At 45.1% G+C, this 72,089-nt stretch overlaps 1 long non-coding RNA gene across 1 annotated transcript; it reads right to left on the reverse strand.

Moving 5' to 3' along the window:
* Positions 1-10,475: 10,475 nt before the first annotated feature.
* LOC146858852 (uncharacterized) lies at positions 10,476-29,897 on the reverse strand. Its single transcript, XR_014979703.1, has 5 exons — positions 29,852-29,897; positions 29,663-29,772; positions 29,476-29,583; positions 29,325-29,385; positions 10,476-11,749 (listed from the first exon to the last, which is right to left on the reverse strand). It is a non-coding gene; the product is annotated as an uncharacterized LOC146858852 (long non-coding RNA).
* Positions 29,898-72,089: the final 42,192 nt, after the last annotated feature.

Here is a 72,089-nt window from a genome sequence, read left to right on the forward strand (position 1 = left end):
GATTTGGTAATTGTCTCTTTTTTCACGGTTCAAAAAGAAAATAGAGCCATTTTAATTTTTTTTACCTTTTTGAGTCTCAAATCCAAACATTTAAACGTGCAGATATTGTAAAGTACAGTGCTTGTAAATTGAAATACACTCTTGCAATTACATTAATATTGTCACTATCACTTTTTGGTTTTGAGATATGTGGAGTGTTAAGGTCAGTTACAATACTTTTATTCTTATATTATCTCTTTTCCAAAATACTTTATATCACCTTTTTAGATTTTTATGCCCACAATCCGATTTTCTATTTATTTGAATAAACTCTTAATGGGTAAATGTCAAAGGTGATGTAATTTGATTTAATTGATTCTAGTAAAGTACTCAATCAATAACTATATTATTGTCTTGTACTTAAATTATCACTTCTGATTCTTGTAAAAAGGTTTATACAGGATTAAACTATTGTACATTACCCGACGTCAAACTCTAAAGTGATAAATCTGTTGTACACTGGAAGAATGAATTCCTTGACATGGTCTTAATGATATAGCTGTATGTTAATTGACGGATTTACATAAAAAATGTATTAGCGTCAAGCCTCTCATTGCCACAATATAGAATACTTCAATCAATTCAGGTCCCACATTCCTTAATCTTCACATTCATGCACTTTCAGAATGGAATTAAAGTGCATCATGCTTCAAATAAAGTGGTATGCTACTTTCAATATAGTACTCCGAAAATAGAATTGAAGGGAATCCTGAGTGGTACTTTCAATACAGTATTTCAGAATGGAATTAAAATGCATCATGCTTCGAATAATGTGCTGTGCTGCCTTTAATACAGTACCAGATAATAAAGTGCTTCTAATAAAGTGCTTATTTGTTGAAGTGCATAGCAGAGAGTATACAAAAACCTAGATTTACTATTATACAGTCTGTCTGACCTTAAGATTCCAATACAGATCTACAGTACAATATGCCTTGAAAGTGCCATGTTTATCCTCAAATAAAACAAGCAGATTGCTAATAGAGTACACAGTTCATAAAATGCTACATCAGCAAATACTACTGTTTTCATTTGTGTCCTGTTGATCCCCTTAAAAAACAAAGATGTTAAAAGCATCAAACAGTAAGGGAATATTACTGATTGTAATGATTTCATAAAATAGCTGTATATCGGGATATTTCTAATCAGTAAATGTTAACCTTCTGGAGAAGAAATTCCCAAAAACTTTAGGAGTATCTGGCATTTTGGAAAATCACAGTCTTAATGGCAATGGATATCTGCATATCTGAGACCATAGTCATATTAAGTCCAGAAATATCAAATATTAATTTATAAATGTACATATAACTCAGTGTCTGTATTTAAACCCCATGGTGTCTCAGTCCCAATGATGATGGTCCATCTTGATTCAGCTCCTCTCAAAGCCAATTCACAATTTTCTCCTCTTGGCTTTGTCAGAGTATGTTGAATAGCATAATAGCATAGATTCCTCAAATCGCCATTATGTTCCTCCCAAATATGTTTCGCTTTTACGTAGGTGTAGTCTCTGTTAGAAATTGCCCTATAATGTTGAAGAATATGCAATTTAAGTTTATTCTCCATACTCTGAACATACTTTTTGTCGCAACTACACTCCAGAATGCAAACAATATGTGCTCTTCGGTTTTCCCGATTGTACCATCGAAGGATTTGAAATCTAATCTGATTCGTCCATAATGGCAGACTTTGCATTTTTGATGTTAAACAAAACCATTTCTTAAGCCAATTACCTCTGTCTGTTACTTAGGTAGTTTTTAGTCAACAAATCCCCTAGAGAGGATGAATTCCTGTATGTGATGTTTCTCTAGACTCTTGTGGACCCAACTGTCCAGATATACAATTATTTTCCAACCTTAATTTCTCAAAAACCACTGAACGGATTTACACCAAATCCCAATAAGCACAATCTGTGGACCAACATCCAGCTTTCCTGCCAAATTTGGTGTAATTTCGTTCAGTAGGGAGCATCTTTCTTTGTCAACTTAGGCAGCAAGATATATATAGAGAGATATATATATCACAATGCATGGAGTATCAAGGAAAGAATCTCAACAAGCCCACTCAGCAAATCATAAGGTATTTATTCCAGCAGAGATAGACCACAGCCATGGTCTTTGTCACATGACCTTTTCCCGGGTCATACACTCATTTAAAGATGCCTGCATCTACGTGTGCATCACGTGATGTTTGCATAGACATAGAAGAAGAGAAAATTAGAAATACAAAGCTACACCATCATTCTGGATGCCCGTGAATTCTCAACAATTGATTACAATGTAACAGTCATCTTCAGTTTTATGACTGTCGGCTTCCCCACAGTGCTAAATTAATTAAAAAAGACATGGCACTTGCTCAGTCGTAATGCGTGCATTTTTTGCATAAAACTTCACAATACAAAATCTTGCCAACTTTATCAAGGTGTTTGTTAACTGCGATGTGGAGAAAGAAGGTGTCACAATACCAAGTAAGTTAGGCTTATATCATGTTCAGGGTATAGTGCCCATCGGTAGCTGTCTTATGCGACAAAACACATAACAAATGTGCAAGTTATTCCTTAACGGAACAAAATAGTACAGTAGTAGCGTGTCCCACGAACTGAAGGTCTAGTACCCCCTTTCCTCATGTTCCAAAATTCTTGTGCACAGTTTCACAACAGAGCTACCAGACATACAGGTTTACTCCCTACTTGACCATAGTGACTAGGAGAAGTCAGTTCGTCCGTCCACTCCCGTGCCCATAACACTAGTGTAGGTGAGTCAATCCCATATTTTTTTTTTTTTTTACTTTTTTCGTGTGCATTTTTTCAAGAGATAATACAACCAAGCAGGAAGTAACAAGCCAATGGCCCACAAATTGCCGGACCGGATGCGATGTCATGCCAAATAGAAAACAATCTCTTGCAACCAATACAAAAAAACAATTTCAGAGGAGCAGGATACAAAAAGAAGAATCTAGTAATAGTTACAGTACAGCAATATCTCATTATACAATCATAATAACATTACCATTATGCACTCTTGGATATTTCACGTAGTGGGAGTCATTCAGGCAGCACCTATTTGCTGGTTCTGGTGATAGCAACATACTACCTATGTGTAGGAGTGCCCATATCATTTGCTGTCTAAGGAGTGGGTTTGGAAGTAACTTTTGAGCGGTTGCCAAATATCGCAGGGTCGTGAAGTGACGGGTAGAAGTGTGGTAAATATGTCACTCATAGTATCACAGTACGTGAGGTCCCAAAGCCATGTCAGTACAGATGGCATTTGCGTTCGACTCCAATGTAATGAAACCGGACGCTTAGCTATCAATAAGGCAATGGCTGAGAATTTTCTAATGCTTCTCTTTAGAGGCTTGACATATCTCAAAAGGGCTGTAAACGGATTGGGGGATATAGTTTGTTCTAACATGATGCAAAGATGACGGAAAATATCCTCCCGTTATGTATTCACAGGTGCACAGTACCATGCAAAGTGTTAAAAATCTGCCTCGGGAGTACCACATCTCAGACACGCGTTTGATACTGTTGGATTAATTTTTGATAATAGTTTGGGAGTTACATAAGCTCAATGAAGATATTTAAAATGCAACAATTTATGTCTATAGTTACTAGAGACGTTACGTGTCTGGGAGCAACAGTAATGCCATTTGTCGTCGGTAATAGTGATATCTAAATCCTGCTCCCAGGATGTGCGCGTTTTAGTGCCCACAGGCGGTCGAAGGGAGAGCGACAAGTGATAAATGCGTGATACTAAATGCGAACTGTCATAATAAGTGTGAGTGGGGGGAAAGTCATCCGGATCAGTCGAGGCTTCTGGTAGAGTCTTCAGTAAAGAGCTACGAATTCTATGGAGTAAAAAATTATCCATGTGTGTCGCGGCATCATGTGAGGCTAGGTCAGCAGTCAAACATGGCCTGGAGTCACAAAACAAGTCACCCAATTTTAAAAGTCTATGTGTATGTAGTGTCCTCTTAGTGAGTGTTTCCATGGTAGGGGGTATCCATGGGTTATCTGCTAGTGGTAAATGTGGAGAGTATAGGGATTTGTATTGTAGGTACCGCTGCAATTTAGTCCATGCCAAACATGTCATGGGGACTAAGAATTTCTGCAGGACAACGTGGAAGGCCTAGATGCAATAAGGTCGATAATTGGTAGGGATATATCTGCGATCTGTCGGGTTTGAGATATTGAAGGCGGGCATCAGGGTGAAACCAGTAATACGTAAAGTGAACTTGGGCTACCAGGTAGTATAAATAGAAGTCAGGGACCCGAAATCCCCCCCGTTCAAATGGAATGGTCAATGTGGCCCAGTTCACTTGTGGTTTTCTACCCACCCAGACTAGTCGCATCAAAAGCAACCGGAGTGTATTAAAAAACGTAAATGTTAGAGGAATGGGGATATTTAAAAAAAGGTATTAAAATCGTGGTAATACCACCATTTGTATGATGGAGATCCTACCAGCAATAGAAAGCAGAAGTTTTGTCCATTTATTGATCTGTGTCTCGAGACAGTCAACTGCAGGGCCATAATTTAAACAGATGACCTCGGGGGTACAATGTAAATAGATGCCCAGATATTTAGGAGGATCAGTGCACCATCTCAAGGGAAATTCAAGGTCTCCCGGAATGGTGTTGGGGTCAATGGGAATATTTCGGACTTGGTCCAGTTGATGACCAAACACAAGTGCACTCCAAAGCGGACCACCTCCTGCAAAAGAGGGAGAAGATTATCAGCAGGTTTACGCACAAATAGCATCACGTCATCAGCGTAAAATGATGCGATGAGTGGGCCTTTATGTAACTGCAATCCACGGTGTGAATGCCATTCCTGAATGTGGCAAGCAAGCGGGTCTATAGATATTATAAATAGCAGGCGTGAAAGTGGACACCCCTGCCTGGTGCCCCGTGTTAAAGCAATCAGAGGTATAATCATACCATTTATTTTCAATCGAGCAACTGGATTAGAATATAGTAAGCGAAGAAGATTTTAAAAAACAATGGGGATACCTAATTTTTGCATGACAGCATACAGAGAAGTCCATTCTAAGGAATCAAAGGCCTTCTCAGCGTCCAGCATCACTGCTGCCGCCGGCAAGGTAGGTTCTATTGGATTTATCACGAGAAGACTTTGCGAAGGTTATGTGTCGTAGACCTTCCTGGAATAAATCAGGCCTGAAAGGGGCATAGGATTGTGTTGATTAGTAATGCCAGCCGAGTGGTAAGTATTTTAGCGAGGATTTTGTAGTCATGGTTAAGAAGTGTTAATGGCCTGACAGTTGTGGGGGGATTTGTCTGGTTTAAGTAGTAGTGTAACAATAGCTTTGCACATTGCTGGTGAGAGTGATCCACTCTGCAGGGCCTCATCATAGACCTCCAGGAGTTGGGGAGTAAGTTAGTGTTGATAGGCTTTATAAAAATCGCCAGCGAGTCCGTCAGACCCCAGGGCACAGCTGCTAGTTAGATCTTTTATTGCCTGTTAGATTTTGTCTGTATCTATCGGGAGGCTAAAAAATCCCACTGTCCCTCTTCGAGCCAGACCATAGCTATCTCTTCTAAATATTCATTCAGAGCCTGACCAGCAGGTGGGCACCGGTTTTTGGTATAGTTTGGTATATTAATCAAGAAAAGCTGTGGTAATGTCAGTTGCCTTCGTGAGTGAGTCCGCCACGTCAGTGTCCAGTTGAGTCACGAATGCAGATTGGTACTGTGGTCTAAGGAGGTGCGCAAGCGTTCTGCCCGGTCTCCCCCCGTTTACTCGGGCCCTGGCATATTTTTCCATATATTTGCCCTCCCGGGCAGCTGCGTCAGTAAATTGAGCCACTAGCTGGGTGTGATCCCGGAGTGCTGTCAAGGACAGGGTATTTTGTATGGCCATGTCAATAACTTTAAGTTTTCGCTCTATTTTCTTTAATTTGTCTTGAATTGAGTTTAACACACCAATGTGCTTTGAAATGCAGACACCCCGGATAAAGGCCTTAAAGGCCTCCCAAAACACAAGCTGCGACTCTACGGTGCCCTCATTCAATACAAAGAATTCTGTAATAACGTCCCCCACTTCACTGCGAAATACTAAATCCAGTAGGGCATTGGCTGGAAATCTCCATAAGGGACGCTGCTTGGGGACTGAGGGGAAAACCACGTCCAATAATAATGGGGAATGATTGGAGATGGTGCGGGGTAAATATTCTACTTTCTGTACATGTAAGAGAAGCTGTGGCGTTAGATACAAATGGTCGATTCTGGACCAAGTGCCATGTGGGGCAGAGTAAAAGGGATAGTTTTGGGACTCAGGGTAATCATTGCACCAGGGGTCTGCTAACATAACTGCCTGCAGAAGAGTGAGAAGGTCTTTTGTAGCTTGTGGTTTCGGGACACGTCCAGGTCTGATAGTGTCAGTGGGGGGAATCCAGTGTAAGATTGAAATCTCCACCCATGAATATGGTGTCAGAGTTCAATCGTTCGATGTGTAAAGCGATTGTGGAGAGAAAAAAAAAAATCAGATGTGTCAACGTTTGGAGCATTTATGTTAACTAGAAGCACCAACACAACCCCAAGAGATCCCTGCACCAAGAGAAATCTGCCCTCTGGGTCCGTCACAACTGATATGGTCTGGAAGGGAAGAGAGCGTTGTATAAAAATGCACCCCCCACAGTAGGAGGTACGGTAGCAGGAAAAAAATCAGTTTTGCCCCCATGACGCTGCAAACCCATGGGTTGGAAGCGTCTCGTAGTGTAGGAAAGCAATCTGTATGGAATGCCTCGCCAAATAAGCCATCACTTGTCTACCCTTTTTTGGGTACGGCAGTCCTCTTACATTCCAGGATAAACATCTAAGGGGCAAGCCAGTAGTGTGTAACTCCCTAGCAATCATCTGTCCACCAATAATCTGTGGTATGCAATGGGGCTACTTGATAGTTGGCGCATGCGACACCCCACAGAACGTCAGTACACACATCACTCTGGCGCGCACAACAGTCTCTCGCGTCTAGATTACTTCCTCACTTCCCCCACATGTACTGATAAATTACAGGAGATCAAACACCTTCCCAGGGGTATATCTGATCACTCGCCAATGTTATTAACTTACTCCTCATGCTTCTTGGTTAGGAAACGTACTTTCCCTATACATCCCGTATACCTGAAGGTCCCTGGCGTGCGAAAGGCCCTACATAAAACTTCGGAACATTACTTTCAAGAAAATATACAGTCTGTCTCTTCACCCATTGTCCTCTGGGAGGCCTATAAAACAGTGCTGCATGGACAGGCCATTGCAGTAATTACAGCCCACAAACGTGACACGGCACGCCAGGTATTGGAGTTAGAGGAAGCAGTGGTCAAGGCAGAAAGAGAGCATACCAGGGACCCCACCGACAAACACCCACACACTCGGCCTCGCTAAACAAGCATATAGAGACCAGCTATGGGAGGTTGCCCGGACACGCCTTATGAAAACACAGCATACGGTACACGAGATCGGGGACAAAGCGGGCAAATTGCTAGCGTGGTTAGAAAAAAAAGAGAGAGCCAACCGCTGGGTGGCACGGCTGAGTTTGGACACAGGGGAGGTCGTGACAAACCCTGACGACATAGTGATGGCCTTTGCAAATCACTATGAAAAAGTGTACACTTCTGTTACAACGACTACCATAGAGGACAACTTAGCATTCCTAAATGACATACAACTTCCACGACTGACTTCGGAAGACGCGCTGGCATTGGAGGCGGACCTCACAGTAGAGGAGGTTGCCTTGGCCGTTAAAAGCCTTCAGTCGGGGAAAGCATTGGGGCCGAACAGGATTCCAGTGGAGTTGTTGAAGCCGGAGACGGATACGGTGGTTCCGGACTCACTGAAAATGTATGAAGCCAGTCTGAAAGAGGGCATACTTCCCCGTGACCAAAGGGTCGCGACATTGGTAGCAATACTAAAACCCGGGAAACCCCCTCAAGAGTGTACCTCCTACCGACCTATTTTGCTCCTCAATGTGGAAGCCAAAATATTGGCAAAGGTACTAGAGACCCGTATACAGCCTCATTTGCGGGCACTCATTCATCCAGACCAATCAGGCTTTATGCCAGGGCGAAACACGGCAATGAATATCAGACAATTGCACGGCATACTGGCCAGTGGGCCGTACATCCACGAGGATGCAGTCATTCTCTCGCTGGATGCAAGTATGGCGAGTGGAGTGGCCCTTTCTCTTTGCAGTGCTTGCGCGTTTAGGTTTTGGGCCCAGATTTTGTGCATGGGTGCGGTTGCTATATACAGGACCTCTGGCGCAGGTGGCAATGAACGGGAGACTGTCTGGGGACTTTGCGCTGGTGCGGGGAACTAGACAAGGGTGCCCTCTCTCCCCACTGCTATTCGCCCTGGTGCTGGAACCGCTGGTGGCATGGATAAGGCAGGATCCAGTGAGAACAGGACTGAAGTGGTCGGAGGGCTGGGACGACCGTATCTCGCTATACGTGGACGATATCTTGGTATACCTGACGCGACCGGAGCGGTCCATAGGTAGCCTACTTGACGTTTGCGAGTCCTACGGCAGAGTCTCCGGTTACTCGATCAACTGGGCGAAATCAGTGCTCCACACCACAGTTGCCCAGAGGAGTGACGATATCAGTGGCGGAGGATGGTTTCAAATATCTTGGTATTAACATCACGCCTAATCCAGTACAATTCTTTGAACGCAACCTACTTCCGCCCCTGAATAGACTACGGAGTGATGTCAAGCATTGGCACTCCCTTCCACTGATGATACTGGGGAGAGCAGCTTTGTTTAAAATGATGGCTCTCCCTCGGTTCCTCTACGCACTGCAAAACACGCCCATATCGGTCCCAGACTCCTACTTCCAGTCAGTCGAGGCAGAGGTGGGCTGTCTGCTGTGGGAGGGTAAACCTCACCGCAAAGCTCTCTGTAAGCTTGTGCGGAGTTGGTATGATGGTGGAATTGCCCTGCCCAACATACGTCTATACTACGGGGCCTCCCAGCTCATTATAATTAATCAGTGGCTACACGCACCGCAGGACGACCCGGCTTTACGGATGGATAGGCACATGTTGGGATCGAAGGGAGTCCTCCGCGCCTTGTACGATAAATCCTGGAAAAATAAGCTAACAGGCCCCACAGCACACACCGTACAGATATGGTACACGGCGCAGCGCAGGCTGGGTTGGGAGGGGGTGATCACTCAGCAGACGCCGTTGTGGATCTCCCCCAAGATAGGCATGATACACCTAAGTAAAGGTTTTGCGGGGTGGGACCTCATTGGCATCTCCATGGTCGGAGACCTCTGGAAGCGGGGTGGGGTGATCCCGTTTGAGCAGTTGCAGACAGAGTATCAGATGGAACGGACGGAGCAGTTCAGATTTCTGCAAATACAACATGCACTAAGGAAGGCCATATCTAAGGGGACCGTCCTACCCGAATACTCCCCACTTGAGGATCGATTGCTCACGGACCACCTAGCCAAGAAAGCTATATCGCTGACATATCGTAAACTGGTGAACCATCAAAAAGATCCCACAGGGATCCTTAAAAGAAACTGGGAGGCTGAGGTGGGGGAAATGGACGAACAAGAATGGCAGGAGGCACTGGCGTCCCCGCAGGAGGTGGCGATCCCATCCAAAATAAAACTGGTGCAACTTAAAATACTACACCGGGTATACTACACTAGATCCACACTTCATAAAATAGGGAGGGCGGATACTCCGCTCTGCTTACGGGGGTGCGGCCTCCGGGGCACCTTCTATCATACCATATGGGACTGCCCTGACATCAATGTATACTGGAGGGAGGTTATGGCAACGGTCTCCCGGGTTACTGGTCACGATGTCCCCCCTGAGCCACGGATGTGTTTGCTGAATGTGTGGGACGCTACCGATCTTAACCACGCCGACCAAACCTGGGTAGCCATGGGACTGGCGTTGGCGAAGAGGAATATTGCACAACACTGGGGGGCGCAGTCAACCCCCTCCCACGCGTGGTGGTGTCGAGACCTGGACGGTGCCATGATTGCGGAAAGGGTGGTCTGTATTAACAGGGGTTGCCCCCGGAAATGGCAGCGGGTTTGGGGAAAATGGAATACGGTCAGGGGTAATATATGTGAACCCCCTCTACCAGACTCGGAGTCGGAAATGAGTGAATAGAACACTGGCATCGTTACGCTATCAAGGACAGTGGCACCAGGGAATGGGAGAGGCTCTACGATGTAAAAGGAGGTGTGTGGTAATGTAAGACCTAATTGTATAACGGTACTATCAAGGGTGTTGTAATTTGAACTATGTGGTTACAGACTGTGTCTACGGGAGTGAAGCTTGTATTGACAAGAGATGTACAATTAATGATAATAAAAATTGTTTAAAAAAATAATAATAATAATCTGTGGGATACATCTGATAGGATTGCACCTTGTCATGCTGTACAAAGTAGTATGCTCCTGATAACTTAAATGACTAATGATAACCAAACTGAAACGAACAACCCAGTTCAACCCCCTTCTCCACCATCCCCATCGGATACACAAATAAGTGGCACCCAGTCAATCCCCAATAAATAACAAAGAACATAAGTAAGGGAAGGGGAGAAGAAGGGGTGAAGGGGAAAAAGAGTGCAGGAAATTATCCTGAGGGGAATAGCAACGCTCCGACAGAGCCATCACGTATCCGAATAGTCACTGCTGAAGATATGTCCACTCAGCCCGAAAACTTGATTCGAGTCTAGGCTCTCGCTGCTAGATATAGAGGTGGTATGGTGATCCCAGTTCTAACTCTTATACGTCTACTGAAAGTCTCAGCATAGTTACGCCATACAATACACCCTCCATTTGTCGATACAGCTCAGAGATGCTGCACTTCAGCGGATTCCGAACAACATTAAGCTTGAGGATGGAGTCGCCCTTCTTTTTCTTGTCGCTGAGTCGCTGCTGAGGGTGTTTGTACAGAGGTCGTGCTTACTTGTGGCAGATGCCGTCAGCGCGGTGTGGAGCATAGGCAAGCACTAAGCAATCAGACATACGCCCAGTGGATCAGCTGTGCGTAGGTAAAAGCAGCTTTAATGAGCATGTGTATTGGGGAGCAAATTCAGTGTCTGGGGCTCATTACACATGAATTGATTTGAGCTTCACATGTGTCTGGGAGGAATAGCCGCTGGAGAACATCAGCGCTCCAAATGGGAAAGCAACACTTGATATGACATGATGCAGCAACCTCTACGCGACGTGTTCCTTACTGCAATCGTTCTTTAACGATAACTGCCTCCTCCATTACCATTTCGCTAACTCCCGTCTGTGTTTCCCACTGGGCAGCGGTATTGATGGAAATTGCGAGACAGCCTGATTGCCGCTGCAGCCAGTGCCGCTGTTGAAAGGGCGTCGCAAGCATGGAGCACTCCAGCACGCCAGTGTGGTCCAAGCCTCGCCCTCAGGCCCACCCCAGTCCCCTGTCGACTCGGACCACCGAGGGCCGCATCAGGCTCGGAAACGCAGTGTCTGGCTCTCAGCTCCACAGGTACATCCAGTCGCCGCTGTTGGGGGGACTGGATGGCTCACATCCCCAAGACCACCAGCAATGACACGGTAGACCACTTCAGAGCATATTTTCGCCGGCGGGTGGGATTGTTGCTGAGACGGCTCTGGAGCTTTTGAGTCAGACGGCCATCTTGGTCGCCGGGTCGGCCACGGCCCCCGAGTCAATCACATCTTTAATAACTGCCACAGGTTCCTACAAGAAACAAATTACACAAAGGAATATTAGCAACCAGTTTTCTATCCTGTCAATAATATATTCGATTAGTGTGCAATAATAACATTGTAACAAGCAAATACAGTAAACATATGGTTAAGGCATCCTAAAGTATAAAAGATAATAAAAAATAATAGAAAGGAAAAGGTGGGATGGGGGAATGCTGCCAAGCAATTCTAAGGTATCAGCTGTATAATTCTATAGATGAGAGTGTATCTCTTCATCCAGGTTTAACCCATCACTAAATTTGGTGCCAGCATGTAAAATAAAGCAGGATTCAAATTTGTGTATGGCTCCCAGACGATTGTCCCCTCTCTGATTCAAGCTTACTGAGTCTAAGCCAAAGTACTTGGCCTGTGTCCATTCACCTGCATGTTTGTCTGTGAAATGTTTGGCTGTACTGTAGCTATGATCTTTGTTAGTGACGGCTCTCCAATGTTCAGAAGTCCGCTTTTTAACTGGAAATGTGGTGGAGCCAATATACCATAGGCCACAGGGACATACAATAGTGTAGACCACATAGTCAGTGCTGCAGGTGATAATTTTGGGAATTTTCCATTTAGTTGTAACTTCAGATACGTTACTGCTGTACCTGCAGTCCTTACACTTGCCGCACCTACGGAAACCTTTGGCTTGTTTGAGCAAGTTGGTTTCTTTTCTCTGGAGATAGCTATGGACAACAAGGTCCCTAAGTGTAGAAATTCTCCTGTAGGTAATCCATGGATTGAGGCCTACTTTGTTTCTCAGGATAGGATCCTGTCTCAAGATGCCCCATCTGGATTTGAATATTTTACGAAGTTGGTCTGTTTGGCTGCTATTCTTCATGATGAACCGTGTAGGTTCCTGTATGGCATCTTTGGGGATTTTTTCAGAGGATTGTCTAAACAAAATTTCATTTCTTGACTGTTTTTCAACTCGCGCCTCAGCCTGTTTAAGGGTTTTGCGCGAATAGCCTCTCTCTCTGTACCTCTCCCTCATATCTTGTTTGGTTCGCTCATAGCTGACTGTAGAGCTGCAATTACGTTTGGCCCTCAAAAATTCAATATATGGTATATCCCATCTGAAGCTAGGTAGGTTGCAGCTGGAGGCATGCAATATTGAGTTACCAGCGGTTTCTTTCCTAAACAGATCGGTGTGGTTGGTCCTCGCCGTATGGGGTACCACAAGGCTCTGTTATGAGGCCGCTTCTCTTTAATATCTATGTACAACCTCTGGCAGTGATCGCGGAAGAAGCGGGATTGTCACTCTTTTCTTATGCCGATGATACTCAGATCATCTTTTCATTATCGGCAGAAAGCAGTTCTGGACCATCTACCCTGCAAGTGGGCTTGCGCAAAATTGCATCTTGGATGCAATCCAAATTGCTCAAGCTCAACGGGGAAAATACGGAGGTCCTTATTTTTGGAAAAAATGCAGACCTTTGGGGTACTCAACATTGGCCTGTTGAAATGGGACCCCTACCTGTGCCCTCTTCCCATGTCCGTAACCTCGGCTTTATCATAGACAAACTATCAATGAGACAACATGCAGTAAAAACTGCTGCCACATGTTTTACTATTCTCAAGTGGTTAAAAAAAAAAATTTGGATGCTCCCTGCTGATGCCCAAAAGACTGTAGTCTAGGCACTGGTAACTTCACGTCTGGATTATGGAAACATTCTCTATTTGGGCAGCAACAGGGATGTAATGCACAAATTTCAAACGGTGCAGAATACTGCTGCACGACTGCTTTGCAGAATTCCCAGAATGTCTTCTGTCTCTAAGGCCATGAGAGATTTGCATTGGCTCAGGGTGGAAAATCGAACAAAGTTCAAGGCCCTGAGCTATATGTTTAAAATCAAAGAAATGGCATGGCACCTAAATATCTGCAAAACCTGGTACGCCTTTACCAACCGGTTCGCTCATTGCGCTCCTCTGCTCAGGAAGTTTTTGAGATTCCTCGGATTAAGCTGGTAAGAATAGGCGGTCGCTCCTTCTCCTATCTTGGCCCACGTCTCTGGAATTCTCTCCCTCTGTCGATGCGTAAAGAATCTTTGTATTTAAATTTTCGTAAACAGCTAAAAACATGGCTGTTTAATCAATAACCTGTCTAATCTGTAGTGGTTTTTTTCTCTGAGTCTCCTTTTTAGCTCTGCGCTGGGAAACCCTTTTTGGGTAGCTGTGCGCATTATAAAAATAAACATAACATAGTCAACTATTAGATTGATATCTAAGAAATCAATCATCTCTTTGCTGTAATGCATGGTGAATTTCAGGTTAAAAGAATTTTCATTGAGTATCTCAACAAACAGTTTGCGTTCCAGTTCCATTCCCTCCTAGACAAAGAAAATGTCATCAACATACCTCAGCCATTTACTCACATTAAAAATCCAATGTTCAGTTCTGTCATTCCAGAGCACCTGCTTCTCCCACCAGCCCACCTTAAGATTGTAGTAGCTAGGTGGGAAGTAGGTGCCCATGGAAGTCCCTTTTAGTTGTTTAAAGTGCTCTTTCTCAAACATAAAAACATTTTCCCTCGAACAGATATCTATAATTTCTAAGAACATGTGTGTGTGTGTTCAAGATGGTGGATGTTGCGTGTCTTGAAGAAAAACCTGCATGCTTTCATTCCATCCAAGTGCCAGATTCTGGTGTACTGGCTCGCGACATCTAGACAGACCAGCCAGTGGTTTGCGTTCAGAGCCACATCTTGTATTTTCTGCAAAAAGTCAGTAGAATCTTTGAGATATGAGTTAAGATCTTTTACTAAGGGTGTTAGACCTGTCAGCCCTTTGGGTGGTCCCTCCTCATCATTATTTATTTTGTCCCACTTTTGCCTCAAACCCTGTTTGAATTTTTCCTTTTTGGGAACCACCAGACTTTTTCGTGTTGCTGCAGATTCAGGGAGCCATTTTAGCTACCCCTGAAACTTCTGTCTGAGGGCCTGAAGCACAAAATGGTGGCCACCTGTGACATCACCAGCATCCACTGGAACCTACCAGCACCTTCCAGAACATTCCAGGAGATTCCAGAACTTTGTGACAGTTGGAGACCGTTTAGAATGTTGGGAGGATAAGAGAGGCAGTTGGCAGTTGGAGCTGGCAGTTGGCACCTGACTGGTGAAGAGAGAGGAGCACAACAGTGAAGGAGGAAGGAGTGAAGCAGCAGGGGTGGAAACTTGTGCCTGGAGTGGGGTCCATAAACCCACCCTTGATACTTGTCCCTACTGATGGATCCCAGCCTATAGCCCTGTGTGGGAAGAAGACAGAAGAAACTTATCCTAAGGACCTGGACAGCAGGAACAGGCCTTAGAACCAAGAAAACAGCAAGATTCTGACCTGAGAACTGGTTTCCCTGGAGTCCGGCGTCGAGTAGCCTGAAGACCTGGAGCCCGAGGTGGAGAAGCGGCGCTGACTGAAGTAGCAGACGTCGTACCCGGAGCCGCCTGAGGTCGTGAGAGGGCGCCGACGGAGGTCGTGAGGAATACCAGAGGTCGAGGAGGAAGTGAACCGAGGTCGAGCGAGCGGCGTCATCGGAGGAGTGAAGTCCGCCCTCCGGAGTCGTCGGAGACCGAGGTAGAGGAGCACCGGAGGTCGGGAGTGAGGATCGCACTCCGGAGTCGCCCGGAACCTGTGTGAAGGAGCACCGGAGGTCGGGGGTGAGGATCGCACCCCGGAGTCGCCGGAAGTCGACATCGAGGCCAGGCCGGCGTCATCGGAGCCGAGAGCGCCATCGGACCGGAGCCGCCCGAAGTCGACATCGTGAAGAGACTGCCCGACGCCGTCGAATCGGAGGTCGAGATCGAACCGAGGCCACCGACATCGGACCGGAACCGCCTGCCGGCGTCGTCAAAGAACTGACATTGTGCCGAGGCCGCCGAGACCGAACCGGAACCGCCTCACGGCGTCGACACGACTCCAGCGGCGTCGGAACATCAGAAAAAGGGCAGTAAGTGGAGTAGAGGGCGCCTAAGGCCCTGTGGAGACCTGAGAGACTACTCTAAGGGGCTAGGGAGGTGCTGAAACCAACCTGACTGTGCCTGGGGTGAACTGGGACTAACCTAGAGAGGTTGTGTGGAGAGAGAAAGCCAGGGCACTGGTATTCCCCCCTTTGATCTACCTCAGTTTAGGCCTCAGCCTTGTCCCAGCCAGGGAGTAGCCCCCCTCAAGCCTTCCACAACCCTACAAGCTGTGCCTGGGCCAAATCAGCCCATAAGAATTGAAGTGTCATCTGATTATATGAGGGTTGCTGTATACTTTTAATTATTTATTGGGGGTACTGTATTTATTGAATTTTGACCTATTTATTGCTGCACTATATTTATAGGTCCACAGGACTTGATGGTGTACAATATTTATTGGTACAGTATTTATTGCCTCAAAGTATTTAATTGTCTGTATATATTGCACTTGTATTTATGCCCTGTTATTTATGATCACCCCTATTTATTTCATCAAACAGCCAATATTTATTTGACCTGCACTAATTGAAACTTGTATATTGTGATTGACCTATTTATTTTTCCAATCAGCAACTAAGAGAAGAAGATAAAGAAAGAATATTTTCATAATTTTTACGGTGTAGAGTCGTTTTTTGGAACGGATGCACGCATGGTTATTGTATGGGTATATTGTATGCTTAGCACTGCGCCTGTTTCCTGACCACTCGAGCCAAGCTACCACAGAGTGTCCGGAAGACCACCACCACCCCTTCTAGTGTGGGAGTGGTTTTCCAACATAAATTGGTGTTCAGTGGTGGGATAGAGCTGTGCCTACATATACTCAACAATAACTGTGGGTAGTCCATAGGCCTACACCGGGAGTTTTCTCAAGAGCGGCCTTCCTAATTGTGGGTTTTTGTTTTTTCCAAATTTACTCTGGTGGTGGGAGGAGGTATTACTAAAGGTACCACCCTACATTGTTACTGCACAAAACCTGTCCTCTAACCTGAGTGGGCAAGATGGAGTTTGTACTAGAGAATCTAGAAACGTACACTGTGGCCCAACTCAGGGAGTTTTGCCAGCGGGAGGGGGTGTACTGTCCCCCAGGAGCAAAGAAGGGTGCACTCCAAACCAGCTTAAGGGCTTGGGGGGAGGCACGCCGAGAAAGCAAGGCTGAGGAGGAAGACAGGGATGGAGAGCCTGACCCCGAGGGGGCTGAGATGTACCAACCTGAGGTGGGGAACCTGTCAGCAGGGCCCAGGACACTTTCTAGGAAGGGCAGCACTGTCTCTAGCGGGGGCTTATCCAGCGTGGAGTTAGCAGATCGGAGAGAGAAAAGACAGCTCACATGGGATTTAGCAAAGCTGGAGAAGGAGAAGGAGGAACAGAGGTTGGCTCATGAGACGGAGAAAGAGAGGATGGCTCATGAGATAAGACTGAAAGAGATAGAGCTTCAGATCCTAAGAATTGGAGCACCAACTGTTCCTAATGGTGGCAGCCAAGACCAAGAAATCACCAGGGAATCCAAACCTTACCTGCCAAAGGACATAGTAGCTAGCTATGGGGCGGGTGACGACATCGCCAAGTGGCTAGCAGCCTATGAGGTCTCGTTGAGGGCCCATGGGGTTCCAGTGAAGTATTGGGGAGGAGGATTGTATAGGTACATGCCTCCAGCTGGTAGGGATGCTTTATTGGCCCTCGAAGAGGATGAGCAGACCCACTACCCCACCATGAAACTGGCGCTCATCAGAAAGTTTGGACTAACACCTGAAAAGTACAGACAGAAGTTCAGGGGTAGTCACAAGCTGGGCACACAGAATTGGGTGGACTTCCTGGACTATGCAAAGAAGGCACTAGAAGGTTGGATTCAGGGCAGTGAAGTAAGGAACTACGAGGAGCTGTTTGACCTAGTACTGAAGGAACACCTACTCGAGAAATGTTTCCCTGAACTGCGGCAACACCTGGTGGATAGCAAGCTGACCAGCCCCCGGAAGCTTGCTGAGGAGGCGGACATTTGGGCCAGTACCCGGGTGTCCACAAGGGGGACTGGAGGGGATACTCAAAAGGCCGGACAGGGCGCCCCCCAGAAGAAAGAGGGAGGGGAAAAGAAAAAGGAGTTCTCCAAAGGCCCCCAAAATAACTTCCAAGGGAAGGGAACAGGATTCACCTCTAAGGCTAACCCACCCAGAAACCCTAATCCTGGCCAGAGTCAGCAGCCAAGGGTTGTCCATTGCTACGAGTGCGGTGGCGTTGGACACTATAAAGGAGATCCGAAGTGTCAGAAACGATCACCCCCTCCCACTGGAGGAAAGCCCCCCGGAGTAGCTAGTGTAGTGCTCGGGGAGGAGATGCCCTTAACTAAGGGAAGGGAGTGGGCGGGTGTCACTTTAGTGTCCCTGGGAGAACGGGAGATGGTTCCTAAGATCCAGGTGCCCGCAAATACCGCAAAGTATGGGCAGTGGATCACCATCAACGGCCAAAGAGGGGAGGCTCTGAGAGACACAGGAGCCAGTATGACTATGGTGCGTAGCCAACTGGTGTCTCCAGAGCAGGTAATTCCCGATGTACTCCACCCAGCCGCGATGGCTGACGGCAGAACAGGTCACTATCCCGTGGCCGAGGTTCCCTTTGAATGGGGGGGGGTTGCAGGTTCACTTCGAGTTGCCGTAAGCCCTGCCGTGCCAGTCGATTGTCTGCTGGGCAATGACATGGAGCACAACGCTTGGAAGGAGGTGGAATACCGGACTCACACCGAGATGCTGGGTACACCTGACTGGGCCTGTGTTAGCACAAGGTCCGAGACTACCCGAAGAGGGAGTTCATTCCGGCTGGAGCCTGGAACAAAGGCCCAGCCAGCTGCCAGTCAAGGGAAGAACCGAGGACAGGAGGAGCCTGCCTCGGCGTCTCCACCCCGTAGGACGGATAGGCCACCGGAGGTGGTGGACCAGGAGTCTGCGGAGGGGGACGTTACCAACCTGGAGGACCTACCCATCCCGGCCGAGTGGCACGTGGAGGGAGGCCCGTCCAGGGAGGAATTCTGCCGGGGCCAGAGGGAGTGCCCTACCCTTGAGGGGCTGAGGCGACAGGCCGAAGCCCAGGCAGCAGGGAACGTTGAAGGGAACTACAGTGTTTACTGGGAGGATGGCCTCCTCTACAGTGAACCCAAGGCACCCCTACATGGATCGTCACGAGCCTTGGTAGTTCCTCAACGTTATCGAGCCTTCCTTTTGGAGTTGGCTCACGAGATACCATTGGCAGGACACCTGGGGCAAGACAAGACCTTCGCCCGTCTTGTCCCACACTTTTATTGGCCTCAGATGAAAGTGTCGTCCGATACCTACTGCCGGACATGTGTGTCTTGCCAAGCCAGTGGGAAAACAGGGGTGAAGCTGAAAGCTCCCCTGGAACCACTTCCTGTCGTTAGCACCCCCTTTGAAAGGGTGGGCATCGACATTGTGGGCCCATTAGATCCACCAACTACAGCTGGTCACAGGTTTATCCTGGTTCTGGTGGATCATGCCACACGGTACCCAGAGGCAATACCTCTGAGGACCATAACAGCACCTGTTGTGGCTAGGGCCCTGATGGGAATCTTTACCCGAGTGGGTTTTCCCAAGGAAGTTGTGTCCGACAGGGGGACCAACTTCATGTCAGCATATATGCGGGCAATGTGGAAGGAGTGTGGAGTGACCTACCGGTTCACAACTCCTTACCACCCCCAGACCAATGGTCTGGTGGAAAGGTTTAACAAAACCTTAAAAGGCATGATCAGAAGTCTGCCTGAAAGCCTGCGGAGGAAATGGGACGTCCTCCTACCCTGTTTACTTTTTTCATACAGGGAAGTGCCACAGAAGGGAGTGGGCTTCAGCCCCTTCGAGCTTCTGTATGGGCACCCTGTACGTGGACCTCTTAACCTGGTGAGAGACGGATGGGAAAGAACTCCCAGAAAGCTCCCCCAGGATGTGGTGAGCTACATGCTGGCCTTCCGGAGCCAAATGGCTAAGTTGTGGAAGCAAGCTTCTGACAACTTGGAAGCCAGCCAAGCAGTAATGAAGGCGTGGTATGACCACAACGCTCACCCGGTGGAGTTGGAGCCTGGCCAGAAGGTGTGGGTGATCGAACCAGGAGAGCTTAGTGCCCTCCAGGATCGCTGGTCAGGACCCTTTGAGGTGTTGGAGAAGAAGGGTCAGGCTACCTACTTGGTGGACCTGAAGACCCCTCGTCAGCCCCTGCGGGTGCTGCATGCCAACCGCCTCAAACCCCACCACGAGAGGCCCGAAGTCATCTTGATGATGGTGACTGACGGAGGAGAGGACGTGGAAAGCGAGCCTCTCCCTGATCTGTTTGCGTCTCAGGAAAAGGATGGGTCGGTGGAGGGAGTGATTCTCTCCCCATCTCTAACTCCTGAACAGCAGGAGGACTGTCGCCAGGCCCTGGGGCAGTACTCTGCGTTGTTCTCCCTTGTCCCGGGTAGGACTCACCTGTGCGTCCATGACGTGGACACAGGAGACAGCCCACCTGTGAAGTCCAAGATCTACCGGATGTCAGACAAGGTGAAGGCCAGCATTTATAGTGAGGTCACTAAGATGCTGGAGCTAGGAGTGATTGAACCTTCTAGCAGCCCCTGGTCCAGTCCGGTGGTGTTAGTACCAAAAGCTGCATCACCGGGTGCCCAACCAGAACTGAGGTTCTGTGTGGACTACCGGGGACTGAATTCAGTGACCAAAACTGATGCTCATCCGATCCCTAGGGCGGATGAATTGATTGACCGGCTGGGAGCTGCCCAATATTTAAGTACCTTTGACCTTACTTCAGGGTACTGGCAGATCTCTTTGACTGATGGAGCAAGGGAAAGGTCAGCCTTCTCCACGCCCAGTGGCCACTACCAGTTCTGTGTGATGCCCTTTGGGCTCAAGAACGCACCTGCCACGTTTCAGCGCCTGGTAAACCAGATCCTCACCGGAATGGAGAGTTTCTCTGCTGCTTATCTGGATGACATAGCCGTCTTCAGTAACAGCTGGGAGGATCACTTGCGTCACCTGCAAGCTGTTCTCCAGGCCCTGAGACAAGCTGGATTGACGATCAAGGCCAGCAAGTGCCAGATCGGGCAGGGGTCGGTAGTGTACCTTGGACACTTGGTGGGTAGGGGAACGGTGCAACCCCTCCAGGCGAAGATCGAGGCCATCATGGCCTGGGAACCCCCCAAGACACAGACTGAGGTCCGAGCATTTTTGGGCCTCACGGGATACTATCGCCGCTTCGTGAAGGGGTACGGTACCATCGTAGCCCCTCTCACGGAGCTCACGTCCAAGAAACAACCTCGACGGGTAGTCTGGACGGAGGCTTGTCAGCAAGCCTTTGAGAAATTGAAGAAAGCCATGTGCGAGGCCCCGGTCTTAAGGGCCCCAGACTTTTCCAAGAAGTTCATTGTCCAGACAGATGCATCAGAACATGGCATTGGGGCAGTGTTATCGCAACTCAACGAAGAGGGTCTGGATCAACCCGTGGTCTTCCTATCCAGGAGACTACTTCCCAGGGAACAGAAGTGGAGTGCAATAGAGCGGGAAGCCTTTGCAGTGGTATGGGCTCTGAAGAAGCTGCGGCCATACCTGTTTGGCTCGCACTTCCTTGTTCAGACCGACCACAGACCCCTTCGTTGGCTGATGCAGATGAAAGGGGAGAATCCCAAGTTGTTGAGGTGGTCTATTTCCCTACAGGGGATGGACTTTCAGGTGGAACATCGGCCTGGAGTGGACCACGCCAATGCAGACGGTCTCTCAAGGTATTTCCGCCTTAGTGATGAGAACTCCCAAGGGGTTGGGTAGCTCTCCCCACTTTCAGCTGGGGGGGACGCGTGTTAGACCTGTCAGCCCTTTGGGTGGTCCCTCCTCATCATTATTTATTTTGTCCCACTTTTGCCTCAAACCCTGTTTGAATTTTTCCTTTTTGGGAACCACCAGACTTTTTCGTGTTGCTGCAGATTCAGGGAGCCATTTTAGCTACCCCTGAAACTTCTGTCTGAGGGCCTGAAGCACAAAATGGTGGCCACCTGTGACATCACCAGCATCCACTGGAACCTACCAGCACCTTCCAGAACATTCCAGGAGATTCCAGAACTTTGTGACAGTTGGAGACCGTTTAGAATGTTGGGAGGATAAGAGAGGCAGTTGGCAGTTGGAGCTGGCAGTTGGCACCTGACTGGTGAAGAGAGAGGAGCACAACAGTGAAGGAGGAAGGAGTGAAGCAGCAGGGGTGGAAACTTGTGCCTGGAGTGGGGTCCATAAACCCACCCTTGATACTTGTCCCTACTGATGGATCCCAGCCTATAGCCCTGTGTGGGAAGAAGACAGAAGAAACTTATCCTAAGGACCTGGACAGTAGGAACAGGCCTTAGAACCAAGAAAACAGCAAGATTCTGACCTGAGAACTGGTTTCCCTGGAGTCCGGCGTCGAGTAGCCTGAAGACCTGGAGCCCGAGGTGGAGAAGCGGCGCTGACTGAAGTAGCAGACGTCGTACCCGGAGCCGCCTGAGGTCGTGAGAGGGCGCCGACGGAGGTCGTGAGGAATACCAGAGGTCGAGGAGGAAGTGAACCGAGGTCGAGCGAGCGGCGTCATCGGAGGAGTGAAGTCCGCCCTCCGGAGTCGTCGGAGACCGAGGTAGAGGAGCACCGGAGGTCGGGAGTGAGGATCGCACTCCGGAGTCGCCCGGAACCTGTGTGAAGGAGCACCGGAGGTCGGGGGTGAGGATCGCACCCCGGAGTCGCCGGAAGTCGACATCGAGGCCAGGCCGGCGTCATCGGAGCCGAGAGCGCCATCGGACCGGAGCCGCCCGAAGTCGACATCGTGAAGAGACTGCCCGACGCCGTCGAATCGGAGGTCGAGATCGAACCGAGGCCACCGACATCGGACCGGAACCGCCTGCCGGCGTCGTCAAAGAACTGACATTGTGCCGAGGCCGCCGAGACCGAACCGGAACCGCCTCACGGCGTCGACACGACTCCAGCGGCGTCGGAACATCAGAAAAAGGGCAGTAAGTGGAGTAGAGGGCGCCTAAGGCCCTGTGGAGACCTGAGAGACTACTCTAAGGGGCTAGGGAGGTGCTGAAACCAACCTGACTGTGCCTGGGGTGAACTGGGACTAACCTAGAGAGGTTGTGTGGAGAGAGAAAGCCAGGGCACTGGTATTCCCCCCTTTGATCTACCTCAGTTTAGGCCTCAGCCTTGTCCCAGCCAGGGAGTAGCCCCCCTCAAGCCTTCCACAACCCTACAAGCTGTGCCTGGGCCAAATCAGCCCATAAGAATTGAAGTGTCATCTGATTATATGAGGGTTGCTGTATACTTTTAATTATTTATTGGGGGTACTGTATTTATTGAATTTTGACCTATTTATTGCTGCACTATATTTATAGGTCCACAGGACTTGATGGTGTACAATATTTATTGGTACAGTATTTATTGCCTCAAAGTATTTAATTGTCTGTATATATTGCACTTGTATTTATGCCCTGTTATTTATGATCACCCCTATTTATTTCATCAAACAGCCAATATTTATTTGACCTGCACTAATTGAAACTTGTATATTGTGATTGACCTATTTATTTTTCCAATCAGCAACTAAGAGAAGAAGATAAAGAAAGAATATTTTCATAATTTTTACGGTGTAGAGTCGTTTTTGGAACGGATGCACGCATGGTTATTGTATGGGTATATTGTATGCTTAGCACTGCGCCTGTTTCCTGACCACTCGAGCCAAGCTACCACAGAGTGTCCGGAAGACCACCACCACCCCTTCTAGTGTGGGAGTGGTTTTCCAACAAAGGGAAATAGAAAATGGTCAAAAAAAATGGAGGTGTTTTCTAGGAGGCTGTTTTAGATGAAACTATAGGTCTCCCTGGTGGTTCCTTTGCATTCTTGGGGATTTTCGGCAACAGATAAAATGTGGCTGTGGTGGGTGTTTCGTTTTTGAGAAATTGTTTCTCATCCCAGGTGAGAAGTTCCCTCTCATGCCAGTCCAGTATCCGGTTAAAGTATCTCTTTTGTATGTTGATCAGATATTTTTTGTCTACCCTACCATAGCAAGGTATGTCATTCAGTTGGCGATATGCCTCTATCGTGTACATTTATCTCGTCATGAGTACGACGTTGCCTCCCATATCTGAGGGCCTAATGAAAAGGTTGTGGTCATTCTGTAAACTTTTAGCAGCCTCCCATTATGTTATAGTCATGTTTTTACGACATGGAGTGGTCTTAGTGAGTTTTAAGAGGTCTTGTGTCACTAGGTCACCAAAGACATGGATATGATCTTTGGCAATGAAGGATACATACTTGGATATAGCCCTGAAATCAGTGGAATCTGCCTCCCCTGTTCGTAACCCAAACATCCGTGTAATGTCACCTACGTGGGTGGGGTCAAAGGGATCAATGTGTTCACTCGTCCCACTGGGTTGGCTTTGCTGCCCTAGATAACTCATGAATCGTAATGTGGGGATGTCCTCGATTGTTAAACCTGGATCGTTACTATGTGAGGTATGCCGTGTTCCTAAAGTAATTCCTTTGCTATTGCGTAGAGTATGCATTTTGAAAAGTTTCAATTTGCATTCAATTTATAGAGATCGACCCGGGTTTGGGCAATAATCAAAACCTGCCTCAGGACAGAATGACAGGCCGAGTCATAGGACATTTTCTTCTTCATCTGTTATAGATCAATTGGTCAGGTTAATTACCGTTAGTTTCCGAGTGGTGTCCCCCATTATATTTTCTTTGATATCTGGCCTCTTGTTCCCATGTCAGTTGTCCTTGTGCTACCTTCGTCTGTCCCTTTTGGAGGAGGCGAAATTCCTCAGAAAAAGACTGTTGCTCAAGTCTGCCTGATTAAATACGGTCTACTGACTCCTAGTCTGAGCTGAAATCCATTATTGATTCTTTCTTATTAGTTTCCATCATCCCTTGCGTTTGCCTTTCCCTAATTCAGATCTCACCGACAAATTTTCTGGCGAATGTCAGGATGCGGCCTGCGGTGTAGTGTGTAATATATATATATAACCTACTGGCAGTCGCCAGTAGGTAGTTATAGTTAGGACCTATTTTCCATAGGAAATCCGCAACATTCTATTCCCAATAAGTCTGGCGCCGGTTGACGAATCCTCCCGAAATTTTCCAAAGCTTTGGCCAGATCCGCTCCGCTCCTACCCTGAAAGTTTTGCGGTGAACCGTCAAGCGGGGGCCGAGAAAAAAGGGGGGTCCCAAAACACGTTTTCCCTATGCAATTTCCCATAGGATCTGTCGTCGCAGCTACAGCCCGAACCGCTGAACGGAATGACACCAAATTTGGCAAAGAGGTAGTCCCCAGTTCGGACTCGTGCCTTTTGCATATATGGTGTGAATCCGTTCAGTAGTTCCTGAGAAAATTAGAGATAAAAGTACATATATATCTATGGCCTCGGAGGATCCGCGCACCCTACCCGCACCGTAAGCGCACCCTCCCCGAACCAAGCGCGCACCCTCCCGATGGCGCGCTGAATGCTTATTGGCTGTCGAGTGTCTCTCTACATTCGAAATCAGGAACTGTTGGCGGCCATTTTCTACCTCGGTAGAAGCGAGGCTGAAGAAGCAAGGGGAAAAGTGTGTAAAACATACAAAGGGGGCAGAGTGGAAATATTCTAACCCTCTAGAGGTGCTTAGGGGGTCCCAGAAGGACCCCCTGGGGCCCCTTTAAAAAAAAAAAAATACGGCGAAATGCGCGCACGGTGCGCGCATCCTATCGCGTTGGATGCACGGATCCTCTCGCGGTGGGTTCGCGGATCCAAGGGGAAAAAAATGAAATTGTTGGGAGATAAAGATTAACCTTAAGTGTTTTGTTCTTGAGTGGCTCTAAAAAGAGCCGTTGTGTTCATTCAGAGTTTTTGGTACTTATAAGTAAGTACCTATACAGAGTCTAAAGTTGTTGAGGAAGACTCGGTTTCCTTCATCAGTAAAGTGTACTCCATCTCTCCTATACATCTCTTGCATATGAAAGCAGCACGCACCCAGCGCGCATCCGCGAAATTGAATTAAAAAAAATTATAGTATTAGATGTATAAATATATTAGTTTTAAGACTAGTTTAGAGTTTGTCTTCAATTAATATTCACATGAAATACATATATATGTTTTTTTAAATGTTAAATACTTCGTGGGATCCGCGCACCTACTGCGTCATAGACGCAGATGACGCATCGCGGAAGCGCGTAAACGTCGCGTTACGTACATCGAACGTGTCGCGTATAGGCTGGGAGTCGCGTACTGGTCGCATAGCGATCGCGCACTAACCACGTACCCGACGCATACCATGCGCGGACGCTATCGTGTAGGAATCGTGAACGGTGCGCTTAGGGTGCACGGATCCAAAAACATTTAAAAAAATATTTATAAAATAAAGTTTTGCACATATAGTTCAAATAATATTTTGAAAAATATAAAAAAATATGTTTGAAAAAGCAATTAACTTCAAGTAATATTTTTTAATTTTCAAAAGAATTAATTGAAAAAATAAGTTTAAAAAATGGTGATAAAAAAGTCTATAAAAAACAAAATTAATGAATTTGACACACTGAATTAGAAAAATATACAAATCCAATCAAAATCATTACACATGACATCTTCAGAGATAAGTTAAAGATAGGAATTAGCATTTAAAAAACCTTTGAAATTCACTGAAAAAAACATAGGTTTCATGCACGTTATAGTTAGGAATTGGCATTTAAAAAACCTTTGAAATTCACTGAAAAAAACCAAAGGTTTCAGGCACGTTATAGTTAGGAATTGGCATTTAAAAAACCTTAGAAATTCACTGAAAAAACCATAGGTTTCAGGGGCGTTATAGTTAGCTGGACATTTCCCTCGTACAAAACCCTAGAAATTCCCCTGTTATAGTTAGTTCAGCTAACTATAACTCGTGCCCCCGCAATGCACTGCTGATGATGTCACATATTTCATCACTCATGACATGGTCAGAGACATCACTGATGACATCTCAAATGACATCACTGATGACATCACTGATGACGTCATCCATGTGATAAATTAGTGCATCTTCTCACACCCTAATATAACCTTTGATACACCGACTCAAAATTTCAGACGGCCATTTTGACAACCATAGATACTCCAATACCAATAACTACTCACCCACTCATTGACTTTTAGGTCTACATACATGTCCACTCACTCACCTCTACAGTCACTCATACTTACAGTCACTCTGTGCATTTATACACCTATATAGACACTCACACACTGCCAATCATCCATTGAGGTACTGACACATCTAGTCAGTCATGCAAATAATTAAGCACAGTAAAATGTACTCACCTATACAGTTAAAAACACTCAAGTTCACTTACTCATAAAAATACTGACAAATTCTGTGTCTTCCTGCAGAAAAAACAAACAGCACATGACACAGATATCCTTGCACTATGGCGCATACAGCCACTCCCAAAATCCCACACTCTCACATATAGACAGTTATATACTCTTACACACATATACACTGCGTTTCACATATGCAGTTACTGACATGTACAACTGAGATATACATTCAATCACTTACACACACCCAACCATACAGTGAATCACAGATGCACTCTTAAAACCATGCACCCACTGAATCACCCACTCACACATCTAGTCACAGAGTCACACACACCCTACCCACACAAACACTCAGGCACCCATACAGATACTCAGACAACCAATCAATAACCCATATAGACACTCATATAGCTATTCACAAAACCATGCAGCCACTTATACACCAACACACAGACACATACAGACATTCACACAGTTTAGTCACTAGTCTGCAGTAAGATACATTTAATGACTCACTTATAGAGTCAGTTACGCACCTAGAAAATCATCCATTCACACACTTGTACACCCACTTATTTTTCAACAGGCCTTTCCCTATATATATTAAACATATTAAAACTGTTCAGAAACACATACTCAATGGATGATGTCATCAGTGATGTCATTTGAGATGTCATCAGTGATGTCACTGACCATGTCATGAGTGATGTAATATGTAACATCATCAGCAGTGCATTGCGGGGGCACGAGTTATAGTTAGCTGAACTAAGTATAACAGGGGAATTTCTAGGGTTTTGTACGAGGGATATGTCCAGCTAACTACAACGCCCCTGAAACCTATGGTTTTTTCAGTGAATATATAATATTTTTTTTTTCACTGAAAAAAACAAAGGTTACAGGGGCATTATAGTTAGGCTCAGATTTCACTCATATAAAACTGCAGAAATTCAGCAGTTATAGTTACCTAAAATAACTATAACTTACATCATTGCAATGCACTGTTTATGACCTCACATATTACATCATTGATGACATCTCAAATGACATCACTGATGACATCATCCAGGGAGTGTAAGTTTTTTGTTAGAGTTTAGGATTGTTAAACACATATACTAAGCTACTACAAAACTTAAATGAGTATACTAGGTACACTACTTGTTGGACTTGGCCTTTTTCGCAGGGTCATCCCAGAACTTTTTGCCTTCCTCCTGTATTTTTCTGACCTGTTGGGGGGTTTGTGACTCTGGGCACTTTATCACTACGGATCAGTGCTAAAGAGCATATGCTCTCTATTGTAAACTCGGTAAGATTGGTCTACACCTGTTTAGCATATTTAATTTAGCCATCAGTCCCTTGTACAGTGGTATACCATATACCCAGGGCCAGTAAATTAAATGCTACTGGTGGGTTTGCAAAAAAAGCAGAGGTGGGCCCTATACAGCACCGCTAGATTGGGCCAGTAAATTACAGAAAAATGAAATATCTAGCTGACCATTTATTGCGCGGTCAACTATTAAACAGAATAAGACCAAAATCACTAATAAGATGGTCACATCATTTAATTATTCTTTTTCTGGAAGATTCTTATGCATTTAAGAACTACACAACGTAGAGATAGGACAACATTTCATAATTTACAAAAATTCCAAACCACAAGTGCAATTATAACACAATCGATAAGTGATTTCACAAGGTGACAAAATAAAGTGAAAACATGAAGAATGAAACATATACAAATCAATTTAAGCTCCTACCAGTCAAAAAAAGAGCAATAATGAGGTAACCCGTATATCCATCAACACCATTTAAATGGAACACACTAGGGAAACCATCCAACGGCGGTATTAACATTTCATGCAAGAGAGGATATATAATTTGGAAAAAGTTTTCCCCTCAATTGTAATACAATTTAGAACACTGACTAATCCCCTGTTGGTCAAAATTGTGCCAACACGTTTCGAAACCCTTTGTATTCTAAGAGATTCTCTTCAGGGCTGTGACTGGATTCTGTGAAACCTTCTTTAAAAGGAATATTTTTTGAAAACTAAACTAGAGCTATCCCCTCCTTTCCTCCGTATTAAACAACACTGTTATGAAACTGCTAGAAGGTGTGTACCTGTTATTATTTCGAAAATCTCATCAAGATTGTTGAAGGCCCGTTTTTTTCATGTTGTTGACCTAAGGCTTGAAACATGAGCAGGTAATCGACGGTTAAACGTGAAATGAATTGAAAAACCCCAAAACGAAACTGGTAAAGCCACAGAGAACTCATTTCTGACTTACTTGTTGCTCTTGGTAATGTAGGCAAAGTTTAGGAAGTATTGGGTGAGTCAGGTTTTATTGTCTGGAAAGAACAACAATACGTCATCACTACCTTTGCAAATATTTTCAAGGAGGCATGATCCAACTGAGGCAAACAGCCAATGGCACTTACTTTAGAAGGCACGAGCGCTACATCTTCCGTTATATTGCTTTCTTTTTCCGGTGCTGCACTGGAGAAGCTTCTCTCGGTGTCAGCAGGGACTATAGTGTATGTTTAACTCTGTAAAACATGATGGGGATTACAAAGAGTTTATCTACATATTTCTAGTTTATTCATGGTATTAAAAGTTCAAACTTACTTCGCAGTGTGTTATGCACATTACAAAACCTTCTCTCAGCAGCCGAGGTTAATTAGTGTGGCCATGAAGACAGATGATTTTCAAGCGCGGGACGCACATACATTAATTATCTGTGAAAATAATTACAAGATCTCTCAGTTAGCTCCTTGATCGGAAAACCGAATGCATAATAGCTAAGGAAAAACTCACGTTTTGATTCCCAAACAGCTGTCCTTTAGTCAGCATGGCTCCCGTCTTCCAAACAGAGCTGGTTCAGTTGAGCCTAGTTATTCAGAAGCAAAACGGACTTCCTGTTCCAGAGCCACCGTTTGAGAGAGTGCCAGAAAATGAATTCTAGGTCTTGTAGTCTCTTGTAAATATTAACCCTTCTGGCCATGTTAGAGGCTTTGTATGCTGGATTTTGATTACTTATAATGCATGAGTGTTTTAATATAGTACATTAGTGTAGCCATGAACCGACGTATACATCAATTAATAGTATTTACGTCATAGATATTTCCGACATTTCATTTAAATCTGATGTGGCACTATTACATTTGAAAATGAGGTAAGCCTCTTTTTGTAGAAGTGTTCTTTCCATATCGCCACCTCTTGGTGTCTGTTTCACCACACAAAGGACTGTCCATTTATTGTCTCTGTCACTGTGATTAGCTTGTGTAAAATGGCTTACCAAAGGTGCATTCATCGCTTTTGTGCGAATTCTCGATCTATGTTGATTTTGCCTATATATAATTTGCCACAAGGGCAAGTGATTCCATAGACAACATTTTTTGTTTTGCAGTTCGAGAAAGGCTTGTGAGTCCCTTTAATGGTGTTATGTTCAAATATGGAACCTTCACAAGTGGTTTCACAGGACACTCAATTCCCACATTCGTGATGGCCTTCGATTGGTTTTAAGTTCCATTGCGAGCAGAGGTCATGTTTTTTAGTTGATGGAGTATAGTCAGCTCTCACCAGTTGTTGCCCTATACTCATTTCTTTCTTCATAGCGAAGAGGGGCCTTTCAAATGGACATTCCAGATCTTGGAGTAGGTGCCAATTTTTAAGGATCATTTGTCGAAACTCGTTAGTGTGTGGACCAAAGGTCGATACACACACCATTTTAGTCAGAGGTTCCTTCACTCTCTCGGTGCGAACCACGCACGCCGTTTTACTTGTTTGAGCAGTCTTTTAGGATAGCCTCTTTCCTTCAGTTGATCACACAAGGCTGATGCATGACTTCAAAGTCCTCATTCCTTGAGCAGTTCCTTCTGATCCTTAATAGCTGACCATACGGTAAATTATCCCGGAGGTTCCTAGGATGTGAGCTTTTGTAGTGAAGGATCGTGTTCCTATCTGTTGGTTTGCGATGAAGGGTAGTCTTCAGTTCCTCGTAGTAAACTTGATGTCAGCATGTCTTGTATTTAACCAATCAAAGAAAAGAAGTAGACTTGATTCAGTGCCATCCCAGAGGCACCAGATATTGTCTATGTAACAATACCATTTGACCAGATGTTTGTAGGGATTATTTCCTAGGACGAATTTCTCTTCGAAACTGGCCATGAAGAGGACTGCCATCTCTGGAGCAAAGGGACATCCCATGGCGGTCACTTGGGTCTGAATATAAAAAAAATCTTTGAACTTGAAGTAATTTTTCTTCAATGCAACTGATGCTAGTTGGAGGAAAAATCAGTTAGGACCTGGTATGGGTGTTCCCGGGTTTCCAAGTATGATTCCAGCGCTTCGAGGGCCTCTTCTTGGGGAATTTGTGTATACAAAGATTCAACATCGAATGAAACAAGCCATTGATTATTCAAATTGAAATGAAGACCTTCCACTTTATTTATAAAATCCATTGTATCCCTCAGATACGAAGGAACCTGCTGGAGAAAAGGTTTGAGGAAGATGTCCACATATTTGGAAATTGGCTCTAATAAGAAGTCACAACCAGAGTCTATTGGTCTTCCTGGTGGATCCAAAAGTTGGTTATGAATGTTTGGTAAAAAATACATCACCGGTGTTCTGGGATGATCTTTATTTAAAAATTCATACTCCTTTGGACCAAGTACTCAGGTTTCAAGGCCGTGATTTAGAATAGGCTTGATCATTCCCTGTATTTCACGTGTCCGGTCCTCTTTGACATGTTTATACCAGACGTTGTTCTCAACCTGCTTGCGCACTGCTTGCGTCACCCAACGAAGTAGCCTTTCAAACCTGTCTCAGGCCTCTGCCACTGCAGGGTCAGTGCGCGCAGTTTACTGCCGCTGTGACGTGTCACATAAAGTGGTTGCCACGTCTGCAACTCCCCTTTTAGTACATATCAGTCACCCCTAAAGTAGGCCCTAGCTAGCACTATGGACAGGGTGCAGTGTAAGTAAAAGGTAGGACAAGTGTCTAACTGTGTGTCATGTCCTGATAGTGATAAACAGCCTATTTAGTTTCTCACTGCTGCGAGTCTGCCCTCTCATAGGGATGCATTGGAGGATTCCCTGATATGTGCTTCAGTGGTAATTCCTGACATGAGTGGGGTAGCATGACCATGTGTGGTATGTTTGGAATAGTAGTGATAAATCCTGCTTATTCTTGAAAGCAGATTTTTTATTACTATTTTAGGAATGCCACTTTTAGAAGTGGACAGTTCTGTGTGCTCTGTGTCTTTGTGCCCTGCCTGATGTGTATTGACTATCTGGTTCTGACTGACATGGGATAGGGGATGTGCATTCACTCCAACCAGACCCTGGAGGGGTTGAGGTGTGTCCTGCCCTGTCTGCGTGACTCAGTTCTAGGCTGGATAGGCCTGGTCTACATTTGGAGTGGTGGGAGGAATTGCACCTGCACCTGAATAGGGCTGTGTCTGCCTTCTACAATGCTGGCTACGCCCCCTTGTGGTGTGTCTGGGGCCAAGGCTTACACTGTGAATGGGGGGTGTTGTGCACCTGTAAATGTATTTTAAAGTGCCCCCAGAACTGGTTTGGAGTGGGCTCACAGCCCTGTGCCAGGAGAGAACAAAGACATTTCGACTATAAGCACTGAGGCTGTAACCCCATGTTTATTTATTTGAAAGAGAAGACACTGTGTAGACTGCAATGTGCCAGGGGGAATTGCCATTTGGGGACTGACCTGCTACCAGCTGGTTGTCTGAAAGGACTTCCACTCTGCTGAGTGACCCTGTGTGCTGGCCTGCCTGTGCCTAGCTCTGCCCTAGGTGATTTAAAGCAGTGCATGGTGAGCGCTGGATTTTCCCCCTGCTATCTCAAGACGCATGTAGAGTGCTGCACAGCGTCTGGAGAGCTCTTTCCCCTTCTCCCATCTTTTTCTTGGGGAAGGAGTATGAAGAGCATCCTTTTGTGACTTAAAGAAAACGTGTGGTGAGCGCCGTGGTGGTGCATGCAGCGCGTGTTGAGTGCTGCCTGGTCCCTGGTGCTTGGGGCAGCCGGAGGGGAGAGCTTGAGGTTGAAAGCTCTCCCCCGCCCCTTTTTCTCCTGTTACCAGTACCGGACGGAATGGTATGCGGAGAAAGAACAGAAGTCAGGCAGAGGCTGAGTCTGGTTGTGGGCGCTTCCAAGTGGGACTGCACGCGAGAGAAAGGAAACAGAGCCTCATGGCCCCCCATCAGCTGTGGGCCCCCAGAGGTCAGTGACAGGGTGGAGACATCCTCCATGTTCTTTTCTGGCCCGACCATAGTCTTCTTGTAACCGTCTCTTTTTCACATTAGAGAGTGAGAGAAAAGCAGGTCAGTTGCAATCTCCCAAAAATACTCGTATCACATATGAGCAACTGCTGTCGTCTGAATTTCCATTATGACATTAAGCTTTTCCTAGAGGAGGGGAAAAACGAAGGAAAGTCTGGTCCGAGAGAGTGTGTTGGTCTCCCTCTGCTTAACCTTTGGCGGTGGGGTATCCAAAGATATTGGAGTAGACTCAGCACTCACTTTTAGTGACATGCTTCATCATAGGCGTCTATCCACACCCAGGTAAGATGGTACTACCAGGCGGACTCAACCAAAGATGTAATGGGAGTTCTTATAAAGCAAGTACTGGTTTTGCAGGGAACCAGAGGAGTGATAGTAAAAATACATTCAGGTATACCCAAACAATGTGTGTATTCGGAGGGTACCTGGGGCATTAATAAAAAAGTGCAAGGTTCTGGGTTTTCTGAGTATAATTGTTCAGTTGTACCCCTTTCAAAGTGCCAACATGTTTTGGCCCGCACTAGGAGCCCACGTGGGTCTGGGGCCTTCGTCAGGGCTATTCATCTACTACTTAATGTCCCTGCTTCTGACAAGTGCACGCATTCCATGCACTACAGTGAGGCCTAGTGCGCTCACCTGTCTTCACTGTGTCCTCAGATGAATTTCTACTGGATGTTTATGTTAGGTAACATGCGGATCAGGCGGCTGGTGCTGCTTTATAGTCCCACATTCGTCAAAGTGCTGGCACCACTCGTATGCCTACATGCCTCGCTCTGTCTGCCGCTTGCCAGTGAGGTGAGGTGAGGTGCAAGGACAGCAAAATGGAATTTTGGAAATAAAGAAAAGCAAATTGGAAAGCTGTTGGAGTGCGACCTACTTCTTCCGTAGGGAGGATTTGTTACAATATATATATATATATATATATATATATATATGTGTTCCCTCAAAGTGCCCAAAGCATTAAGGACGCACTCACAATGTATGCTCACCATCCGGTTTATTCAAAGGAATAGCAGCGTCTTCAATCCATTTACAACGATTAAAAGCCTGACGCGTTTCGAGGCCTCAAGCCTCTTATTCATAGGCAGCTTGTCAGCGAGTGAACAAAAGGTGCTCCGATTGGCTGTTTGGGTGCTCCGATTGGCTTTTGCTTAGTGCAAATGTTTACATGCTTGCTGGGATTTGTAGTCCAGAAATCGGAGCTGTACGTTTTTGTTACATCCTAAGTGGATTTTGTTCTTTCACGCATCCTTTTCAGCATATTATAACCTTAAGTAGGTCTTTGGATGAGGCGCCATTTCATTTTCTCCGCATGCATTGTGCTGGAAAGCAGGCGTGGATACAGTTCCCGCCACACAGCCCCTCTTTGTGTTACCGAGGTGGTGCAGTCCTTCACAGCAGGGCTGCCGTGCAGTAAAATGTTCCCTCAAAGTGCCCAAAGCATTAAGGACGCACTCACAATGTATGCTCACCATCCGGTTTATTCAAAGGAATAGCAGCGTCTTTAATCCATTTACAACGATTAAAAGCCTGACGCGTTTCGAGGCCTCAAGCCTCTTATTCATAGGCAGCTTGTCAGCGAGTGAACAAAAGGTGCTCTGATTGGCTGTTTTTCAAGCGTGATGTCAATTACAGCGCCCTTAGTGGGCTTTTGCTTAGTGCAAATGTTTACATGCTTGCTGGGATTTGTAGTCCAGAAATCGGAGCTGTACGTTTTTGTTACATCCTAAGTGGATTTTGTTCTTTCACGCATCCTTTTCAGCATATTATAACCTTAAGTAGGTCTTTGGATGAGGCGCCATTTCATTTTCTCCGCATGCATTGTGCTGGAAAGCAGGCGTGGATACAGTTCCCGCCACACAGCCCCTCTTTGTGTTACCGAGGTGGTGCAGTCCTTCACGGCAGGGCTGCCGTGCAGTAAAATGTTCCCTCAAAGTGCCCAAAGCATTAAGGACGCACTCACAATGTATGCTCACCATCCGGTTTATTCAAAGGAATAGCAGCGTCTTCAATCCATTTACAACGATTAAAAGCCTGACGCGTTTCGAGGTCTCAAGCCTCTTATTCATAGGCAGCTTGTCAGCGAGTGAACAAAAGGTGCTCCGATTGGCTGTTTTTCAAGCGTGATGTCAATTACAGCGCCCTTAGTGGGCTTTTGCTTAGTGCAAATGTTTACATGCTTGCTGGGATAAGTAGTCCAGAAATCGGAGCTGTACGTTTTTGTTACATCCTAAGTGGATTTTGTTCTTTCACGCATCCTTTTTAGCATATTATAACCTTAAGTAGGTCTTTGGATGAGGCGCCATTTCATTTTCTCCGCATGCATTGTGCTGGAAAGCAGGCGTGGATACAGTTCCCGCCACACAGCCCCTCTTTGTGTTACCGAGGTGGTGCAGTCCTTCACGGCAGGGCTGCCGTGCAGTAAAATGTTCCCTCAAAGTGCCCAAAGCATTAAGGACGCACTCACAATGTATGCTCACCATCCGGTTTATTCAAAGGAATAGCAACGTCTTCAATCCATTTACAACGATTAAAAGCCTGACGCGTTTCGAGGCCTCAAGCCTCTTATTCATAGGCAGCTTGTCAGCGAGTGAACAAAAGGTGCTCCGATTGGCTGTTTTTCAAGCGTGATGTCAATTACAGCGCCCTTAGTGGGCTTTTGCTTAGTGCAAATGTTTACATGCTTGCTGGGATTTGTAGTCCAGAAATCGGAGCTGTACGTTTTTGTTACATCCTAAGTGGATTTTGTTCTTTCACGCATCCTTTTCAGCTTATTATAACCTTAAGTAGGTCTTTGGATGAGGCGCCATTTCATTTTCTCCGCATGCATTGTGCTGGAAAGCAGGCGTGGATACAGTTCCCGCCACACAGCCCCTCTTTGTGTTACCGAGGTGGTGCAGTCCTTCACGGCAGGGCTGCCGTGCAGTAAAATGTTCCCTCAAAGTGCCCAAAGCATTAAGGACGCACTCACAATGTATGCTCACCATCCGGTTTATTCAAAGGAATAGCAGCGTCTTCAATCCATTTACAACGATTAAAAGCCTGACGCGTTTCGAGGCCTCAAGCCTCTTATTCATAGGCAGCTTGTCAGCGAGTGAACAAAAGGTGCTCCGATTGGCTGTTTTTCAAGCGTGATGTCAATTACAGCGCCCTTAGTGGGCTTTTGCTTAGTGCAAATGTTTACATGCTTGCTGGGATTTGTAGTCCAGAAATCGGAGCTGTACGTTTTTGTTACATCCTAAGTGGATTTTGTTCTTTCACGCATCCTTTTCAGCATATTATAACCTTAAGTAGGTCTTTGGATGAGGCGCCATTTCATTTTCTCCGCATGCAATGTGCTGGAAAGCAGGCGTGGATACAGTTCCCGCCACACAGCCCCTCTTTGTGTTACCGAGGTGGTGCAGTCCTTCACGGCAGGGCTGCCGTGCAGTAAAATGTTCCCTCAAAGTGCCCAAAGCATTAAGGACGCACTCACAATGTATGCTCACCATCCGGTTTATTCAAAGGAATAGCAGCGTCTTCAATCCATTTACAACGATTAAAAGCCTGACGCGTTTCGAGGCCTCAAGCCTCTTATTCATAGGCAGCTTGTCAGCGAGTGAACAAAAGGTGCTCCGATTGGCTGTTTTTCAATCGTGATGTCAATTACAGCGCCCTTAGTGGGCTTTTGCTTAGTGCAAATGTTTACATGCTTGCTGGGATTTGTAGTCCAGAAATCGGAGCTGTACGTTTTTGTTACATCCTAAGTGGATTTTGTTCTTTCACGCATCCTTTTCAGCATATTATAACCTTAAGTAGGTCTTTGGATGAGGCGCCATTTCATTTTCTCCGCATGCATTGTGCTGGAAAGCAGGCGTGGATACAGTTCCCGCCACACAGCCCCTCCTTGTGTTACCGAGGTGGTGCAGTCCTTCACGGCAGGGCTGCCGTGCAGTAAAATGTTCCCTCAAAGTGCCCAAAGCATTAAGGACGCACTCACAATGTATGCTCACCATCCGGTTTATTCAAAGGAATAGCAGCGTCTTCAATCCATTTACAACGATTAAAAGCCTGACGCGTTTCGAGGCCTCAAGCCTCTTATTCATAGGCAGCTTGTCAGCGAGTGAACAAAAGGTGCTCCGATTGGCTGTTTTTCAAGCGTGATGTCAATTACAGCGCCCTTAGTGGGCTTTTGCTTAGTGCAAATGTTTACATGCTTGCTGGGATTTGTAGTCCAGAAATCGGAGCTGTACGTTTTTTTTACATCCTAAGTGGATTTTGTTCTTTCACGCATCCTTTTCAGCATATTATCACCTTAAGTAGGTCTTTGGATGAGGCGCCATTTCATTTTCTCCGCATGCATTGTGCTGGAAAGCAGGCGTGGATACAGTTCCCGCCACACAGCCCCTCTTTGTGTTACCGAGGTGGTGCAGTCCTTCACGGCAGGGCTGCCGTGCAGTAAAATGTTCCCTCAAAGTGCCCAAAGCATTAAGGACGCACTCACAATGTATGCTCACCATCCGGTTTATTCAAAGGAATAGCAGCGTCTTCAATCCATTTACAACGATTAAAAGCCTGACGCGTTTCGAGGCCTCAAGCCTCTTATTCATAGGCAGCTTGTCAGCGAGTGAACAAAAGGTGCTCCCATTGGCTGTTTTTCAAGCTTGATGTCAATTACAGCGCCCTTAGTGGGCTTTTGCTTAGTGCAAATGTTTACATGCTTGCTGGGATTTGTAGTCCAGAAATCGGAGCTGTACGTTTTTGTTACATCCTAAGTGGATTTTGTTCTTTCACGCATCCTTTTCAGCATATTATAACCTTAAGTAGGTCTTTGGATGAGGCGCCATTTCATTTTCTCCGCATGCAATGTGCTGGAAAGCAGGCGTGGATACAGTTCCCGCCACACAGCCCCTCTTTGTGTTACCGAGGTGGTGCAGTCCTTCACGGCAGGGCTGCCGTGCAGTAAAATGTTCCCTCAAAGTGCCCAAAGCATTAAGGACGCACTCACAATGTATGCTCACCATCCGGTTTATTCAAAGGAATAGCAGCGTCTTCAATCCATTTACAACGATTAAAAGCCTGACGCGTTTCGAGGCCTCAAGCCTCTTATTCATAGGCAGCTTGTCAGCGAGTGAACAAAAGGTGCTCCGATTGGCTGTTTTTCAATCGTGATGTCAATTACAGCGCCCTTAGTGGGCTTTTGCTTAGTGCAAATGTTTACATGCTTGCTGGGATTTGTAGTCCAGAAATCGGAGCTGTACGTTTTTGTTACATCCTAAGTGGATTTTGTTCTTTCACGCATCCTTTTCAGCATATTATAACCTTAAGTAGGTCTTTGGATGAGGCGCCATTTCATTTTCTCCGCATGCATTGTGCTGGAAAGCAGGCGTGGATACAGTTCCCGCCACACAGCCCCTCCTTGTGTTACCGAGGTGGTGCAGTCCTTCACGGCAGGGCTGCCGTGCAGTAAAATGTTCCCTCAAAGTGCCCAAAGCATTAAGGACGCACTCACAATGTATGCTCACCATCCGGTTTATTCAAAGGAATAGCAGCGTCTTCAATCCATTTACAACGATTAAAAGCCTGACGCGTTTCGAGGCCTCAAGCCTCTTATTCATAGGCAGCTTGTCAGCGAGTGAACAAAAGGTGCTCCGATTGGCTGTTTTTCAAGCGTGATGTCAATTACAGCGCCCTTAGTGGGCTTTTGCTTAGTGCAAATGTTTACATGCTTGCTGGGATTTGTAGTCCAGAAATCGGAGCTGTACGTTTTTTTTACATCCTAAGTGGATTTTGTTCTTTCACGCATCCTTTTCAGCATATTATCACCTTAAGTAGGTCTTTGGATGAGGCGCCATTTCATTTTCTCCGCATGCATTGTGCTGGAAAGCAGGCGTGGATACAGTTCCCGCCACACAGCCCCTCTTTGTGTTACCGAGGTGGTGCAGTCCTTCACGGCAGGGCTGCCGTGCAGTAAAATGTTCCCTCAAAGTGCCCAAAGCATTAAGGACGCACTCACAATGTATGCTCACCATCCGGTTTATTCAAAGGAATAGCAGCGTCTTCAATCCATTTACAACGATTAAAAGCCTGACGCGTTTCGAGGCCTCAAGCCTCTTATTCATAGGCAGCTTGTCAGCGAGTGAACAAAAGGTGCTCCCATTGGCTGTTTTTCAAGCTTGATGTCAATTACAGCGCCCTTAGTGGGCTTTTGCTTAGTGCAAATGTTTACATGCTTGCTGGGATTTGTAGTCCAGAAATCGGAGCTGTACGTTTTTGTTACATCCTAAGTGGATTTTGTTCTTTCACGCATTCTTTTCAGCATATTATAACCTTAAGTAGGTCTTTGGATGAGGCGCCATTTCATTTTCTCCGCATGCATTGTGCTGGAAAGCAGGCGTGGATACAGTTCCCGCCACACAGCCCCTCTTTGTGTTACCGAGGTGGTGCAGTCCTTCACGGCAGGGCTGCCGTGCAGTAAAATGTTCCCTCAAAGTGCCCAAAGCATTAAGGACGCACTCACAATGTATGCTCACCATCCGGTTTATTCAAAGGAATAGCAGCGTCTTCAATCCATTTACAACGATTAAAAGCCTGACGCGTTTCGAGGCCTCAAGCCTCTTATTCATAGGCAGCTTGTCAGCGAGTGAACAAAAGGTGCTCCGATTGGCTGTTTTTCAAGCGTGATGTCAATTACAGCGCCCTTAGTGGGCTTTTGCTTAGTGCAAATGTTTACATGCTTGCTGGGATTTGTAGTCCAGAAATCGGAGCTGTACGTTTTTGTTACATCCTAAGTGGATTTTGTTCTTTCACGCATCCTTTTCAGCATATTATAACCTTAAGTAGGTCTTTGGATGAGGCGCCATTTCATTTTCTCCGCATGCATTGTGCTGGAAAGCAGGCGTGGATACAGTTCCCGCCACACAGCCCCTCTTTGTGTTACCGAGGTGGTGCAGTCCTTCACGGCAGGGCTGCCGTGCAGTAAAATGTTCCCTCAAAGTGCCCAAAGCATTAAGGACGCACTCACAATGTATGCTCACCATCCGGTTTATTCAAAGGAATAGCAGCGTCTTCAATCCATTTACAACGATTAAAAGCCTGACGCGTTTCGAGGCCTCAAGCCTCTTATTCATAGGCAGCTTGTCAGCGAGTGAACAAAAGGTGCTCCGATTGGCTGTTTTTCAAGCGTGATGTCAATTACAGCGCCCTTAGTGGGCTTTTGCTTAGTGCAAATGTTTACATGCTTGCTGGGATTTGTAGTCCAGAAATCGGAGCTGTACGTTTTTGTTACATCCTAAGTGGATTTTGTTCTTTCACGCATCCTTTTCAGCATATTATAACCTTAAGTAGGTCTTTGGATGAGGCGCCATTTCATTTTCTCCGCATGCATTGTGCTGGAAAGCAGGCGTGGATACAGTTCCCGCCACACAGCCCCTCTTTGTGTTACCGAGGTGGTGCAGTCCTTCACGGCAGGGCTGCCGTGCAGTAAAATGTTCCCTCAAAGTGCCCAAAGCATTAAGGACGCACTCACAATGTATGCTCACCATCCGGTTTATTCAAAGGAATGGCAGCGTCTTCAATCCATTTACAACGATTAAAAGCCTGACGCGTTTCGAGGCCTCAAGCCTCTTATTCATAGGCAGCTTGTCAGCGAGTGAACAAAAGGTGCTCCGATTGGCTGTTTTTCAAGCGTGATGTCAATTACAGCGCCCTTAGTGGGCTTTTGCTTAGTGCAAATGTTTACATGCTTGCTGGGATTTGTAGTCCAGGAATCGGAGCAGTACGTTTTTATTACATCCTAAGTGGATTTTGTTCTTTCACGCATCCTTTTCAGCATATTATAACCTTAAGTAGGTCTTTGGATGAGGCGCCATTTCATTTTCTCTGCATGCATTATGCTGGAAAGCAGGCGTGGATACAGTTCCCGCCACACAGCCCCTCTTTGTGTTACCGAGGTGGTGCAGTCCTTCACGGCAGGGCTGCCGTGCAGTAAAATGTTCCCTCAAAGTGCCCAAAGCATTAAGGACGCACTCACAATGTATGCTCACCATCCGGTTTATTCAAAGGAATAGCAGCGTCTTCAATCCATTTACAACGATTAAAAGCCTGACGCGTTTCGAGGCCTCAAGCCTCTTATTCATAGGCAGCTTGTCAGCGAGTGAACAAAAGGTGCTCCGATTGGCTGTTTTTCAAGCGTGATGTCAATTACAGCGCCCTTAGTGGGCTTTTGCTTAGTGCAAATGTTTACATGCTTGCTGGGATTTGTAGTCCAGAAATCGGAGCTGTACGTTTTTGTTACATCCTAAGTGGATTTTGTTCTTTCACGCATCCTTTTCAGCATATTATCACCTTAAGTAGGTCTTTGGATGAGGCGCCATTTCATTTTCTCCGCATGCATTGTGCTGGAAAGCAGGCGTGGATACAGTTCCCGCCACACAGCCCCTCTTTGTGTTACCGAGGTGGTGCAGTCCTTCACGGCAGGGCTGCCGTGCAGTAAAATGTTCCCTCAAAGTGCCCAAAGCATTAAGGACGCACTCACAATGTATGCTCACCATCCGGTTTATTCAAAGGAATAGCAGCGTCTTTAATCCATTTACAACGATTAAAAGCCTGACGCGTTTCGAGGCCTCAAGCCTCTTATTCATAGGCAGCTTGTCAGCGAGTGAACAAAAGGTGCTCCGATTGGCTGTTTTTCAAGCGTGATGTCAATTACAGCGCCCTTAGTGGGCTTTGCTTAGTGCAAATGTTTACATGCTTGCTGGGATTTGTAGTCCAGAAATCGGAGCTGTACGTTTTTGTTACATCCTAAGTGGATTTTGTTCTTTCACGCATCCTTTTCAGCATATTATAACCTTAAGTAGGTCTTTGGATGAGGCGCCATTTCATTTTCTCCGCATGCATTGTGCTGGAAAGCAGGCGTGGATACAGTTCCCGCCACACAGCCCCTCTTTGTGTTACCGAGGTGGTGCAGTCCTTCACGGCAGGGCTGCCGTGCAGTAAAATGTTCCCTCAAAGTGCCCAAAGCATTAAGGACGCACTCACAATGTATGCTCACCATCCGGTTTATTCAAAGGAATAGCAGCGTCTTCAATCCATTTACAACGATTAAAAGCCTGACGCGTTTCGAGGTCTCAAGCCTCTTATTCATAGGCAGCTTGTCAGCGAGTGAACAAAAGGTGCTCCGATTGGCTGTTTTTCAAGCGTGATGTCAATTACAGCGCCCTTAGTGGGCTTTTGCTTAGTGCAAATGTTTACATGCTTGCTGGGATTTGTAGTCCAGAAATCGGAGCTGTACGTTTTTGTTACATCCTAAGTGGATTTTATTCTTTCACGCATCCTTTTCAGCATATTATAACCTTAAGTAGGTCTTTGGATGAGGCGCCATTTCATTTTCTCCGCATGCATTGTGCTGGAAAGCAGGCGTGGATACAGTTCCAGCCACACAGCCCCTCTTTGTGTTACCGAGGTGGTGCAGTCCTTCACGGCAGGGCTGCCGTGCAGTAAAATGTTCCCTCAAAGTGCCCAAAGCATTAAGGACGCACTCACAATGTATGCTCACCATCCGGTTTATTCAAAGGAATAGCAGCGTCTTCAATCCATTTACAACGATTAAAAGCTTGACGCGTTTCGAGGCCTCAAGCCTCTTATTCATAGGCAGCTTGTCAGCGAGTGAACAAAAGGTGCTCCGATTGGCTGTTTTTCAAGCGTGATGTCAATTACAGCGCCCTTAGTGGGCTTTTGCTTAGTGCAAATGTTTACATGCTTGCTGGGATTTGTAGTCCAGAAATCGGAGCTGTACGTTTTTGTTACATCCTAAGTGGATTTTGTTCTTTCACGCATCCTTTTCAGCATATTATAACCTTAAGTAGGTCTTTGGATGAGGCGCCATTTCATTTTCTCCGCATGCATTGTGCTGGAAAGCAGGCGTGGATACAGTTCCCGCCACACAGCCCCTCTTTGTGTTACCGAGGTGGTGCAGTCCTTCACGGCAGGGCTGCCGTGCAGTAAAATGTTCCCTCAAAGTGCCCAAAGCATTAAGGACGCACTCACAATGTATGCTCACTGTTAGAACCGGCGGTCTCTAGTTGGCAGAGGTATACACTTCTGACAAATAGGGACCAACCAACTCTAGTCAGGGAAAGGGGATTACACACTCAGATAACCCCTGCTACCCCCTTGGTAGCTTGGCAGAGCAGACAGGCTTATCTCAGAGGCAGTGTGTTAAGCATTTATGACCACATACAGTAATAAAGTGAATACACTACAGATGGACACGACACAGAAGTTATTATAAAAATAGTATTTTTATATAAGGCTTAGCACAAGACCAAATAACGACAAAAATATACCCCAGTCTTAATAAATACTCTTTGGGAGGAAAATAATAGTTCAAGTAAGGTTTCTTCTTGGCAAATAGTTCTTTAGCAAAGTATTCTTCTGAGCACAGTTCTTTGGCAACAATGTAACCCCCACAGGAGTCACACGCCGTCGAGTCTACAAGATTCCCAAGGTTCGGCGTTGACCGCGAGGAGCGCTACGTCGAGCCTGGAGTTGCAACAGACCCCACAAGTACAGTACCTTGAGAAACGACGAAAACGAGGATTCACGGCGTCGAGATGTCGGCGTCGAGGTCGGCGTCGATCGTGCCTCGGAGTCGGGTCAATCCGCAGCAGTGTCGAGGGATGTCGGGCCGGAGCAGCGCTCACGGCGTCGAGAAGGGCGTCGAGTCGATGCGATCAGCAGCGGCGTCGGGACGGGGTCGCTTGGAGGTGGAGCCGATACTCACTCCTCACTGGCGTTGATACCGGCGTCGAGACGGGGTCACTTGGAGCCGGGGCCGATACCCACTGCTCACTGGCGTTGCTGCTGGCGTCGAGACTGCAGATTTTCCCTTGTGTACTGGAAACAACACTTTCCAGCAATTCAGCAGATGGTGAAGTCCTTTGGCCCTGTGACTTCAACAGGAGACTGGCACTCTTCCAGTCCTTGGAGATTTCCTAGCAAGTGTTCAGAGAGTACACACCAAGTTCCTCTCTCCTTGTTCCTTGGCAAAAATAAAGAAGCAGCTTTCAGGTTCCTCCACAACAAAACAGCACTCTGGCAGAAAGGGGAGGCAAGTCCTTAGATCAGCAGGCTTCTTGTCCTTGGTACAGGTTTCCTTGTCAGAAGTGATCTGAGTTCTTGGTTCAGGGGTCCTTCTCTTATACCCCATTTCTCCTTTGTTCCCTTTGTCCAAACAGGGAAATTCCCACCATCTCAGGTTTGTTGTGGGTGTTGCCAGGCAGAGGCACCTGGCCTATTCACTGAGCAGGGCAGAGTCCTCAGCCGCCCAGCAGGAGGCGGAGCCAGTATTGTCACTGGCAGGAGCAGGGCTATCAGTCGCCCAGCAGGAGGCGGAGCTAGTATTGTGTCAGGCAGGGCAGGCTACTCTTCCCTCACTCTATGTGTAAATGCCTCATTCACCCCACACTGACTCATTCAGACCTCTGGAGCCACCCAGCCCCTGACACACACACCAAACCAGCAGAGACCGGTGGATAGTTGGACAAGAAAATAGCCACTTTCTAAAAGTGCTATTTTCAAACATAGAATTTAAAAACCATCCATCCTAAAGGGTGTGTTATTAAATTCTGAGTTCAGGGATACTAAACTCGACTTGCTACCATGCTCCCTGAGTCAGATAGATTATAATGGAGTTAATAATCAGTCTGCCCAGTCTGGCCTATTGGAGGCAGGTAGCCCTTCAATAGTGAAAAACGAAAATGGCTGTAATTCACTATTAGGTCATGCCACACACATCAGGGCATGACCTACCTTTTACCAACAATGCACCCTGCCCTAGGGCCTACCATAGAGGTGTCTGAAATGTGGCAAAGTGAAGGTTTAGAGACTGGCAAGTAGGTTTCCTTGCTGGAGCAGAGTTTTCTTTTAGAACATTCTGGGGCTTTTGAAGCTCTGGCATGTCTATGCGTTTTATTAATTTTATTAATAATTAACAATTAATTATTTGTCTTGTGCAAGTATGTTTTACTAATCAACCTATTTGTCCTAACATAAGAGAAAGTTACATGAGGGTTAGCTTATTTGTGCTGTTCATGTATTTACAATAACGTGCAAGTTTTCATGTTTAAACGTTGCTGTGTGCTATTTATTTTGAGCACAAAACGCTGTCAGAATTAATGCTTTTTATGTCGCAAAGCTAGATAAATGCATACACATAAGGGTATTAGTGGGGTTAACACTGTTTAATCATTATGTTGTATTAACGTTGTTTTTATTTCTTTTAAATTGAGATGGTCTATTGTGGCCTATGGAGGCCTAATCCATGATGGCTGATTTGTGAGCCTGGCCTCGAGTAAATATTTCTGTGATGTGGCAAGAGAGACCCCTGCTGGAAAAAGGTTGAAGACAACTGACCATGGTCCTTCTATGAAATTTTCCATGAGGACGGCAGCAGCTTTGGGTGTACTCCAAGAAAAGTGAAAGTGTCCTTGGCTTTCTCAAAGGACAAAGGAGCCTTAGAGGGAAACTCTGAACTGTGGCTCGATGGCCGAGGAGGAATCGGATTAAAAGTGTTACATGTTTTATTTCCTTGGTTCCTGTTCCGTAGTTTATGCCTTGTGACTTTTCCTGAGCGGAGATTTCCAGATGTAGCAAAGCTACATTTCTTCCTTCTCGTTCTGCTCGGTGATACAGTTTATTCAGCCAACTTTATGTGTGTTTCTATTGTATTTTCCATTATAAAAACTGTTAGTTTAGGGAGGGCTCTCCCCACTCTTTTTGGCCGCCTTCACGCGTTGCTGAGGTTCGATGCTGAGGACTCTGTCCTGAGAGACTTTACCGAGAGACTGGTCCTGACCCATTCTGACACTTAGTTAGAATAGGTAACTATGAGAAATGATTTATTCTGATTGATTTTACTTTGTCTAATTTTAGATAAAGCAATATAACTTTTAAAACATGGTGTTGAATATTCTTTCTTGTCAATTATTGTGTACATTTTTGATTATTGTTGTATAGATTATAAAGTATGTTTAGGGACAACCACTATAATCAGGTCCTATCGCTTAGATATAGATGCAGGGTGGTTTAGGAGTTTTCTTCCCACAGGTTTATTGCTGGTAGAGTATTTGAGCGTATGTTAGTGAAATGGGCCCTAGCGTATGATGAATGTATGTGCGTGTAACTGTGAGATTACTCTATCTGTGGTAGTGGGCATATTTTTGATACCCTGATCTCTATCAATTTCTCTGGTAGCAGAGGATGGTTGTAGATGGTTGTCTTGATCTGATAAGATAAGATTGCTTGTATATTGGCTTATTGATTATTGATTTATTTTGATGTTGTTGGTATATGTACTAATACTATATGTTGGGGTCGTAATGTTGAGTTATATGTAGTGCTTCTGGAATTTGGAAGCTGTGGAAGCAGTTCCGTAGTAGGGCAGAAGAAGGTGTATATGCTGCTCTCGGGAAAGACGGGATTGTAAGGAATTACGTGTGACAATTGAAGTTGCGCGTTCACATTGTCTGGGTTCGGAATCAGTGACATCGTCGTATGTTACTATTAGATATTTCTGGTATATAAGGAGTGTGTATGATAGTGAAGGTTATCTATGAAACTCTGGTTTTAAGTCCCAGGGATCCGTAAGGATTGGCGTTAAAGCTTATCGCGGGAGGAGTAATAGGTATTCTCTGAGCTTGTTTGAGGAACTGGGCAGAGGTAAGCTGCTTAGTTGTTGAGTTATAATTCTGTACAGAGACAGGTTGTGCTGTTCTCGAGAAGCAGGATTCTGTGTGCATGTACTATATTTTTCTCGTGTGAATGTGCGTGAATGCATATACATTTATTGACTGTAAGACTCTTTGGATAAGTCCTAGAGGAAACAGTTATGCGATGTATGAAAGTTGCTGATTCTTAAAAAATAGACTCTCTTTACTATTCTGTGGTTAGCGAAGCAGACAATGGAGATGTTTTTATGTTGTAACTAATAGATTTTGTAGAAGTTTTGACACACGAAGTCTACTGAGAGTTTTGTAAAGGAGGGGTAGACGAGTGACAGAGACAGGAGACAGAGACTGCAGCGACTGTTGACGTCAGAAGGTCCACGCACTGATTGGATAGTGAATCAGAATAGGGTTCGCGCTGGGATTGGTGCGTTAGTGTGAGTCGCGCAGGGATTGGAAGAGCTGTTTAGTGACGTAGACGCTCCAGGATTGGTGCGTTAGTGTGAGTCGCGCTGCTATTGGTTGAGAAACCCGTATTGTATATTTATAATACGGAGAGAGTAGAGAGTTTAATAAGCGCTTGCTAAAATGTATTACCAAGAAGAGAAAAAGAAAAAGACCTTTTTTGGAAAAGTTAAAAAGTGGTTTACCAAGGATAAAGAGGTTAAAACAAGAGAGGGTGAGTTGTTACCTCCAGCGAAAACACCTGCATCCTTCATGGCTGTGAAATATGGATTGCATACCTGTATATGGTTGCAGAATTGGGTTAAGTATACTAAAGAAGATGGTGTTCTAGCATTTCCAGAACATGGTTCATTTAATTTGGCCGTGTTGAGAAACTTACGGGAAAAGATGTTATGCTTAGACCCGAAGCCGAGACCCACACAGTTCGAGGCTTTAGTGGAATGGGAAGAGGAAGTTCATGACCGAGAAAAGCAAAGGTCTGGAGGGTATTATAGGTACATGTTTGGGAGGAGACATGATCGTGAAACACATCATGATCGAATGAAAAGATGGCGAGATGCTTGTATGTCAGAGGGATTATATCCAATGAGAACAGTTGAAGCTTCTGCTCCTTCGACAGAAAGAGCTTCTGAGTCAGATATGAGAAGGTATGGAGAATATGAGGATGAGGTCTTAAATGACATGATTTACAAGAGACCACCTCCATATAGAACAGAACCAGATGAGAGTACACCAGTTGTTTCTCCGATAAGAGATACAGTTGAGAAAGAAAAAATGACACCTGAATCAAGAGGTAGTAGTTCTTTCAGGGAGAGAGAGAATCGAGGTAGTGAGGAAAATGCTAGAAAATTAGCAAAGACGACAACAGAACTGGCTGAGAAAATTAGGGAGTTAACGAAGAATCTGGAAGCTGTTACGGTGCCTGTAACAATAGGTCCAGTTATGCCTGTGTTTGACAAACAGAGAGCAGGTGAAAATGGATTGGTAATTCCATATATTGCAAATGAATCGACAAATTCAGTTGGTCCTTCAGGAGATTCAGAAAAAAGAACAGGGAGAAGTGACCTGAGACAAACCAGACATGACACATGTAGTGAACTATTGGATGTCAGTGAACCTAGTTGTTCAGGGATGCCGATTTTAGAACCGCAGAAAAAAGTGGTTCCAGTAAGAAAAACTGCTGAAATAACAGTTGACGATTTAAATGATTGGATGAAGGTTCTACAGAAAAAGGACAAGGATTCACAAGTTATTGATGTGGTTAAGTTACGTATAGAATTAGAAGAGCTTGTGACAGGAACAGTTCCAACAGAAATCTTGAAGAGTCATCATGATGGTGAATTAATGTTTATGTGCAAGAGCATAACATGGAGAGAAAGAAATACTCATGATAGACTAAGGGCAATAGCAAATGAGCAAGGAGTTGACATTGATAGAGTAAAGGCTTTGCAGAAAACGTACAGGATGGATTTCACTGAGAAAGACATTGGGAATTTGAATACTTCTGGTAGAACAGGACAGATTAAAGAAATGGTGGCATTACTGCGTAGATGGGGTGATGTTGAAAAGTGGAAGGATAGGTGGTATAAGAAAAGAGAGGAATCTGAGGATAGAACAACTTATTCAGCATTTCCAGTGAGAGAGAAAGAAAAACCAGTGGAGAATTATCCTATGAGAGAAATACCTGGAGGAGGATATGTACATGTTCCATGGACCAGACAGGATATTTTATCATTTACGAATGATTTCCCTCGATTGAGAGAAAAGCCCGTCGAGTGGTATAGGCAGGTAGATAGGTTTGTGAAATTGTCAAAAGTGCTGTGGGTTGACCTGAATAGTCTGTTTGATATAATTGTTCCAGCAGACTTGTGGACTGAGTGTAAAATAGTTGTGAGTTGGCCTACTGAGGAATATCCAAGAGATTCAAGAACAGGGGCACCAGATCCAGAAGTGATGAGGCAGTATGATCAGGTGATGGTATACCTGAAGAGTAAAGTTCCTCCAAAAGAGACAGACTGGGTTAAGATAGATCGAACACAACAGGAAGCAAAAGAATCAGTTCATGCTTTTTACGAGAGGCTGATACTGGCTTTTAAACAATTCAGTGGAGATGAACACCTGGGTGACAAGGATTTGAGTCATTTTGTATACAGATTTGTATATGGTCTGAGACCTGAAATTGGTGAGAGAATTCGTGAACACACAGTGGATTGGCAGAGTAAAAAAGTAGATGAGATTCTGAGACATGCAAAATACTTTAGTGATGAAATTGAAGCAAAACAAAGAAAGCTGAAAGAGAAAGCGATGTGGGCACAAGTGAAAGTTGCGGAAAGACAGGAAGCACAGTTAGTGGAACAGGCAAATAATCCAGGGAATAATGGAGGAAATAGACCGAGATTTGCAGGAAAAGGAAGGGGAAGTCTTGAGGAAGCCAAAAAGAAGTTCCCTTGTCACAACTGTGGCCAGCTGGGACATTGGAGATCTGAATGTCCTAATCCACCATTAGTGAATAATGAGGGTAAATCCTTAAATCAACAGGTGCAGAATGATGGGAATAACCAGCAGCAACAACAGCAGAAAGTTGTGAGACAGCAGCAGAGTCAAGAGCCAAAACCGCCCTTACCGCAGAATAGAGGGGTACAAAAGTACAATCAGGACTCAGGATTCTTCAATGATGAACAGGTAAACAAACCGAGACGTACTAATAAAGTACAGCAGTACTTGTTAAAGAGTGAAGGGAGTGAGTCTGAGGGTGATTATTGACGGTGCCGAGGAGAGGAAGAAGAGTGCATACTTGGTGCAACTCTAGAAATAGACCAGGCAGGACCATTTGTGGATGGGAAAATAAATGAGGAGAGTGTTACTTTTTTGGTAGACACAGGTGCAACAAGATCAACTGTCAGGTCAACAGATGTTAGAAATCTTCCTCTCTCGGATGAAGCAATCCAAGTAGTTGGTGTAGCCAATACTCAAATCAGAACACGTCTTACTGAACCAGTAAGAGTACAGATAGGGAAATTTTCAGACATGCACAGATTTATTGTCTGTGACACGAGTCCAGTGAACCTGTTAGGTAGGGACTTATTGTGTAAAATGAATTGCACAATCTTTTGTACTCCAGATGGAATAGCTTTTGAGACACCAGATGATGATGTTTTCTACCGAATGACTCTAGAAAATAGAGAAAATGAGTTAATTGGTACATTTCCAGTGTTCAATCCGGAGGATTTGCCTCAAGTGCTGAGAGACACAGTGAAAAGAGCAGTTTGGGATTTTACAGGAGAGGATGTGGGATTGATGAATAATGTAGATCCAGTGAAAATTGCAGTGAAAGAGGGAATTACATATCCTAACATTCCTCAGTACAAAATGACACCAGAAATAATTGAAGGGATAACTCCTATAATTGAGAAAATGATTCAGCAAGGAGTCCTAAGAGAACTACTGAGTAGTCCGTGTAATTCACCGATAATGGGACTGAAAAAGCCCAATGGCAAGTTCAGGATCGTGCAAGATCTGAGAAAAGTTAATCAAATTGTTGTGGCATGTTGTCCCATTGTGCCAAATCCATCAGTGATTCTGTATCAAATTCCACATGATGCTGAGTGGTATACAGTGATTGATTTGTGTCATGCGTTCTTTTCAATTCCATTGCATCATGATAGCCAGCCGATTTTTGCATTTAGGTTTGGCCAGCGTATCTTAGCATGGTGTCGTATCCCACAGGGGTATACGGAGAGTCCTTCGATATTTAATCAGTTATTGAAGAAATCGTTGGAAAGTCTGATCATGCCTGAGAGCTCAGTGCTAGTACAATATATTGATGACCTACTTGTGGCATCAAAGACACGTGAGGCTTGTGAAGTGGATACCATAGCTTTACTGAATCATCTGGCAGATGGAGGGTTAAAAGTATCTCCAGCCAAATTACAATTTTGCAAGAAAGAGGTGCATTATCTTGGACATAATATTGAGAAAGGTCTGAGAAAAGTGACTACTGATAGGATCAGAATAATCAAAGAAATGAAAGCTCCGAAAACCCAGAGAGAAGTGAGAATGTTCCTGGGTATGGTGGGATATTGTCGTCAGTGGATAATTAATTTTTCCCTGATAGCAAATCCATTGATTAAATTGACAAAAAGTGAAATGACAGATCCGTTAGAACTGGATGCAGAACAATTGGCAGCATTTGAAGAGCTCAAAACTAAAATGTGTGAGGCTCCAGCTTTGGGTATGCCAGACTATGAAAAAGAATTCGAACTGTACTGCAGTGAAAGAAATGGATGTGCACTTTCAGTGTTAATCCAGAAACATGGGCAATTGAGAAGGCCTATTGCATACTTCTCATCGACACTTGACACTGTAGCCGTGGGGTTACCAGGTTGTCTGAAGGCTGTAGCTGCGACATGCAGAAGCCTGGAACAGAGTGAGGGGATCATAATGGGGTATCCTGTAAGGGTATTCGTACCTCACAATGTGGCAATTCTTTTGACAAGAAGCAGAACTCAGCATATGTCACATAGTCGGCTGACTAAATATGAAAAAGTGATTCTGGGAGCATCAAATGTGACTCTTGAGAGATGTGTGAATGTGAATCCAGCGACACTCTTGCCGGATATTGAAAATGTGGGTATAAAGATGGAAGATGATCATGATTGTTTGGATGTGCTTGAGTACTGTACAAAACCGAGACCAGACATAAGGGATATTCCCTTACCTGAGAATGACCATGTGTTGTTTGTGGATGGTTCATGCCTGAGAAATGATAATGGTGTGCTATGTGCAGCATATGCAGTGTGCAAAGTTTCAGAAGTCATGGAAGCATCACCATTAAAAGGAGTGAAATCTGCGCAAGTTGCTGAATTAGTGGCATTGACAAAAGCTTGTGAGATTGGGAAAGACATGAGAACAACCGTGTTGACTGATAGTCAGTATGGATTTGGAGTGGGGCATGACTTTGGCCAACTGTGGCTACAAAGAGGTTTCTTGACATCGGGTGGAACTCCGATAAAGAATGCTGAGTTGATTGGAAAATTGCTTGAGGCGATACAGCTGCCTAAGGAGTTAGCGGTTGTAAAATGTGCCGCACATGGTTCAGGGGACGATTTTATCACTGTTGGTAACAGGTTTGCCAACGATGTGGCGCAATATTGCGCTAAAACAAACCAATCTATTAACAGGAGTAGGATGGAAGAAATGTCTCTCCTTTCTGTGATGTTTACTAATGTCCTAGAAATGTGGGATGAAGTAAAGCAGTTACAAGATGAGGCAGGAGAGGAAGAAAAACAAGATTGGGTTAAAGCAGGTTGTGCTCCAAGAGAAACAGACCATGTTTGGGTCTACAGAAATGGCAGACCAGTAATGCCTAACTCAATTTTGTCGTCAATGGCAAGGATGTATCATGGCCAGGGACATCTGGGGAGGGACGCGATGGTAAGGTCCTTTAAGCAAACCTGGTACAATGCAAAGTTTAGGACAATTGCGGAGAGCATCTGTCAAAGGTGTTTAATTTGTCAGCAATTCAACACAGGGAAAAAGACAGTGGTGAGTCTAGGGACAATTGGCAGAGAAGGAGGTCCTTTTACAAGAATGCAAATCGATTTCATTGAGATGCCCCAAGTGAACAGACTGAGGTATGTTCTAGTGGTAGTCTGTTTGTTTTCAAGGTGGGTGGAAGCTTACCCGACTAGAAGAAATGATGGATTAACAGTGGCAAAGTTACTGTTAAGGGAGTTGATTCCTAGGTACGGGTTTCCAGTTACAGTTGAGTCTGACAGAGGTGGACACTTTCAAAATGAACTCATTGGTTTGATTTGTGAAGCATTAAAAATACAGCAGAAGTTACATTGTGCATACCGACCAGAGGCTTCTGGTGTGGTTGAGCAGATCAATGGCACAATCAAGAATAGGATTGGAAAAATGTGTTTAGCCACTGGCATGAAATGGCCAGATGTATTACCTCTTGTTCTGATGACAATGAGATCTACTCCAGATAGAACTACTGGTTTGAGCCCGCATGAAATAATCATGGGACGTGCTATGCGCCATGCATTCGTGCCTGTGAATAAATTGGTGTCAATAACTGATGACATGATTTTGGATTACTGTAAAGGCCTGGCTGACGCAGTTCATTCTGTGTTTCACCAGATTGGAGAAGAAGCTACCACACTTGAGAAGAAGCAAGCCCATGATCTGAGTCCAGGTGACTGGGTAAGGATTAAGGTGCACAGAAGAAGAAATTGCTTGATTCCAAGGTGGGGAAGGCCGAGACAAGTCATTCTGACTACAACGACTGCAGTAAAGTGTGCTGGAGTGAAGCACTGGGTACATGCAAGTCATACTCTGAGAGTTCCAAGCCCGAGAGAAGGAACTGGTAAAGAGTATTATGAAGAGTCAGATTCCAGTGATGGTGAAGATCCTGAAGATACGGAATCAGTGAGAAAAGAAGCAGAGAGAGCTTCAAGAGATTCACTGCGAGTATCAGAGGGAGAATCGAATTCTGTTACAGAGCCTGAAGTTTCAAGTAGCAGTGGGAGTAAAAGAAAAGAAAAGAGAAAACACATAGAGCCCACTCCTGAATCAGAAGAGGAGGAAATTGAAGAACCACTTGAGATTATTCTTGAAGAAACAGGGTCAGAAGAAGATAGAGAGGGACAGATTGCGGAAGACCCCCGAGGAGGTGTAGGGAACATTGATGAGGAGCTAGGTGAAGGGACAAGTAGACAGCAAGAAGATTGCGTGTCGGAGACCCGAGGAGGGACAGAAGTAGGGAAGTCTCAAACAGTGGTGAAAAAATCTGTGGAGAGAAGAAAAGCTACTGGGAAACGGAAACAAGAGGCACTTGAAACAGATGATGAAGATGAACAAACAGAAGGTCGAGTTCTGAGAAAGAGAACTTCGATTGGAGAGAAGAGTGTTAAAGAATTGAGGCCGAAAAAGGTTGTGAAAGGAGATCGTTGGCCTAACAACCGAGTGAAAAGGGTGAGATACAGAGTAATAAGAGCAAATTCATCAAAAGCTGAACAAGTGAATGAAGTATCAAGTCAAACTTCAAGAGCTGAAGAAAAAGAATCAAAGAAATCAAAAGAACCAGTAGAAATAAGAAGAGTTAAAAGACCCAACCAAAAGTACAGATCACCGGAATGGTCTTATGTGACACTGTCTGAAGAAGGAAAAGAAGAAACAGTGACTCGAGATAATCCGGAAGTGGTCTTGAGAAAAGTGGTTGAGGAAGATACTGGTGAAATTCTGAAAGTACTCTTGACTGACATTAGAGAAGAGTCGAGTACTGAGGATTCCCACGTTGGAGATCTGATACAGTTTGATGTTGAAGAAATTGAAGTGAAGAATGACAAGTATCCAAACTGAGTGAAAGAAGGATTCACTTCGATCAAGTGAACAAGGAGATCATTTGGATAAACTGAAAGCTGAAGAGTTGCTGAAGAATTGAAGAAGTTCAAACAGTAGTGGAGTAGTAGGAGCTAAACTAAAATGGCTAACATAGAGGAGAATAGAAATAGATGTGCCTTTTTAAAGAGGTGGTGCAAAATGTGCTGCTGTTGTACTGGATTATTAATGCTTCTATGGGGTGTTTTAATTTTATTAGTTACTTTTAGAGTAGAATTTGGAATGAATATAGAAAATGTGACAAATGTAGAGAAGGATTCACAAAAAGTAGTCCCAATTAGAAGTAGTAGTTACATACACAAAGATAGGTCAATTAATAATTTTTCTAGTACTGTTTTTTCTAAACTGTTATATGAATATGTGAAGACAATGGAAGTGAGGGATTGCTATGTCTGCATGCAATTACCTGCATCCGTTTCAGAGGGTGTTACTTATCACCATTTGCCAGCTACATATGGTATTTCTTGTAGTATTTTAAGTAGTGTTTTTTATTTGTTAGGGAAAATAGATTATAAGATGTCTAACAGGGATAGTATTTTTGGGCACTTGCCAATGAACAAAGAGCTGAATCCAGCTAAAGAAGCTAACACTTTTGGTGAAATTTTTATTGAAGAAAAAGGACTAACATTAGATTACATTTTTAAGAATAATTTAACTTGCAATTTGAAAGGAGAGGAGAAAGCTTTCCTGGATATGGTTGAGGAAAGGAGAGTGAACATGCATGAGAAAGGGGGAAAATATGAAGTGAGTGAGACAATTTGGGACATTGAGATGGGAAAGGAGTTGAGGAATGGGGCTAGTCCAACTTTGGCTCTAGATGCACCGCAGAAGGGTAAACTATGCATTACCAGAAGGAAATCCCAATATGATACATATTTTGTGGGAACTAGTGAGTGCCATGATACATACTTCATTGCGACAGGTTGGGGTTTCAGAGGTGGAGAAGATACGATTTTTCCAGGAGTGTACTATGTTTGTGGGAACAAGGCTTATTACAAGTTGCCTGATCATTGGTATGGCACATGTTATGTGGGCCTGGTTTTTCCTAAAATTTTTCATAAGGATAAAGTAAAAGATGTAGAGGACATTAACCTATTAACACGTTTTAAGAGAGAAACTTGGTCTGAAATTGTGGGTGACATTTTTGGGGTTTTGATTCCAGCAGTGGGAATTTCTTTAAATGCTTATGGAATCCGGAAACTGTCCACAGTGGTTGATCGCTTATCGACAAATACCGCAGGAGGGTTTCTTTTGGTGAATACGGAATTAAGTGCCGTACGTGCCATGTCTATGCAAAATCGACTTGCCCTTGATATTCTTTTGGCTAAGGAGGGTGGAGTTTGTGGAATTTTGAAAGTTCAACATTGTTGCACTTACATTCCTGACGAAAGTAAAGACCTGAAGGTCTATATAAAAAATATTACTGATTTGCATGAAGAATTAGTACCACTTGAAACTGGGAGTTTATGGACTAAACTAGCTAATAAAATGGTAGCTGTTAAGGATTTTATTGCAAAGATAGGTAGTACTATTATAGGTAGAATATTGTTTCCTTTGTCTTGTATAATTGTTGCTTTACTGATACTAAGATTGGTGTGTGTGTGTTGTAAAAACAGGAGAGGGAAAGAGAAATTGAAAAATGAAAAGGAAAACAAGAATTCGAAACTTTCAAAAAGAGAACCAGAAGAGATTGAACTAGAAGAATTGAGGGAGAGTGTTTATTTAGAGACAAAGAGAGATGATGAAAGAGTGACTGGTGTTTAGTGTTGTCTAAAGGGAAGAGACATTTCTGATTTCCTAAGATGGGACTAAATTTTCACAAATTTTTTTTGGGGGTTTATTTGGTGATAAAATCACCAAAGGGGGGATTGCTGGAGCAGAGTTTTCTTTTAGAAAATTCTGGGGCTTTTGAAGCTCTGGCATGTCTATGCGTTTTATTAATTTTATTAATAATTAACAATTAATTATTTGTCTTGTGCAAGTATGTTTTACTAATCAACCTGTTTGTCCTAACATAAGAGAAAGTTACATGAGGGTTAGCTTATTTGTGCTGTTCATGTATTTACAATAACGTGCAAGTTTTCATGTTTAAACGTTGCTGTGCGCTATTTATTTTGAGCACAAAACGCTGTCAGAATTAATGCTTTTTATGTCGCAAAGCTAGATAAATGCATACACATAAGGGTATTAGTGGGGTTAACACTGTTTAATCATTATGTTGTATTAACGTTGTTTTTATTTCTTTTAAATTGAGATGGTCTATTGTGGCCTATGGAGGCCTAATCCATGATGGCTGATTTGTGAGCCTGGCCTCGAGTAAATATTTCTGTGATGTGGCAAGAGAGACCCCTGCTGGAAAAAGGTTGAAGACAACTGACCATGGTCCTTCTATGAAATTTTCCATGAGGACGGCAGCAGCTTTGGGTGTACTCCAAGAAAAGTGAAAGTGTCCTTGGCTTTCTCAAAGGACAAAGGAGCCTTAGAGGGAAACTCTGAACTGTGGCTCGATGGCCGAGGAGGAATCGGATTAAAAGTGTTACATGTTTTATTTCCTTGGTTCCTGTTCCGTAGTTTATGCCTTGTGACTTTTCCTGAGCGGAGATTTCCAGATGTAGCAAAGCTACATTTCTTCCTTCTCGTTCTGCTCGGTGATACAGTTTATTCAGCCAACTTTATGTGTGTTTCTATTGTATTTTCCATTATAAAAACTGTTAGTTTAGGGAGGGCTCTCCCCACTCTTTTTGGCCGCCTTCACGCGTTGCTGAGGTTCGATGCTGAGGACTCTGTCCTGAGAGACTTTACCGAGAGACTGGTCCTGACCCGTTCTGACACTTAGTTAGAATAGGTAACTATGAGAAATGATTTATTCTGATTGATTTTACTTTGACTAATTTTAGATAAAGCAATATAACTTTTAAAACATGGTGTTGAATATTCTTTCTTGTCAATTATTGTGTACATTTTTGATTATTGTTGTATAGATTATAAAGTATGTTTAGGGACAACCACTATAATCAGGTCCTATCGCTTAGATATAGATGCAGGGTGGTTTAGGAGTTTTCTTCCCACAGGTTTATTGCTGGTAGAGTATTTGAGCGTATGTTAGTGAAATGGGCCCTAGCGTATGATGAATGTATGTGCGTGTAACTGTGAGATTACTCTATCTGTGGTAGTGGGCATATTTTTGATACCCTGATCTCTATCATCCTTACCAAGTCGACATGGCAGTCAGGGACTGCACGCAGGCGCTGCGGTGGCAGGCCTGAGACACATTTTACACGCTGCTTCTGTGGGTGGCACAACCAGTGCTGCAAGCCCACCAGCAGCAGTTAACTTACACGCCCTTGGCACACGCAGTGCACTAGACTAGGGTCTGAACAGTAAGTCAACCAAGCCAATCATGGTAACACCAATCAATGTAACAATTTAACATAGGGAGCACTTGCACTGTGGCACTGATCAGCAGTGGCACAGTGCCCAAAGCAATAATCCAGCAAAAACATCGTAAACAGAGGAGGCAAACAGAAAAAAATAGAGGAGAGACTCATGCCAATGATGCCAGGTCTAACACTCACCATCCGGTTTATTCAAAGGAATAGCAGCGTCTTCAATCCATTTACAACGATTAAAAGCCTGACGCGTTTCGAGGCCTCAAGCCTCTTATTCATAGGCAGCTTGTCAGCGAGTGAACAAAAGGTGCTCCGATTGGCTGTTTTTCAAGCGTGATGTCAATTACAGCGCCCTTAGTGGGCTTTTGCTTAGTGCAAATGTTTACATGCTTGCTGGGATTTGTAGTCCAGAAATCGGAGCTGTACGTTTTTGTTACATCCTAAGTGGATTTTGTTCTTTCACGCATCCTTTTCAGCATATTATCACCTTAAGTAGGTCTTTGGATGAGGCGCCATTTCATTTTCTCCGCATGCATTGTGCTGGAAAGCAGGCGTGGATACAGTTCCCGCCACACAGCCCCTCTTTGTGTTACCGAGGTGGTGCAGTCCTTCACGGCAGGGCTGCCGTGCAGTAAAATGTTCCCTCAAAGTGCCCAAAGCATTAAGGACGCACTCACAATGTATGCTCACCATCCGGTTTATTCAAAGGAATAGCAGCGTCTTCAATCCATTTACAACGATTAAAAGCCTGACGCGTTTCGAGGCCTCAAGCCTCTTATTCATAGGCAGCTTGTCAGCGAGTGAACAAAAGGTGCTCCGATTGGCTGTTTTTCAAGCGTGATGTCAATTACAGCGCCCTTAGTGGGCTTTTGCTTAGTGCAAATGTTTACATGCTTGCTGGGATTTGTAGTCTAGAAATCGGAGCTGTACGTTTTTGTTACATCCTAAGTGGATTTTGTTCTTTCACGCATCCTTTTCAGCATATTATAACCTTAAGTAGGTCTTTGGATGAGGCGCCATTTCGTTTTCTCCGCATGCATTGTGCTGGAAAGCAGGCGTGGATACAGTTCCCGCCACACAGCCCCTCTTTGTGTTACCGAGGTGGTGCAGTCCTTCACGGCAGGGCTGCCGTGCAGTAAAATGTTCCCTCAAAGTGCCCAAAGCATTAAGGACGCACTCACAATGTATGCTCACCATCCGGTTTATTCAAAGGAATAGCAGCGTCTTCAATCCATTTACAACGATTAAAAGCCTGACGCGTTTCGAGGCCTCAAGCCTCTTATTCATAGGCAGCTTGTCAGCGAGTGAACAAAAGGTGCTCCGATTGGCTGTTTTTCAAGCGTGATGTCAATTACAGCGCCCTTAGTGGGCTTTTGCTTAGTGCAAATGTTTACATGCTTGCTGGGATTTGTAGTCCAGAAATCGGAGCTGTACGTTTTTGTTACATCCTAAGTGGATTTTGTTCTTTCACGCATCCTTTTCAGCATATTATAACCTTAAGTAGGTCTTTGGATGAGGCGCCATTTCATTTTCTCTGCATGCATTGTGCTGGAAAGCAGGCGTGGATACAGTTCCCGCCACACAGCCCCTCTTTGTGTTACCGAGGTGGTGCAGTCCTTCACGGCAGGGCTGCCGTGCAGTAAAATGTTCCCTCAAAGTGCCCAAAGCATTAAGGACGCACTCACAATGTATGCTCACCATCCAGTTTATTCAAAGGAATAGCAGCGTCTTCAATCCATTTACAACGATTAAAAGCGATTAAAAGCCTGACGCGTTTCGAGGCCTCAAGCCTCTTATTCATAGGCAGCTTGTCAGCGAGTGAACAAAAGGTGCTCCGATTGGCTGTTTTTCAAGCGTGATGTCAATTACAGCGCCCTTAGTGGGCTTTTGCTTAGTGCAAATGATTACGGCTGGTCCCGGTCGTAGGAGAAGCCCTGCCGCGTTGTGAGCGGACCGAGTTGGAGTCAAACGGCTGCGAATTCTATGGACAGGAGGTCGTTTTCACAGGCGTTGTAAAGTGCAGCATTGCATGAGGAGGACGCTTTCCTGACCCACTGGGGTTTTTGATGTTTTTTACGTTTGTCAGCGTGGAGCAGCTCACTGTAGCAACACAAGGCACTACAAATACCATCAGGCTCAGCGCGAGCCGAAGCCCACTGGTGCAGGTGGTTGTTTAGATAATTGGACTGCCATTGTTTGCACGCTGATAAATGTTTACCTCTGATGAAATGCCTCACAGCATGAAACGCGTCAGGCGATGAACTTTGGCGAGCTTTCACTCCACAATGCTGTAGCTCCTTTGAAATAAAAACGGAAGATTTAACTTACCTGAGTGTGGCTATCCTGAATAGGAAACTTTGAGAGTTGGATTTAAATACGGCTGGTCCCGGTCGTAGGAGAAGCCCTGCCGCGTTGTGAGCGGACCGAGTTGGAGTCAAACGGCTGCCAATTCTATGGACAGGAGGTCGTTTTCACAGGCGTTGTAAAGTGCAGCATTGCATGAGGAGGACGCTTTCCTGACCCACTGGGGTTTTTGATGTTTTTTACGTTTGTCAGCGTGGAGCAGCTCACTGTAGCAACACAAGGCACTACAAATACCATCAGGCTCAGCGCGAGCCGAAGCCCACTGGTGCAGGTGGTTGTTAAGATAATTGGACTGCCATTGTTTGCACGCTGATAAATGTTTGCCTCTGATGAAATGCCTCACAGCATGAAACGCGTCAGGCGATGAACTTTGGCGAGCTTTCACTCCACAATGCTGTAGCTCCTGTGAAATAAAAACGGAAGATTTAACTTACCTGAGTGTGGCTATCCTGAATGGGAAACTTTGAGAGTTGGATTTAAATACGGCTGGTCCCGGTCGTAGGAGAAGCCCTGCCGCATTGTGAGCGGACCGAGTTGGAGTCAAACGGCTGCCAATTCTATGGACAGGAGGTCGTTTTCACAGGCGTTGTAAAGTGCAGCATTGCATGAGGAGGACGCTTTCCTGACCCACTGGGGTTTTTGATGTTTTTTACGTTTGTCAGCGTGGAGCAGCTCACTGTAGCAACACAAGGCACTACAAATACCATCAGGCTTAGCGCGAGCCGAAGCCCACTGGGGCAGGTGGTTGTTAAGATAATTGGACTGCCATTGTTTGCACGCTGATAAATGTTTGCCTCTGATGAAATGCCTCACAGCATGAAACGCGTCAGGCGATGAACTTTGGCGAGCTTTCACTCCACAATGCTGTAGCTCTTGTGAAATAAAAACGGAAGATTTAACTTACCTGAGTGTGGCTATCCTGAATGGGAAACTTTGAGAGTTGGATATATATATATATTAATATATATATATATATATATATATATATATATATATATATATATATATATATATATATATATATATATATATATATATATATATATATATATATATATATATTCACTGAAAACACCATAGGTTTTAGGGAAAGTTATAGTTAGTTGGACATTGCACTCGTACAAAACATGTGAAATTCCCCCGTTATAGTTAGTTCAGCTAACTATAACTCGCGCCCCCGCAATGCACTGCTGAGGACGTCACATATTACATCACTCATGACATGGTCAGTGACATCACTGATGACATCACTGATGACATCTCAAATGACATCACTGATGACATCACTGATGACATCATCCATGTGATAATTTCATGCATCTTCTCAGACCCGAATATAACTTTAGATACACCCACTCTAAATTACAGACTGCCATTCTCAAAACCATAGACACTCCAACAGCAATAACTACATACCCACTCACTGATTCTTAGGTCTACACACACATCCACTCACTCACCCGTACAGTCACTCATACTTATGATCACTCAGTACAGGACTATCATATGCACTCACACACCTATATAGACACTCACACACCACCACTCATCCATAGAGGTACTCACACACCTAGTCAGTCATGCAAATAATTATTCACACTCCCATTTACTCACCTATACAGTTATACACACACCAGCTCACTTACTCGTACAAATACTAGCACATTCCTACGTTCTTATACAATCACTGATACAAGCAAACACTCATCCATGCAGCCACTCTCACAATCACACACTCTCACTTATAGCCATATATATACTCTAACACACATATATACTGCCTTTCATATATGTAGTTACTCACACATGTACCACTGAGATATACATTCACTCACTAACACACCCATACACACACTCACCCACCCATACAGTCCATCACAGATTCACACTTCAAACTATGCACCCAGTGAATCATCCACTCACACATCTATGCACAGAGTCACACACACCCCACCCACACAAAAACTCAGGCACCCATACAGATACTCAGACAACCAGTCAATAACTCATATAGACACTTATGTAGTTATTCACAAACCCATGCAGTCGCTTACACACCAACAGACAGACGGATACAGAGATTCACGCACCTACTAAAACATCCATTCAGACACTTATACACCCACTCATTCTTCAATACGTCTTTCCCTATATATATTAAACATATTTAAACTTTACAGAAACACACAGTCACTGGATTATGTCATCAGTGATGTCATTTGAGATGCCATCAGTGATGTCATCAGTGATGTCACTGACTATGTCATGAGTGATGTAATATGTGACGTCATCAGCAGTGCATTGCGGGGGCACGAGTTATAGTTAGCTGAACTAACTATAACGGGGAAATTTCTGTAGTTTTGTACGAGTGCAATGTCCAACTAACTATAACTTTCCCTAATACCTATGGATTTTTCAGTGAATTTCTAAGGTTTTTTTAAATGCTAATTTCTAACTATAAGATGCCTAAAACCTATGGTTTTTTTCAGTGAATTTCAAAGGTTTTTAAATGCTAGTTCCTAACTATGCCTACAGAGGTAGGACATGTGATGAAAGAAGAAACAATGCACAGAAAGGAAAAAAAGAAATGCAGAAAGAAGCAACAGAAGTCCATAAAGACAAAAAAAAGCAAGACGCGTGCAGAAAGAACCAACAGAGGAGCAGAAAGACCCCTTGTTACAAAATCATCCAGACGGGTACTTGGTAAGTGACTCTGACTAACTAGGCTTAGAGCCAGTGGTATGCTAAAAGACACTTAGAATACAGTGAAAACACCTACATACAATAGGGAACACTATGCGTTGGGTAGCCCTGTGGTTAGCATGACCTCCTCTGTAAGCCCCTAGTACATAATATGGCAGGAGGGTTAAAACTACCTCTTAAAACGCGCCACGGGGCGCGTTTGCACACTGGTGAAGGGAGGGGGGGGCCTGAGGTGACATGTGTGCAAACACGCCCTGTGGCGCGTTTTAAATTGGAGGATTAACTCCCCTTAAATCCTGAGGGTCCCTGGGGTCAAACTAGCCCACCAGGTACCTCCAGTAAGCGCCACAGAGCTGCGTTGCAGAGAGGTGTAAAAAGAGGCATGGCCTGGACCACCTCTGCAACATAGCACAGTGGTGCTTACTGGAAGCACCTGGTGGGCTAGTTGGCCCCCAGGGGCACTCAGAATTGAAGGGGAATTAATTCCCCAACTTAAAATGCGCCACAGGGCGTGTTTGCACACGTCACCTCAGGCCCCGCCCCCTCCCTTCACCACAGTGTAAGCACACCCCATGGCACATTTTAAGTTGGGGGATTAAGTCCCCTCGAACCCTAAAGGTCCCTAGGGTCCGACTAGCCCACCAGGTACCTCCAGTAAGCGCCACAGAGCTGCGTTGCTGAGAGGTGTAAAAAGGGGCATGGCCTGGACCACCTCTCTGCAACGCAGGTCTGTGGCCCTTACTGGAGGTACCTGGTGGGCTAGTTGGCCCCCAGTGACACTCAGGATTGAAGAGGAATTACTTCCCCAACTTAAAACGCACCACAGGGTGTGTTTGCAAACATGTCTCCTCAGGCCCCACCCCCTCCCTTCACCACTGTGCAAACACGTCCTGTGGCGTGCTTTAAGTTGGGGGATTAAGTCCCCTTCAATCCTGATGGTCCCTGGGGTCCAACTAGCCCACCAGGTACCTCCAGTTAGCACCACAGGGCTGCGTTGCAGAGAGGTGGTCTGAGCCCATGCCCCTTTTTACACCTCTCTGCAACGCAGCCCTGTGGCGCTTACTGGTGGTACCTGATGGGCTAGTTGGCCCCCAGGGACACTCAGGATTGAAGAGGAATTAATTCCCCACCTTAAAACATGCCACAGGGCCTGTTTGCACACATGTCACATCAGGCCCCGCTCCCTCCCTTCATCACTGTGCAAACGCACCCTGTGGCGCGTTTTAAGTTGGGGAATTAAGTCCCCTTGAATCCTGAGGGTCCCTAGGGTCCAACTAGCCCACCAGGTACCTCCAGTAAGCACCACAGAGCTGCGTTGCAGAGAGGTGTAAAAAGGGGCGTGGCTTGGACCACCTCTCTGCAACGCAGCTCTGTGGCGCTTACTGGAGGTTCCTGGTGGGCTAGTTGGCCCCCAGGGATCCCCAGTATTGAAGGGGAATTAATTCCTCAACTAAAAACGCGCCACAGGGCGCGTTTGCAGAGTGTTGCTGGAGGGGGCAGGGCCTCTGGCATGATCGCGTGAATTTTTATTAATTTTTTAAGAAGGGGGGCTGTGTGGCACCCCATCCTTTTCTATTTTATGGGTCCTGGGGACCCCATCTCCCAGGGCCAGACCCCTTTTTTACATTTTTTTTTTTTAAACAGAAGGGGGCCTCGTGGCCCCCCTCCTCAAGCCATTTATGGCCCCGGAGACCCCATCCCCCGGGGCCTGCCTATGCTTTGTATTTTTGCTTTTTTTTTAAATTATGGGGGAGGGGGGCCGCGTGGCCCTCCTCCCTGGCCACTTCTGGCCCCGGGAACCCATCCTCCGGGGCCTGGCCACACCATTGGGGACTGTGGGGGGTCCCCAATTCCCCCACAGTCCCGCCGGCTCTACGCCTCCTACGGGAGCCGGCATTGCTTTTCCTCACGGGGAGCTGCTAATATGCAGCTCCCCGTGTGTAAAAGCAATGTGGTTTGGTTTTTAGCAGATACTCTCTCTTCCAAAAACCAAACCAGAGTTTGCTATGATAGTGTCCCAGGGGTGGGCACTCCGGGACACTGCTGGAGCTGGCCCTGGGGGGTGGCGGTCCCCAGGACCTTCATTGGCTCCAGCAGGGGGGCCGCGCGGCCCCCCTCCCTACATCTACACAGCCCCGGGGGGTGGTGGTCCCTGGGGCTCGGGGGTCCGTTACGGATCCCTGAATTTGAATAATTAGTGCCCCGTGGAGGTGGCGGTCCCCGGGGCGTGTGGGGGGCGAGCCCCCTCACACAGGTTTTTTTTTTTCTTAAAAGCCCCGGGGGTGGGGGTCCCCGGGGCAACAGGGGACCATGTGCCCCCATTTAATAAATAAAAGCCCCGGGGGCGGTGGTCCCTGGGGCTTGGGGGGCCTTCAAGGCCCCCCTCAGCTTCAATAACAAGCCCCGGGGGTGGCGGTCCCTGGGGCTGCTGGGGGGCCGTGTGCCCCCGCAAATATTCATGCAAAGCCCCAGGGGGTGGCGGTCCCCGGGGCAGTCTGGGGGGGATTATGCCCCCCCACACATTTTTTCACATGCCCCCAGGACCTAGCCCACCCGAGGGCTTTAATTAAATGAAGTGCGGGAGCCCGCGCTTCGTTTCTTTAAATTTTTCGCCCAGATCCGCAGATCCTCCACGCATCCTGTGATTTTTTTAAAACAAAAAAAAATTGTTTTGGGGCCCTGGGGGTCTTTGTGGGAGCCCCTGAGCAGGCCTAGGGGGTCAGGGTGTTTCTACCCTGCCCCCTTTTCCTGTTTAGCGCATTTTTTTTTCTGTTTTCTTGTGCCTCGGTTCTACTGAGGCACAAGATGGCTGCCAACACTTCCTGGTTTGGAGTGTTGACAGCCAATTAGCATGAAGCTCGTGATCGGGAGGGTGCGCGGATCCTCCGGGGCCATAGATATCACTATCTTTATTTCTTAATTTCTCAAAAACTACTGAACGGATTTACACCATTTTTTAAAAGGTCGCTTTCTCAGCCAAGCAGTACCTTTGTACCAAATTTGGTGTAATTCCGTTCAGCAGTTTTTTCTATAACCGTGTCTAAACTTTCCTAAAGGGAAATTGATTTTTTGAACTCTATTTTTTTATTTTCTCAGGAACTACTAAACGGATTTACACCATTTTAAAAAAAGGTCTCTTTCTGAGCCAATGGCTACCTTTTTTGCAAAATTTGGTGTAATTCCGTTCAGCAGTTCGGGCTGTAGCCTGTTCCAAAATTTCCTATGGGAAATAACATGGACAAAACGAGTTTTGGGACCCCCCTTTTTTCTCGACCCCCGCTTGACGAATCACACCGAAACTTTCAGGATAGGAGCTGACTGGAGTGCTTTAAAAATTTCGCGAAGATTCGTAATCCGGCGCCAAAATTATTGGGAAAAGAATGTTATGATTTTCCTATGGTAACTAGGTCCTAACTATAACTACCTACTGGCGACTGCCAGTAGGTAATATATATATATATATATGATCAAGGCCACTTGAGGTGGCCGAAACGCATCATACAACATGTTTGAAACAAATTATTGAAAGTACTTTATTTACGGAGTCCATGCCTGTTCATGTGCATGTTCAGTGATGTCATTTGAGATGGCATCAGTGATGTCACTGACCATGTCATAAGTGATGTAATATGTGAGGTCATAAACAGTGCATTGCGGGGGCGTAAGTTATAGTTAGCTCACCTAACTATAAATGCTGAATTTCACAGTTTTTTTATGAGTGGAATGTGAGCCTAACTATAACAGCACTCTAACCTTTGTTTTTTTCCTGTGAATTTCAGTTTTTTTAATACTATTTCCTAACTATAACGTCGCTGTAATCTTTGATTTTTGTAGAGAATGTCTAAGTTGTTTAAATGTTATTTCCTAACTGTAACCACTAACCTTTGCCTGTAAGTGTGAGAGTGAGTGCATGAGTGTCCCAGTAGGTCTGTGAGTGGGTGTGAGAATGTCTGAGTGAGTCTGTCAGTGGGTGTGTGAGCCTGTTAGTAGGTGCACAAGTGTCTAAGTGGGTTTGTGGGCGGGTGCTTGAGTGGGTCTGTGGGTGGTACATGAGTCTCTGAGTGGGTTTGTGAACTGGTGCAAGAGTGTCTGAGTGGGTTTATGAGTGAGTGCATGAGTTTCTCTTTGAGTGGGTGCATGAGTCTCCGAGTAGGTTTGTGAATGGGTGTCTTAGTTTCTGAGTTCTCTCTATTTTGCCTTTTCTTGCTTGATTTCTTGCCTCTGGTCTCCCGCTTGTTTTTCTGCTCTATTTTAATTCCCTGCTTGTTTTTCTACCCTCTGTTTCGCCTTTTAAGCTAATTTTTCTGCCCTCTGTTTTGCCATTCCTGATCGTTTTCTACCCTCTGTTTTCCCATTCCTGCTTGTTTTTCTGCACTCTGCTTTTCTATTTCCGCTCATTTTACTGCCCTTCGTTGCTTTTTATTTCTCCCTTTAAAATTCTAAAATGGGGGAGGGGCTGCCGAAATTTCATTGAGGGAGGGGAGCCGGGTCACTTTTTTTTGGAAACTTTCATGAAGATTCATTAAACTGCGCCAAACATATAGGCAAGTCAAAAATCACTTTTGATATGGAAACATGGTCCTAACTATAACTAACTACTGGAGACAGCCAGTAGGATAAAAATATATATATCCAGATGACCCAGATCTCAAAGACGCCCCTACATGGGGTATGATTTTCAAAATCTTTGTTGACGATGCACCTTAATCATGGGAGAGGGGGGTTGGCAACATCCAGGCTGGATCATCAAAGCATTGTCCCAAAGAGGCTTTCACTCTCCAGTGAGTGATATGCCGGGAATTGAAGTCCTCATTTAACCCTTCCAGTAGGGTCCCTAATTATTGCCAAAATCATTTTTCTCCCGTTTTATTTGTAATATTTCAATCCCTCCAGTGGGTTTCAGGGCTGTGTTCTTGGCTCCAATTTCAATCCCTCGTGCTGGCAGGCTGAAAAAGATCACAGCCTCACAGACCTATGTTCATTTACAGGCGGTGCATCTTCCGCGGCTTGGAGCCTGCCGCATGCATTCATCTCTCCATATGCCGCAGATCTCAAAGACGCCACTCCACGGGGTATGATTTTCAAAAACTTTATTGATGGGGCCACGAACATAGCCCCAACTGGTGTGTATCCCTATGCGTTTTGGTGTGCATGCACCTTAATCATGGGAAAGGGGGGTTGGCAACATCCGGGCTGAATCATCAAAGCATTGTCCCAAAGAGGCATTCACTATCCAGTGAGTGGTATGCCAGGAATTGAAGTCCTCATTTAACCCTTCTGGGGTCCAGCCTCTCTTCCGATCTTGTCCACCAGTTGGTGTTGGTGCTGACAGGCGGGCGCTGGACCGCTGTAATAATTCAATCGCCTGGCGCCGCTGGAGCGCAAGAAAAGTCGCACTCAGGATTTATAATTCGTGGAATTCAGTATTTATTGACTTGACGCGTTTCGACAGCATTTAGGCTAGGGTGGTCGCTGTTGATTCTTGTACGGAAGCATGTTGTCAATGCCTTCGATCAACGTCACAGTAACAATAGGGCCATGGATTACAGTGCATGAAAATAAAGCACTTTGACCCTTTTAATTTAATAATGACATTTTGCGGAACCCACTGTGGGTGAAATTAAGACTACAAGTCCCATATTGCAAAGCTACAAAGCAGGCACACTGGAGTGCAGAATAATTAAATGCACGTGGGGCTGTTGATAAGATCGCAAAAGCCATTTAGCCCAGGAAGAAGGAGCAAATAGCTTTGAAACGCGTTGGCTGAAGGGAAAGATCTACGGAAGTAATACCACCTTCAAACGAAATAAAAATATGGCAGTGTCCTACCTGCTGTGGAGTGCTTCTTCATTGCTGAGCACATTGATATCCAATATATATATATATATATATATATATATATATATATATATATATATATATATATATATATATATATATATATATATATATATATATATATATATATATATATATATATATATATATATATATATATATATATATTACCTACTGGCGGTCGCCAGTAGGTAGTTATAGTTAGGACCACGTTTCCATAGGAAAACCTCAACATTCTATTTTGAATAACTTTGGCGCCGGTCGACGAATCCTCGCGAATTTCTCAAAATAGGTGGGGCGCTACGCTCCGCTCCTACCCTGAAAGTCTCGGGGGGATCCGTCAAGCGGGGGCTGAGATAAAAGGGGGGTCCCAAAACGCGTTTTTCCCATGCATTTTTCCATAGGACCTTTAGAACGAGCTACAGCCCGAACGGCTGAACAGAATTACTCAAAATTTGGCAGAGAGGTAGTCCCTAGGTCAAGGAAGTGCCTTTTGTAGGTTTGGTGTAAATCTGTTCAGTAGATTCTGAGAAAATAGCCTTTAAATCAATATATATATCTGAGCCCGCTTACGGTACGCTTACCGTACGCTTACGGTAAGCGTACGGTGGCGTGCGCGAGCGCGATTCTGATTGGCTCTTAGATCTTAGTAAACATTCGAATCGGCCAAAACCAGGAAGCGGCGGCCGCCATTTTGTGTATTTCACTCTGAAAAAAAAGAGTGAAAACAAGGAAAGGGGGCAATGAGGAGAGTTACAGACCCCCTAACATTTGTAAGGGGGTCAAAGAAGGACAGAAAAGTACAAAAAAAACATTTATTGATTTTAAAAAAAATCACGGGGTACGCGTACGGTAAGCTTACGGTAAGCGTACGGTAGAAAAAAAAAAAAAAAAAAAATGAAAATCAGATTTAAGTGTTTAGATATTAGGGGGCTCTAAAAAGAGCCGTTGTGTTTATGAAATGATTTTTAGTGGTACCTACAAGTAAGTACCGATGCAGAGTCTAAGGTTCAAGAGGAAGACTCTGTTCCCTTCATCATTGAAGTGCACACCATCTCCTCTATAAATGTCTTGCATGTCATAACGCAAGTTGTTGTGGTAAATGGCACCCATACCATAGTCACGGAGGAAAGCAGAAACAGATTTGTTGACGTGCTTTCTTGCTTTGTCATCGCACCGCGTGCCCACCGTGCGTGCACGGCACTAACTGCGTAAAGTGGGCAAATAAGTGTCTAAATACAGTATTAGCATCAGCAGAGGATTGCGGTCGCGTGAGTTATAGTTGCCTGCACTAACTATAACGGGGGAATTTCATTGGTTTTTTATCAGTAAAATTTCCGCTAACTATAACAAGTGTGAAACCTATGGTTTTTTCAGTGAATTTGCAAGGTTTTTTAAATGCTAATTCCTAACTATAACGTGTGTGAAACCTATGGTTTTTTCAGTGAATTTGTACGGTTTTTTAAATGCTAAGTTACTTTACGCCATTCGTGGCGTGCGCGCCCACTTAACGCAGTTCGTTCCGTGCGCGCACGGTGCGCTTCGCGCACCGTGCGCGCACAGTGAGCACGCGGTGCGCTTCGCGCACCGCGTGCCCACTTTACGCAGTTAGTGCCGTGCACGCACGGTGGGCACGCGTCGCGATGACAAAGCAAGAAAGCACGTCAACAAATCTGTTTCTGGTTTCCTCCGTGACTATGGTATGGGTGCCATTTACCACAACAACTTGCGTTATGACATGCAAGACATTTATAGAGGAGATGGTGTGCACTTCAATGATGAAGGGAACAGAGTCTTCCTCTTGAACCTTAGACTCTGCATCGGTACTTACTTGTAGGTACCACTAAAAAATCATTTCATAAACACAACGGCTCTTTTTAGAGCCCCCTAATATCTAAACACTTAAATCTGATTTTCATTTTTTTTTTTTTTTTTTCTACCGTACGCTTACCATAAGCTTACCGTACGCGTACCCCGTGATTTTTTTTAAAATCAATAAATGTTTTCTTTGTACTTTACAGTCCTTCTTTGACCCCCTCACAAATGTAAGGGGGTCTGTAACTCTCCTCATTGCCCCCTTTCCTTGTTTTCACTCTTTTTTTTCAGAGTGAAATACACAAAATGGCGGCCGCCGCTTCCTGGTTTCGGCCGATTCGAATGTTTACTAAGATCTAAGAGCCAATCAGAATCGCGCTCGCGCACGCCACCGTACGCTTACCGTAAGCGTACGGTAAGCGTACCGTAAGCGGGCTCAGATATATATATTGATTTAAAGGCTATTTTCTCAGAATCTACTGAACAGATTTACACCAAACCTACAAAAGGCACTTCCATGACCTAGGGACTACCTCTCTGCCAAATTTTGAGTAATTCTGTTCAGCCGTTCGGGCTGTAGCTCGTTCTAAAGGTCCTATGGAAAAATGCATGGGAAAAACGCGTTTTGGGACCCCCCTTTTATCTCAGCCCCCGCTTGACGGATCCCCCCGAGACTTTCAGGGTAGGAGCGGAGCGTAGCGCCCCACCTATTGTGAGAAATTCGCGAGGATTCGTCGACCGGCGCCAAAGTTATTCAAAATAGAATGTTGAGGTTTTCCTATGGAAACGTGGTCCTAACTATAACTACCTACTGGCGACCGCCAGTAGGTAATATATATAGGTATATATATATACGAATTCCCATGTTCGCCGATGAAGCAAAACAACATGGTCCACAGACTCCAATTGATATGCAGCTTTATTTCACAATGACATTGTCCATATGACGCATTTCGGCCCTCGACCTGTGGCCTTGATCACATAACGCGGTACGTGAAAGTGACGTCTTATATACAGGTGAGTTTTTCTTTACATTTTTTTCATTGTTCAACCATAGAGCGCATTTCGACCTA

The sequence above is a fragment of the Triturus cristatus genome, chromosome 3_2 (assembly GCF_964204655.1).
Source record: "Triturus cristatus chromosome 3_2, aTriCri1.1, whole genome shotgun sequence".
NCBI lineage: Eukaryota > Metazoa > Chordata > Amphibia > Caudata > Salamandridae > Triturus > Triturus cristatus.